The sequence below is a fragment of the Phaenicophaeus curvirostris genome, chromosome 9, assembly GCF_032191515.1.
Source record: "Phaenicophaeus curvirostris isolate KB17595 chromosome 9, BPBGC_Pcur_1.0, whole genome shotgun sequence".
Classification (NCBI taxonomy): domain Eukaryota; kingdom Metazoa; phylum Chordata; class Aves; order Cuculiformes; family Cuculidae; genus Phaenicophaeus; species Phaenicophaeus curvirostris.
The window spans coordinates 12,683,989-12,756,077 of NC_091400.1; the positions used below are offsets into that span (position 1 = coordinate 12,683,989).

The following is a 72,089-nucleotide window of genomic DNA, read 5'->3' on the forward strand; positions in this document are numbered from 1 at the left end:
CTGGGAAAACGTGTGAGTGATACGAATATATGATACATATTTGTATTTACATGAACAAAACATGGAAGACAATGGATTTGTTACACTGAACAATGAACGTAGCCTCTTGTTTAGATTTCAGTCATCCTTTCTTACCTGGAATATAATGTTCTTTGTATGGTAACTGTGACTAGGGAAGTCCATTCATCTTGAATACACAAATCAGACTTGGAAATTTATGCTATTATTTTTTTATCTATTGTTCAGAACCAAGGAAACATTAAAACCTCAGTGCAAGTGAAGACCATTTGTGGATATGCTGACAAAAAGAAACAAAATTTTAGGTTGAATTCAATTAAAAATTTTAATGACTAAATGACATTGATAGTTTGAAAAAATGAATGAATAACATACTGAAAATGGTATTATAAGCATAATTGTAGGAAACTGATGCTAATTCTGTGTTGCAGCATCTTAGAGAAGGTTAAACTTCAGCATCCCCGTAGAGTGCGCAAGACATCGTGTTTGTACTAGTGCTTTTCCACTCTACTCCTTTGCTGAGGTAAAAGAAGTTGCAATAAACTGATCAGCAAAATGCTTTACATTCTCACGAGGAAATCATAGTATAACTGTCGTGAAGTGCTGACTGGAGGTGAGAGTCTCAGCCCATCAATCAGCTTCTCTTTGGAATGGGAAAAATGTAAATATCCACACACAAAAATAGAATTTAAAAAAATAAAAACTCCTTTAAGCACTGTATTTGTGGCACTAAATTTACATATTATGTCCTCTTCCATAAAAAAGCATCATCAAAAAGAACTTGTGCCAGTTTTGTATTAAAAGGCCTATAGAAGTCTCTCAAAATTGCCTTTGTTGTTGGTAGCATAGGTCCCAGACTTCTGTCCTCAGGCCGTCTAGTGTTTGATGCAGGACTCTTTGTAATGAGAGCTTCTTGTTTCTCGCTTAGAGGTCCTGTGGAAAACCAGAATACCATCTCAGAATATTTCCTCAAAATGCCCACGCTAAGGAAGACAAATGACTGACTCAGAAGGTTTGCCAAGGGGAGAAAATAGAGTTTGTGGGAGCAGCAATGATTTTTCAGACTATTGAATAGAAGCATAGATTAGTAAAATAAATCACTGTTAGTAAATATGGAAATCATGTGTTTTCCCTTCACGTTAATAAATCATCCCTGTAACAAGCAGCACAAATCATTTCTGGAGGAAAAAGTTTTCTGAAAACAACCATGACATTGACTACAACTTCCCATTCATCTGGGAGCTGCTATTATTTTACACTCTTACTTACACTTACTTACTCTTACACTCATTTTATGAAATAACCTGATAGAAACTCCACTGGCCTTACTCACGTAAAGCCCTTGTTTTGTTTGGTTTTGAGGTTCTCAGTGGGATTGAAGTCGTACACAGGGACAGTGATGCCCCTGCTTCCAGGAATAAATCTCAGCCCATGACTACCTACTTCAGCAAGATAAAAACCCACAAGCTCTTCCAGCGTAAACCATACTTAGGAAGAAGATGCCAAGCTCTTCATCTGTTCGATCTGCTACATGCAAACTTTCTCATAATCTAGACCAGTGTTTGGACCAGCCAGACTATTTCAGAGCCACATTTGCATCCTCTCACTACTGTCAAATCAACATTGGGCAACATTTTGTCTGCCAGCATTGCTCCAAGGATTAGCAACAGATGTCTCAATCAACACATCAAAAACACAATTTCCCCCTTCTTGCCAGCTAGAAACACAACTTTTCATCTTACTCAGATGTAGGTTTTGCGATTGGTGCATGCCATCAACACCATGGTAGCACTTAAAATTGTTTAAATTGTACTGGAAAGCTCTCACATCTATGTAAACCCATCACAAACAAGCCTAGCCTGCCTTTAGATGCAGGACTGGCTTCCATAAGGTGAGATATATCCCTACATTTTGAATGGTCTTGATTTTTTTTTCTTAATAGTGCTATTAAGATCTTCTAACACCATCCTTTCTATGGGAATTTGGGAATCTTCATTTTCCTTGACTCCAGGCAACAAGATTAATGCATCCTTCGAGACAGATTCACATGCTTTTGGTTTGTTTCTTAATAAAGCAAAAATTGCCTAGAAGAAGGATTACACTGATATTTTGAACTTATCTCAAAGCAGCCAGAAGGTACCTACCCAGACCCAGAAACTGGAACACCATGTGCATGGTGTATTTCACATTTGACGCATGATCCTCCAAGCGAAGAACAAGTATCTGATCTCTGTCAAAAACTGTCAGCCAGTCCAAGAGATATACAACATAGAGCCCGACCTGTAACCTCACCTGTAAGCACAAAAAAATCCACAAACAGATTAAAATTAATTCATCTTACAACACTTCCAGCAGTAAGAAACCAGAATTCACCTCTGTCTTCTGGGCAAAAAAACTGAACACATGTTTTTGAGGAACTATAAAAGGACAATATCTGAACACTTTTTAATCTTCCTCTTGTTTTCAGGGCAGCTTAAGGAAATCTGCAAACAGCCTTTCTACTGGTTAGAGGTTGTCGCTTTGCTAAGGGCTTAACTATGCACTTGGTGCACCAGGCACAGGTCTGTGCACACGCACTGCACAGAGACAACCGTATGCAGAGGGATGCTCAGCCACCTCACCTCCATGCTCTTCCACACTTGGGATGCCCAAGCCTGCATGGAAACACTGAAGGCTTTCAGTCCCTGGCTGAACAGCAGTGGAAGGGAAGATGCTTAGTCCAGCCACCTTCTCCAGGCCCTATGGCTGCTTCTTTCACTTTGTTTATCAGCTGCACCAGATCACGCTGCCATGAGTATCACAAATATTCTGATTTGGTGTCAAGAACCAGATTTGAGTCTATTTCCTCTGACTGCACTAGTTAGATTGAGATCTAAGCTGCAGCAGCAGTGACCGCTAGACAGCGTTAATGGAGCATTGTCTGTGGACACAGTGAGAGCACCAGACTACAATAGATCAGAGATGTGAGAAGACAGCTTTTCAGCCTGTCCTGACTTCATCTCTGGTTTTCTTACCCCCTCCATTTTACATAACAAGCTGAATCATAAAAAAAAAGGTAGTCTGGTGTTCTCCAAAGTCCAACCTCCAACTGTGCTTATAAATATTTTTATAAATCCCTTCAGGCTCAGAAGAGAGAAACATAAATCCCAAGTCATAAGCATCTTTCATAAAAGAGACTTAACATCTTCAAGTCGCATTACCACAGAAACGATGAACTCAGATAACAATATTCTTTTTAACTTCTTACACTGACTCATGTGGCCTATATTGACACCTAAATGCCAGTAAAATAAGCCATATTTTGAACTACCGCTGTGTCTTTATTGTGATGACATGTGACTCTGATGAGTGTCTTTGCATGCTTTTAACAAAAAGCCTCCATATTTAGCAATTTCCTTATACATGTGCTGCACAAGAACCTGAAACGTCTTATTTGATTAAAACATCAGCCTAACACATAACAATACTGTCAGGGCAGCACGTCAGCCCTCACTTACTGCCCCTTGTCACTGCACACAGGGACAAACGTGTGGCTCAGTGCTGGGGTTTGCCTTTCCTTCTCCTGGAAGATGAAGGTGAGGGAAAGACAAGCATCGACTGCGTGGTACAGTTTGGGATGGCAGCATTTTCCCACAGGAGCTTAGAAGCTTTTTTAAAGCTTTTTTTTCCAGAATGGAATTTTAACTAACACATCCCCATAATTTTAACTAATATGTCCCCATAATTTTCAGTTTTCTTGCGATCAGCAGGAACCTTGATTTTTCTCCGTACACAGTGTGCTTTAGTGACTGTTTCATCACAGTCCTTCTAAATCAGGCTGTTTCATTCCATAAAGCTCCAGTGCTTCCCCTATGTATCAAAGGTGTCAGTAGGGTTTCCCAAGCCCTTCTCCCACCCATAATATCAGTTATCTCCACTTCCAGTTTGATCACCCTGCCTTGGAAAGCCTTTCTCCAGGCATTGTGCTCTCCACTGACGCTAAGTGAGGACAAGCTGACAAACAGCCCTCTCTTTACAGGTTAGCATCTCTCAGCAGTGACAATGTCTACTACAACTCTCTTGCTTCAGGAATATAGTAACAAATAGCAAAACAAAAGTCTTCTGGGGCAGTTGCCCAATTAGCAATCCAATGCGCTCATCAGGGAAATTAAGCCCTACTTTTTCAATATACAGCAACCCATGCACATAAAAGACTTTAGCCACTTAGCTAAAGGAGTACGGTTAGCATTTGTGTTTTATGACAAACACCTGCATGTGGGTCCCTGAAACAACGCATCATCTGCTTGTTTACAAAAGGATCTTCTTCAGCAGGCTGCCTAAAACAATAAAGATTGGTTCTGCATCCTGAGGATGAAGGTAATAGGAAAAATCTTTCCTTCTGGTTCTCTCTCTCCCTTTCCCCATGCTGGAAGAAATGCATTTGTGCAAGCAAATGCCTGTGAAGAATTGTGATGCTGCCGGGCAGCAGCTCATGTCTGTGGAGGTCCTTGAGGCTTTCATCAAAGACCAGCAGCTCCAGTCTACCTGCCAAGGTGAGTAAGAGGAATGTCCCATTTGTCCTCCTGCTGCAGGGCTCAAGCCTGTGCAATACACTCTTTTATGGTGATTTTATGGAGTGGAGGAGGCAATAACTTCACCCCAGAGACAAAGGAGGGATGTATTCCCTCTGAGTCTTTTACAGCTTGGGCAAATAAAAGAGGATTGAAGTGCAAATAAAAGAGGATTGAATGGCAAACTGGCCAGATGTGATACTTCAAGTCAATCTCTTCCATATTATTCTGCAAAGGCTTTTTTTGTCCCCTCAAGCAAAATTTGAAGCCAGCTTTACACTAAAATGTGTATTTTGGAATACTGTAATACTTCTTCATTCCCCTGCCAGCAGTTTCTGTATTTCCTTTCATCATTTTTGACTCTGCACATTTTTTTTTTTTAAAAGAAAGGTTTTATGTAGTTATTGGTAGCCTTTTCTTGAAAAAGAATACATAAATTATTCTGAATTTGAGGCAATTTCACACCACAAAGATCCTTGCTGGAGCTACTTTTTTGGAGAGATATACAGAAAGCTTACACATTTAACTGCAATCTTCACTAAACATGCTCTCCATGCACTTGCACAATAGAAAGACTTTATTGTTGCTGTTGGCATTCATCAGGGAACAGGCTCAGCTGAGCCAGTACATCAGCATTTACATGCTTACATATATATTTGTCATCCACTTTACAACTGAAAAGGGAGAAACTTTCATTTCTTGGTACTTATTTGCACAACATTTTGGTATTTTAATAACCTTGACCCCATGTAGCGTTAAACAAGCAAGGAATCAGACGTTCATGGAAATACGCACGGGCATGGCATTGTTGAGGGTGTTGTTGTAGACGCAGGCTCGCAGGGAGTAATCCAGCATGCAGTTCTCAAACAGCTGCAGGGATTCAGCCACTTTTTCATGGAAATCTTCCACAGATTTATTAGCACTTGCAAAGTACAGATAATCAGAGTACAATCTGTGGAGCGAGACATGCAAGTGAATGAGAGAGGGAATGAAAAGAGATTTATTTACATGAAAATGGCAATCAGTGACATGGATTGAGGAAAGGTTATGTATGTGTACCACTGCTCCTTCAGTCACTGACACATTTCTTATCAATTTTGATGGGGTTTGGCTCAGAGTAACATCCACTCCAGGGTGCTCCTGAACATCATTCCCACTTTTAAAGTCAGCTTTCCTTGAGAACCTGACCCTAGTAACTGTGCGAGCCAGTATCTTCTCTTGAGGGCAAATTTTTCATAGGTATGTACTTTAATTTTACATTATCTATGAGCAGTAGAACTGGTCTCAGCTGACACTGGTACCTCTCAGTATTTGGTGCTCCACTCTGCTGTGGACAGAACAGTCCTCTTCTCAAAAGCTTAAAGTCAACGTTAAAAGCAACAGAGGAAAGGTATGGGTTAAAAAGAGTGATTTTTATGGGATTACCTAGCTGGCTACCATCAAGAGTAGGAAAGAGTCCAGATTTCCTATTTTCTACAGAAAGCTCCACCTCCAATCTTACAGTGACTTTTCAACAAAAACTTCCAATTTACAATATCTCACCTCTTTATTTTCTTAAGCTGAAAGGCTGCAGTTCAGCACATGGTTCATATTTGTACCACCGTCTGTGGTGCTGCATTCTCCAAGCAGTCTCACCTCTGATTTGAGGGGAGCAGGATGTGGCTGCACAGATGCTTGCAGGCGAGCAGAGGCCCTGCATCAGCTGCTGCTGTGAGCAAGAGCCACCAGCAAGAAGAATTGCTCTCCATTACAGCAGAGGAGCATCCCCTCACTGCACAGTTTTAGCACAAGTTTCACAATTGCTAAAATATCACTCAAAAATGTGATATCTTAATTCAGACCCTTTGCGGGGTGGGAGGGGGAAACAACCCAATCCTACAGGTGATAAAATATCTACATTGGCATTAACACTCGATCCTTGATTGAACTTTTCCAAGATAGCCATGGTCCAAAGAGACAAAGGAGATGCACCTACATCAAATCACCTCATCAAAATGCAACTACCACAAATCATCCACTGAACGTGTATTTTAATATTCTTTCATATTTAGGCCTACAAACTATGACCAGAACCACAGTGTTTGGTTTTGGTTTTGTAACACATGAGGAGTCCCTTCCCTAGGCATGTTTCACAAACACTGCGCCTCCACAGCACCCACCTCTCAGCGCAACTCCAGAAATCCTAGAGATCTTTCAGTCTCTTTCAAAAAACACAGTTTTCTAAGAAATTAGCTAAACCCCCAATCTATTTAAGTGTCCTTTTCTTGCTGCAGTGACCTTGTGCATTCCACTTTATTTTTTAACATCCCTAGATTTCCACAGGTGCTTAAAAATTCATCATTTAATTTAGAAATTTTAGGCCCTAATCCAGCAAAGCACTCAAGCACAGGAACAGCCCCTCTGCACTCACTATTTATGCTAGTGTTTTGCAAGAACAGGACTTTAATTCCCATGTGAAACAAATGAAGCCTCTCTGTTCATTTGAAAAGGAAGAAAAGGGATGCATTAGTTGCAGGATGCTTTTAATTCAATCATGTACATGGGTTTTTTTTATAGAAAAGAAATGACAGCACACTGTAGAAGATGACACAGAGGCACCCAAAACTGTCTGTAGGAGTCACCAGCTAAGTCAGACAAATAATCTGATCTTTGTCCATTTCTTCCCAGTCTGGTAAATGCAGAGAAACTCCATCTCAGAGCAGATGGAGGTGGCCAGGCTTGGACCAGACTGGATAGACAGCCTCTTTCAAAGTGATGCCCACCAGTGCTTGAGGACCACAACCATGGCATCATGGGTGTCTCCTGCTCTGCAATGGGACGCCTTGGGTCTTTCATGCTGCACCTACCAGAGCCAACCCACCAGTGCAGGGCATGAGAATGGGCTGGGGAGAAGCTAAGGGGCACCGCCAGCCATCTTCAGCTGAACAAGGCACGCAGCTCCTGCTGACAGGAAAGTGTGTACATCAACAAGACTTGGGCTTGACTGGCTTGTCCCAGGGAAGGCAGGACCAGCCACTCCTGGCAGAGGAGATAAAAATGCTTCTTGCTGGGGGAAAACCAGCCAGCAAGCACCACGTGCAGCATGGGCCTGGCTGCAATTTTATTTAAAAGGTTTAATATGACTGCTTAGAATAGTAATTATTCATTAAAATAAATGCATGACTTTAAAGACTTGCTGGCATCTTAGGGAAAAATATATTCTTGAAGAAAAGTTCTCTCTCTTCAGGGTAGTCAAGATTTTTCTGTATTATATTCCATCTGTTTTTAATTCTGGCAACATCTGCCTGGAAATGAAGCCTTTGCTGATTAGGATTTCAGATGTTCCGGCTACTTGAAGCCATTACCCTCAATCGCTATTCATCATAATGAAAAAGTGGCATCACAGACACCCACCACCACAAACCTTAACCTCTTCCAAAAATCCCCCACTGGGACACAGACCAAGAAGCTGTGCAGGTTAGACCAGACTTTGTCCCAGACCCTGAGCAGCACCCATATTCCCCTGGCAACTGCAAAGCAATGTCCCACTGCCCTGCATCACCACCCAAGCTGCCCCTTCTGTTGGGGCTGCTTTTGCTTCTGTAGTTCATCTGAGCCATCAGCAACAACGGGATAGGGAATCGTAAACAGAAAGAATCCAATTTATCATAAATATAGTAAGGGAGGTGAAATTGGGTTTTTATTTTGACCTTATTAAAGCTGGCAAAAAGACACCCACATTACAGAAGGTGGTTAAAGCAAGCAGGGAATTAGTTGGTAATTCACTACTTCAGCCAGTGCTCTCACATAAAATCACCATCTGCTAAATCCCAAGGTCGTGAGATGCCATTAAAAGTTGAGAGCTGTATTTCCTGGCACAGGAGGTAGGATGCACTCTCACAGTTCTGCCTCTCACAGGTAGTCATATCCTGCCATTGGTGAAGCTCACCAAAGAGCACCCGTCCCTTCCTGATGTCAAGGCTCTCCCGGCAGCTGCCCTTCTCTCAGTGCTGGAGCTCACACCACAGCCTGGTCCTCACCACCATCTGTCTCCCCTCCTCTTCCCTGGGTGTTTCTGGGGCTTTGCCCCAAGCACTGACCCAGCCCTACATATCCTGAATATTCCTATGGAGGTGCAGAGAGAAGGAATTCACACCCTCTCGGTCTGATCCTTTTGGACTCTGTCTCCATCCCCTCCACTCTCCCCCTTACCCTCATCATCCTCCTCCTTCAGAGGACACAGCAGAAATGCCCTAAATCTGGAGGAAGACTGAAGAGGAAAATACAAGTGGAAAGAAAGGCATTCCAGGCTAAGGCAATGGAGAACCATTCAAGAACAGCCCACACCTTGCAAAAGCAGAGCCCTTTCACTGCAAACAAAGTCAGGAAGACCAAGGATAAATTCCTAAGTAGCTACTGGTGTGTAATCGACAAGTGCCTAGTGAAGCTGTCTACAACTGTTGCACCCAGAATTTTTAAGATTAAAAAAAAGTTTGGGTAACTTGCAGACTCTGGAGCTCTTTGTAGCCTTCGTTCACTTTGAACAGTATGCCCGTTGAAGAATAAACCTTATGATCTGACATGTATTAAAGCACTTCACAGGATCCCTTGTGCTGAGGCCTCTAAATGCAGTACCACACCCAGCCTCGTGAGTCCTGCTGAGAACCAGGGCACGTTAGCTCAGGTAATGGAGCTCTATTGTACTTGGCAATGAGTAAATTATGTTTTTCAGAGTGGCCGAGGTGTCCATGCATGGCACTGACTTCGGCACTTACATACACATGCCCCTCTTTAAAACACTACCGTAAGTACATATAGCAAAACACACAGACCGAAACCCCTTGGCACCACAAACCAAGGAACTCTGTCAAATGCCATGAGAATGTTCATTTGCATCCAAGAGCATGAGATCGAAGCAAATTATTATAGTAAGACATTTTTGTTGCATATTTTAGCAGTGTGATCCTTGCTCACCTTTCAACAGGGTCTCTCAGCATGATGATAAGTTTGGCGTTCGGTTGGAAGGCATGGATAAAGTCCTGGATTAAGAAGGGAGGTTCTCCTTCAGTACTGTTGTCATAGAAGAAAATCCAAGCATTGTTGTCCCACATTGTCGAGGCACTGGCCTCCCCTGAAAATTAAAAGTAACTCTGCTAGTAACTCATTTTATTCTTGAATCAGAGTGGAAACAGGCTGAATTTCAAGCGGGTGTAGAGTGATTAAAATTGACCCTACTAATTTCAACGCACCCTGGTTCTTGCAGATTGCTCTGGCTGATGCTCCCCAGAGCCAGGGCAGTCCCACTGCCTTGCACTTTTTTGAAGGCAGGGATGGCTAAGGCAGGTTTTATGGAATTCCACCTGAAGTATTCCTGCCCGCTGACCACTCTGCTCCCTGTCAGCAGTTAGCACATGCAAATGTATTTGACCTGGGCTGGAACGGACTGCTCGGGGGTTTGGTTTACCCTCCAGCAAGGAGGCAGGCACTCAGCACTGCCAAAGACCTGTTGTCCTCCCTGTAGCACCCAAAGGCCGGGTTTGATGCTCATCATCTCAGAGAACGAACTTGTGAACAAATTGTACAATTTGACACAAACTAAAGAAAAAAGTGGATGCTACCTCTCCAGCAGATCAACAGCATGTAGAACATGAATGGGAGAGAGGGGGAGCACACTAAAAATAATGCACTATCAGCTGAACTGTGTCACTGCCATCTGAAATAACTCTTTTCCTATTTTTAGCCCCTCATTTTCCAGAATTATCCATTATCAGAGCTTTTTTTTGTAGCACTACAATTATTCATGTAGACTAAGTCAAATAAGTGTTTATTAAGTATCGGACAAAAGTACTATAGAATAAATAACACATTTGATCAAGCACCAGATTGTGATATTTTTAGTTTCTCAGGAGGCTTACTTGAAAGTAACACTACAGGGAGAAACACAATCATCAGCGTCTCTGCCATAAAAAGGTACATGGTGCTTCAGCTGCTAAATAAATGATCTAAGGCTATGTTTTGAATTGTGTCATCTTCCCCATTTTTTTAAGCAATACTGGCATTTATGTGGAACACTGCTGTTTAATAAAACATGTACAGAAACTTTTTGGAAACCGCTACTCTTTGACAGTCTAATGACAGCTAATTCTTATTAATGAAGGTTTTCAAATAAAAAGGAATGAGATGAAAAAATAATAATGTTGTGGCTCATAAACTTGCACACAATTTCCCTTTTTCTCTCTCTCTTCTGGTAAAGTCCAACAAAGATTTTAAAAGATGGGTGAAACACAACATGAAAAAAGCACTGGCTCCAAACTTCAGCTTAACATAATGTGATTCATTAATAAAGTCTGGGAGCTGTTAGAAAACACATTAATCTTCCAGCATGTTAATTTTGCCTCTTTTCAGGAGGAGGAGATCAGGTCCATTGGCTAAAGCTGGGTGTCTTCAATAGCTCTGCTTTACCATCCTAAATTAATTACCCAAAGCACTGCCTAATCATCAGTGGGCTTTGACTTGTCAATTAAAACTCAATTAGCTCAGCTCCCACACTGGGAGAAGCAGAAACACCAAAGTCCAAATTCAGGACAAGAGCCGAAACAGCCATACCAAACCACCACGCAGCTCTTTCTGCATTACCAGGAGATGGCATAAGGAGAACTGACAGAACTGGGCACCACCAGCATGACCTTGCAAAGTCACTGCTATGTCTCTGTGACAGGAACAGCTTAAACTGCTCCCTCAAAAATGTTTGCCTAAATTGGGCCAAAGACTGAAGTCTCTGGCCTCATGAAGCAATCTATTCCTCTCTAGAACAGCTTTATGATGTGCCTTTACACTCCTCCGCTCTGCAGACCACTGATCATGTTTGATGCTGTTGGATTTATTCCACTTAGCTCACAGAAAGTGACCAACACTGAGCACAAGAACGTCTGCTGACACACGTGCTTTCTGAACTAAACAACATCAGAGCATTTACACACAAACGGGCAGATTCTCTTAACATCACAGACCAGAACACTCCTCAGAAACCATTTCAGCTCGATAGCTGCCATGACCAAAAGCCTGCAGGTAGCACAAGCAAGGGAAGATGACGGGCACAGGACCAGATCATGCTGAAGCATCAACAGGGACCCAAGGTACTGCTCTGAGGCAGTCAGTTCAGGAAAGCCTGGGTCCAAGAAGGCAAATCTTCGCAAAACAAGATGATTGTCAAGAATTAAGGTGGGGAGAAAAATAATTTAAAAAATCATCTGGTCTCTGCTGAATCTTGTAATTTTAATTTCCTGAAGCAGCCAAAAATAGTCCTGACAATTTCACAGTGTTCCCTTCTGTTTTGTAATACAGGGTTAATATCTGCAAAAAGGATGAGCCAACAAAACATGAGATAAATTAATCGCTGCTGTGGTAATTATGTCAAATCACTGCAGTGCAACAAAACACATACTAATTTTTCTTATGGACTTGAAGAACATATGAGTAACTAAACTGCCTAAAGAATAGATGTATACCCTTTTACTCAGTCATTAATGGATTAAAATCAGACTGTGTTTTCATAAGACATTCCTCTGAATTTATCATATTAATGATCACAAATAAACAAGGTCTGCTCAGGATGCCTCAGGCCACATCAGCATTGTCCTCTTCAGTTCCTGTCGAAGTAGATGTCAGCTTTTGTTGGAAAATGCAATTATGACCCACTAGGAATAATATCTAAAGAAGCTTAACTTTTCAAAATAATGTAACATGATGAACTACTGAGATGTTTATAGTTTGAATTCAATTTTTCTTCCTAGTCATCTGAAATAAGAAAATTAAGGATACTAAGCTAACCTGATATTCATACAGATTCATGTCAGACTAGCTAGCTTTGTTTTGTTTTTTACCAAGGTCATAAAAGACTGACTTAATGAGCATAATCATTCAGGGCTTTTCCTGTAAACTTAATAAGAAAAGCAAACAGAACCTTAATGAAACAAGAAATGAGACTACAGGAAAAAGAAACACAAAGCGAACTCTCAAAAAAGCTGTAACAGGAGGTAAGTAATCAAAGATGTACATTGCCAATTACATTAGTGAATTTAATTAGTATAAGCACTTCATCCATGAAAGGACAGGAGATATTCTTGTAAGCAGGAGGAAAATCTGCAGACGTCCTTGATGACAACATTTCTAAAGATCTCATCTTGAAAACTTTGTTCATTTGAATATTTAATAAAGCGAATGATAGACTTAAATGGAGACTGCAGAAGTACTGAACAACTGTGACTACAGCCGAGCACCTGGTTTCAGCACTGTTCCACCTAGCCAACAATAGCTCACTTTTTTTTTGTTAGAATAAGACTGAAAAAAAGTAGATTCTGAGGGTATTCCCTCTGAGGTCATACAGAAAAACCTGTCTCTGTTTTCTGCAGAACAACTGCAGGCCAACTTGAAAAGTTCCTTCTCAGCAAGGAGCTCTTGCACAACTAGCATTGTCATAGAACGTGTCTGGTTTCCCTGGGAAATTTTGAGGTGACAGAGTAAGAAGGGCAAAACTCTTTTGCCCAAAGTTTTCTGGTTTTGGCAGACAGCAAAAGCAGAACTTGGAAACTGGGCACTGAAAACCAGTGGCACCGTGGCCCACAGTGGAGGAGCGCGGCAGATCAATCACTGTGTCACAGAAAACAAACAAGGATCCCTCCCTCAAGCCCGGTCCTAACCACAGGCTTCCATAAGGTACAATGCAACCACTTTGCTGAATTACCTGAGTAGCATTAAAAATTATTTAATATTAACTGAAACTACAAGATCATCTTCAAACAGTATCCTGTGCACTTCTAGGCTTCACATCTGAAAAGAAATACCACACAAGACAGCTTCAGCTTGACTTTGTATAGCTCTTCTCCTGAAACCTGCATTATCTTTGCTCCATGTTATCACTTCTAGATAGAAACTCTGTCTGAAAAACATGCAGTTAACTTTCAGAAAATGAAGTCACTTAGATGAGACTGAGCTGAAGTCGGAAAACTGATTCTACTTTAGTTCAAACCACAACATTAAGAAAGCAGATCAGGAGATTAATCATATTTATTTCAGTCCACTGTAGGCTGCATAGAGATGGTGACCCAAAAACTGGTGGTCCTTCCTCCTACAGATATCTTATATTGGAACCTGAGAGGAGCCTCTTGGAGCTGTTGCCATCACAGAGATTGTCTCAAATTGGCCCACAGGATTTGTACAGCCCCCATCGCGTATTGTAACAGCATAATTGGTGTGTCACCCCAGGCACGTTGCTGCAGCATTTGAACCTGAAGCTAAGACACTGTGGTTACAGGCAAACCCCTTGTAATGACAACAAAATGAAAGCAACGTCTGAAGGAGTCACCGAGGTCATCCTCACTCTTTTTTTTTTTTAAAGATCTAATTATTGATGTTCATCAGACATTTATTGCTTGCTCAGGCATTTTCTAGATAATCATTATTTTCTAATGAAGCAAGTAACCACCCTCCAGGAAAAGCCAAGAACTTCTGCATTACCCAAACATGGCAGAGAAAACCAACACCAGGGACCCTGCTTTGTGAACCAGTGACAGCAGGAAAATGTCCCTCTCATGCCTCGGCTCTGAGCGTTGCCCACCTCGAGCCACAGAGATACATTTCAGAGACGTATTTGCCTACCAATTATGATGTTGTTCATGTTGCCACGCTCTTTCGTCACTTCGCTCTGCAGCACACCCTGAATCTGATGGGCTGCTAAGTCAAACAGGTCAAGGTAATCTTCCACCGGGTAGCGATCGTGAAATCCGTCCCTCAGACGAATGATTCCTAAAAACAGTGAAAAGAGAGAAGTCTACAAAAAAAATAAAATCATGGCAGGGCAAGATCAGCTGCTGGTGTAAATCAAGACGGCTTCATCGACACGGCTGGCACTGAGCCAGCTAATGTCAGCACAAAATTAGACTGATCAAGTGTAACACTCAGATAAAAGTGCCAATAATGAAGTAACTGAGATTCGAGATACTATACGATTAAGCCATAAATTCACACCGATAGGAAATATCTTAAGTGTTCGGTTTTACGGTTCCTGCGTGAATAGCTTGCATTTATTTTCTTCTAAATTTAGCCTTTGGAATGAATATAAAAGAACAGAGTCTACTTTCATTTGCACCAATATAAGTTGAAGTTATAGTGGACTCTGACTTGATTTACAGCACTGAAATTGAGAACAGGCTCTGATGCCAAATATGCAAATCCACACACACTTAAAATCAAAAAACTGGGAAATCATTCATGTTTTCATCCTTCACAAGTATGAAAGCTTCACGATAGTGTCTTACATTTCTCCTCTCCTTCCCTACACTTCAGGGTGTGTTCAGAATCACCTTCTCCCTGCATTTCTCAGCATCTTGAGCCACAGCTGTGACTTTTATACTCCTTTTCCCACTCTTCTTTCCAATTCTAGTCTCACTTTTCCACCTTCTGTACATGCTGCCCACGCCTGTCTCTGCATGAATATGTTCACTGTAAAATAACTAGAATCTTCCTCTTGGAAATTGTAGTATCACTGAAAACCCTGTGATCTTTGATACCAAGGTCAAACAAAGTTAGAGCAACCAGCACTCAACAGCTAGACCCAACAACCTGGGCGGAACCCATGCATCCACATTCAGACGATCACACTAAGCACACAGCAGAGCCAGGAATTGAAATTTGTTCTTTGGCATCTCCCCTAGCCTCCAGCCACAAGATTAACCAACCTTGGCACCCAGGGAAGAGAGAACAAGGAGGACATAAACACTTCAGATAGATAAAGTGATGTGTTCAGCCCCACTGCCTTCAGACACCCTTTGAAGGTGCAGTCACAAGGAGCGGATATGTCTTGCTCCAGCAGGCCATAACCTCAGCTTTATCAGCCTGCCTTTGGAGACAGAGGGTCACTGCATGAAATACTGATGTCACCCAGTGGAAGAGCATCAAACATATGTGCCAGTTCCTTGGTGTGAGAGAGCATTATCACACAGAGCATGTCTACTGCCCAGTGCTGCAACAATACCACAGCTCCTGTAACAGAGCACACTTCTATTGATTAAACTGTAAGGACTGAAGCCACCCATATTTCAAATACTGACCCATTATTTATTCATGTAAGAAAGGCTTTATAGAATTTTGCAAACACAAAACTATCGCTGCTGTTCTTTAACTCTCCTATCACAACCTAACAGTTCCTCTTCCTGCTTTTACAAATTCACAGGGTTGAGGTTTTTTTCCCTAGTTTTTCCCAAACCACTGCAATGGCCTCAAGTTGTGCCAGGGATGTTTGGACTGGATGTCAGGAAAAATTTCTTTACTGACAGAGTGGTTAAGCCCTGGCAGAGGCTGCCCAGGGCAGTGGTGGAGTCCCCATCCCTGTAGGGGTTCAAAAAATGTGTGGCCAGGGCACTTTGGGACATGCTTTAGTAGGCACAGTGGGGTTGGGTCGGTGGTTGGTTTTGGTGAGCTTAGAGGTCTTTTCCAACCTTAGGATTCTTTAAATAAACCAAATGAAATGTTCATCATCTTGAAAAGTTTAACCCAAAACATCATTAAACAAAAGCAGATTGGAACCTACAGAGCATCCATCACTTGGATTTTTCCAGTCTATTAACTCCAGTGGTTTCGAGGAAAGCCAATATGGAGCAAATCCATAAACTTCACCCCTAACATAGACACGAAATGTCACAGTTTAATAGAGGCAGCTCTCCTGAATGCCAGAGGACATCTACTCACCAAACCGTTTCCTTGTCCACCAGTGTGGTTCTTTGATCGCTGAGAACCGAACATCGGGGTGTAGCCTGAGCCGGTCGTACAGGTCTGTCGTCCCACACTTGGGCTGACCAATGATGTAGAAATGTGGGAGACAGCGCAAGCGGTAGTGTTTGTCCTTATAATGGTACAAGTGGTTCCAAAATACCTTCCTGAGGTAATCAAATATGGTTCGAAAGCGCTTTGAATACAGTGCATAGGAGTTTGTTGCATAAGGATCTGTGGTTGCGTTTCCTCTGTATTCTTCATACCAACAAGGATTCTTACTATTTGGAAGGAATTTATTAGGAATTACTGAAAACATCTGCAACATAAAGAACAACAATTTCAGTCAAGGCAACAAAAACTGGACAGTTACAATTTTCTAACTTAGCACAACAAGAGAATGCAACAGAACCACTACGTGGACATCTTATAATATATTATGTATTATAATATTACTATAATAAGGGAGAACCCTTATTTTTTTAACTACAAAGTAGTTAAACCTATTTGTTCTGATGACACTGGAATCAAATCCTGCACAAACAGCTGGACTGGGAGAGGAGTACATTTAGAAACTCTTTAACGTTAAGGCTAGGAAGGACCTCAGTAAGCCCCAATTCCTCTGCAACCCCAAGTAATAATTTTTGAGGTCAAACACATAATACTCAAAACAAAGTAACTTCCAGTTTTTAACTCTGAAATATAAGGTTTGCAATGGCTGGGTTTTTAGGGAGACATATTGGTAATCAGTTATTAGAAAGGCTCCTTTCTTCTTTAGCATTTCAGATGATGGACAAATCTAATTCAGAATGATTTTGCCTGAAAAAAGGTAAAAATCCAATGAGACTGCACAGCTATTAGAAGAATGCCTGACTTCTTGTTCCAGGTGCCAAGACCATTTATATAACTCATTTATTTTGTACATGACTCCAAAGGACATGATCTACAATACCAGTTTTTCAATTGCTGTAAAGGACAGAGCTCTAGATGGCGTAAATCACTACAGGAACATCTGGGCAGTTGCAGGAGTTTTTTCTCTCAGTAAAAGCTTGACCCAAAAGTATTGAAATAAGCAAGCATACAGCAGTTGCAGACACACTTTAATTCATACTCACATGTGGCTCTTGTTTCCTCAGCTCTTCTAAATCAGGGCGCTGCCTCGTTATAAACTCTATCTTTGAAGTAATAGTGTCAATAATTAATTTAATGCTTGGATAATCCTTTACATATGAAATATTCATTTTAGAAGGCTGGTAATGGTCTTTCATGTCACTAAGGCTTTCATTGTCCATTAAGTTTGGATTGCTAGTAAAGGCTCCATAATGGAAGGGAGATGGTATTAACAACAGGCCGTGCTTGGCTCCAGTCAGTATGTAGGAAGCCGTCACTAGAGTCATTATAATCAACCCAAATATTAAGCTGCATAGTTTCCCCTTCCTCAAGCAGAAAAACCCATTCCAGCTTTCACTGTGATCAGTCCTCACTTCCAGAACTGCAAGCAGCTTCATCTGCTTGCTGTCAGTGTACAAAGGGATTCTACTTTCTCCTCTGCAAACAGGACACTTCTGGTTGTTGTGATTAGGTCCGCGGCATCTGAAACAATGTCTGTGGAAGTCATTTGGTAATAAATGTATGCAACAATTAATGCAATACCTCATATTACTACTGTTAAACTCCTGTGTTAATGAGCCAAGCACAGCCATAAAAACGCTGCTGAAGCAAGTGAGTCATCTTCTGGAAGGCTGAAATTATTTAATTCCTTGAGTGGATCTACTCAGCAATGCAAAAGGGTAGGTTCCAACCAGAAAAGTTATCACCACTCAAAAAGTGACACATCATATAAAAGTAAAAAAAAAATACAACACCCTCAACCAACACACAAAAATAGATGCACTTTGGACGTGATTTCAAGAGTTTGGCTCAGTGAGAGGAATGTGGCGAAGTAAGCATCAGCTACACAGCTGGCTCAAGTTTTTCCCATTGAACAAAACGGGAAGGAAGAAAAATTGTTACATAGCGTGAAAATATGCAAAAAATAAAAATAACTCATTGTCCTCTGATTTACACTGGCATAGGCAAATACAGGTAGGGATTCCCAGATGTTCTTAAAACAAGTGCGTTCCAAACCAAACTGCTGCTGGTGGAAGCTTCATCTTCCCAGAGATAGTTTCCAAAACTGGCATCGTAAACCTAAAGAAATAAACACACATATATATAGATACATACAGCACAGCGGACATAATCTCTACATTCACCTTCATTCAAAGCCATTGAAAAGTCTATTTTTACATCCATTTGTATGTTAATAAAATGGACTGGAACTGATTGAACCCTTCCCAAATGCAGACACTTCTCATGAAACACTAGCATCAATATTACAAACTCAAGGAAAAGTTGTGTTAACTACATCTTTGACAGATGAGGAAAATGCATTATCCTGAAGCTGAGATGAGAGGAAAAGAAGAATTAAAAATGAAATACGCTTATGCTACAGTAAAGCTGACATTTTAATCACACCAATCACAAGGGAAAATTTAAACTTCCACCAGCAACCATAACTCTACCAACTTACACATAGGCACTACAACAGGCTGCTTAATTAGCTGATGGGTTTGACGACCCACCACAGGGCCATATGACAGGATAACAGTAACAGGATAGAGACACTGATTTTATTTTCTTTAACAACTGCTACTTGCAGACATGCCATTTTACACAATTTTCCAGTCACACTCATGTAATAAAGAAACACAACTGTATTAAACACAGAGAAGTCAGGATATCGTTCCATACTGCCGTTCCTTTCTCTCTACCAGGAAGTTTTCCAAAGCTCATTCCCCAGCCTGCTCCGCACAATGAAGGATGCTCACCAGGCAGCAGAACCTTTCCCCAGCACGAGCCGCTCTTGTTTTTGGGATTCACCCATGAAATCAAGCAATCTACAATCTATCTTCCCTTAGTTTCTTCCACTCAAGTGTTTCCAGTAGCGATAACCACAGAAATACTTCACATTTTTTGTATTAGAGCAGTAGGATGTAAATTGTAGACAGAAGAAGGGTTCTGAGATTTGAGTTGGCAAGAAACCATTTATGTCTTTTGATATTTTAGTTGCAAAACTGCAGTTGGTTCACTGGCAGAATATTACTCCCTTTACACAACAAGCACTGTCTTTGTATATTGTTGAATAATGTAGGATGTAATTTCCTCTTGTTGAAATGAATACTGAATTATTTATGACCGTGTCTATACAGTATTTGTCTGCTTTACGTAAATGTGTACCAGTTCTAACCACACAGCAGAAATCAGCATCAGTGTTTTCAAGCTCCTTGGTGAAAAGCAAGCCTCCTTGTAAAAATGAGCATCTTTGGGAATCTCCTGAGTAGGAAACATGGGTAAAACTGATGACACAGTGGAAAGAGGAAGAATTAATAGCTATCTCCAATTTCAAGATATTCCTGCGGCAGCCAAGGAGACCTGCTCCACCGTTTCCAGCTGAAGTAGGCTTAAGCTAAAAAATACATTTATATGCAACAGAGGACTTCATATCAAACAGGTGAGATCTTTTCTTTGCTAGTTTCCCTGTGCAAAGCCAGTCTGTAAGAGGAGGAACCACTGGATGCACAAGTTGCAGGATACTGGAGAGAAGGTAACACTTGCAGGTACCGCAAAGCAAACAGCACAAGGCAGAGCTGCCGGCAAGAGCTTTGCAATAAATCATTGAAAATGTAGTATCCACTATGTTCCACTCATCACCATACAGGAAGCTAAATAGGGTGAACAGGTAAATCCCACCAAAATTAAAGCATGCAACATTTTTCATCATTCATATGTTTTTGCTCACTATATAGACAATTTCTGAAATTCTGTTTTATTTCTTTTAAACAAACATTTCATAAAATACCTCACCTTTCTCATAAAGTATTGTAAGGGAAGCCTGCCATCAAAATGGCTGTAAAAAGAAATTACTTTCACATGCTCTGTCCCAGAACTAAAATACTCCTGCTCTTTGAATACAACAGATGGAATTGATTTTACATGCACACGTATCTTATGGACATCTAAGCATATGACCTATTTTTCAGGTCACCAGTCTCAATTTTTAATGTGCTTTCCTTTTTTTCAAAATCCTTTAAAATAAAACAAACTTTTGCTAGCGCTCTTAACACTAAATTTTGTACTAGACTTATAATTTTTGATCATATTCATCCTTTCCTACCGCCACATGAAAGCGTGGCGTGCTATTAACCTATTATAAATACACTTCAAGTGCACCAGTAACACATGTCTCAGCTTGATGTACAACTATTTCTCTGTTTGATGTCAGTGGAGCTACAGCACTTGGTTTCCTCTCTTCACGCAACATAATTAAGATGTGAAGCTCATTGAGGCCAAAAGTATGAATGCATTTGAAAGACAGTAGACAATTAATGGAGAGTAAATCTACCAATCGTTGCCATCCTCAATTCCCAGAAGCCAGAAAGGGATGGGGCTGGGAGAAATCTGTTAATACCTGTTCTTACACTGAGTATTTATTACTGGCCATAGTGAGAGGCAGGAAGCAGGGACAGAGGAATCTGCACAGTTAGAAAATAACCCACCAGCTCTCAGGCTGGACAGGACAAAGCCCAGCCAAAGCTTGCCCCTCAGCTATCGCACCCACAGGCTCTCTCTTAATTATTTCTGCCCATTCTCCTGTTACCATCCAGGTCAGGCACCACAGTGAGGATTTGTTTGTTGATGTGTTTATTAGAGATGAGAAAAATGGGACATCTTTCCACAAGGAATCTTATTACTGGTTAGCAAAAGTAAAAACCTAGAACTACCAATATGTGGAGACACAAAAGCACCCCGTGTTCTTTTACTGTTGCTCCCTTGGTATGGGACCTTCAGCTGCTGTGATGTCTATAACTCCTCTCTGTGATGAGAAGCAGCTGCACCACAAGATACTTCTGCTGAAGCATCACCCAAAGTAGACACATGGAACACATCCTCTGTAGCAGACAGCACCCTGGCACCCTTCTCTTTCAAATGAAAGTTACAGTTGCTATAAAAACAAGGATAAGCATGGTTAGCAAAATGAAGGATTAGGTACAAGATAATACTACCAGATCTCATCTGGTCAGTAATTTCTGAAGGAGCACACGGCTCCTAATTTATACTATCTAATGCCATTCTGTGAGGAAGAGCTATGTTTGTTTCATCTGTAGTCTCCTAATTGTTTTCACTAATCTGCATAAATATTCCCACTGCCTAAGTGCCTTCCTGCCAAAGCAGGGAGATTTGTTTAATTCAAGCACTCCGTTTGCACTGCTAATGGTTTTTGAAACCTCAGAGCAAAACTGATGCCACACCCTCCACAAACACTCCAGAACCGAACTTCCCTTTGGTAATATTTCACTCTCGAGAGCTCCTGCAAGGACAGGGATGGGACATCAGTCACAAAACCATGCAGGTCTCCAAGGGAAATGCTGCCCATCACCACATCGTGATAAAGTTCCCCTGAGTCACATGAAAAGGAATGGAAACATGAAAGGGCAGAGCGAGGCTGGTAGAGCAAAACCTTCATTAAAAAGTAAAACCTGCAAAACTTTACCATTACAGATACTCGTTAACTATTGAGCTTCCTGGAGGAGACAAGCATTGAACTGCAGGCTGCACAGCAGTTTGGCTCTCAGATACCTGCTCTTCACAACAAACTAAAATATTTGTACAAGTGTAATGAAGTATTTGTACAGTGAGAGGAAGTTCACCCTCATAGTGGGCAGATTGTACTGTTTCAATAGATAAACAGTACAAGTAATAAAAACCTGACCTAAAAAATAATACAGAAGAAGACTGGGCCAGGAAAGCAGAGAAATAAGGGTAAGTTTTCTCTGTCCTGCTTACTGTACACATTTGGCTCCTCAAGTCAACATTTTTGGAAGTAAACTTTTCCTGAACTTACACCTATTTAGCTCAGACAAATCACAAGCTGCCAGAAAGAAGATATGTCAATAAAATGAGACTCCTGAATCACTGACCTCTGCAACCTCCTTCAAGAAACAGAAAAGAAAATTAAAAACAGAAAGTTGTTGCAGTGATTTGGAAAAGCTACAGGATTCATTACAAAGCTCAGTGACCCGCAGACTGAAGTTACGTAAAACTTCTCTATTTGCTTAAAACAAAGAAACAATTAAAAGAATAAATAAATGCAACTCCCAAGGAATTCTACAAACCCACCACAAACATTTTAAGGCAATCACTTCAAAAACAGTCACGTCTCCAAAGCTAGAACATACAGTCTTAACCCAGGATGATGCATTCAACCTGTGGAACAACTGCTGAACACTTGTTTGAGCATCAAATGTTCTTTAAAGAACCTGGGTCTGAAGCTTTTTAAAGCCAAAGAAAAACACCTGAATCACCACCAAATCAGCAATCTCACCTAAATAGCAACTGTGATTTATCCACAACCCAGCTGGTTTCTCTCTCAAGATCTAATCCAAACAGCTCTGCTCCTTCTTCATCAATATGCTTTCAAAGAAAATGAAAGAATGGAACAAATTGTAGCCTTCATTTGTGGCAAACATCAGCAAACTGCCCCAAAATCCATCGAGGAGTTACTTTTATTACTTGTGTGGTGATGCTGAGAAAATAGTTACTAAGCTCAAATCACTGCTCCATCAGGGCACAAACACCACCTGAACAAGCAGTTTATTGGAAGCAAGGAATAAACGTGGAGTAGCAGGAAAGGGAGCAGGAGATTGTCCTGGATCAGCCACAGCATGGCCATGCCTTCCCCTGGAAACCTGTGACCATATCTGAAGTCTCGTGTGGGTTCCTAGAAATCACCAAGGTCCGGCTTCTCACGCTCCTCGCATCCCACATACACATTTTCTGATGTGCTATCATTTGATTTGCATTGAAAGTGTGAAAACAATAATTAAGCTTGACATTAACCATTCTTGTACCACTTTTCAGGGGAAAAAACATCACTAAAAATTTTAACCACTTCTTTTTGTATTTCACCTGATTTAAATCAATCCCAAATCAGAGCGCTCATTTATTTTTGTATTATTCTGCAGAATAAAATGTCAGGAAACTAAACCAGAACCAAATCCACTCAAACCCTGGCCTATTAATAAACTCCAGACTACATCACAGTCTCCCTACTAGGGCTAAACTGGCATGAGGGCTTACAAGATAATGGACTGGTGACTCCACATTGAAGGCAGAGATGAGATCTTGCCAACAATTTCTCCACAGTGACACATGCCTCAGACACATAGAAGGACATTCTCCAAAAGTTATTCGCATACAAGACTTATACTGAAGGCTTTAGGAGAGCTGAAGTGAAGGGTAGGACTTTGGGGCATCAGCACTGTAATTAATTCTCCAGAAAAGCAGGTCCAAAAACCCTGGAGAAAAAAAGCACCATCACCAGTCCAACCTACAGCGCCACAAGTCCCATGCATCACGAATTCCCTCATCTGCATCAAGGCAGACCTTTCAGCAATGGAATTAAGCACAAACAGCGAGCAAAATTCTGTTCTCAAGTATTTATAAGGATGCTTGGAGTAGAATTTTGCCTGTGGTGCACAAAGGCTTTGCAATTCCTGATCAAAATTGGCTGCTTATGACGTGCCACATCTCCAGCAATTCATCTTCTCACTTCACTTAGTTCCTATTCCTCTCACAGTGTCTTGCTACAGAAACACTGACAGATTTACACTGAATGCAAAAAACCTGTACACTGTAGAAAAACTTTGCCTCTATACAAATTACTCCATTGCATGTTTTCCTTACAGAAAAGCCTTTTTAAAAAAGTCAGTTTCAGAATCATTATGCACAGTCAAAGTTCATTATCTTTTTTCTTTTCCAATTCTCATAGTAACTGTGACCTCCCAATAGATTCTACATGGTCCTCAAGGTCATCCCACAAACACTAAGTGAAACAGACACATCTATTCCCTATAGCTCACACGTTCCTTTCTGAAAATCTGGAACCAGATTACCAAGTTCTGATATTTAGAATACAACCATAAATCACATCTCACTGAAGTTAACTTTTACCCCTTGCTAAGAAAAAGCACATTTTCTTAAACCTCTGGAAAGACACCCAATGTCAAAAATAAGACAGACACAGATGGTTAAACCATTTATTCAGCAATTTAATATTGGTGAGTATTCTTCAGGCTGAATTTGCCATGTTTATTCCCTTTTGTCATATAGAAAAAGGAATATCACCAAAGAGCTCACAGTGAAGGCAAAGGGATCACCTGAAACACGATGTGCGGTGCACAGAGGGGATGTGATGGAGACAGTCTTGCCACAGATGTTTTTATCACATTTTCAATAAACTCAAACTGCCATTCACTCCCAACACAGGATATCACAGTACTTTACAATAATACAAATTCTTACCTGCATGCTCCTTCAAGGAATAACCCACACCATCATCCCACAAACCAGCGAAATCCCTGCTATAAGTACTAAGGAAGCATGGAAACACCAAGGAGGAAGGCAGAGTCTATTATGAAGCTCTTCCACTTCAGGTATTTCTATAAAACAAACTCAAGGACTTTGGGGGTTGACATGTGGGGAAAAAAAATCATACCTAAACACTGCCCTGCAGTGAGGCTGTAATCAAAAATAAATAAGTGCTTATCTTCAGAAAACTCCAGAGACAAAGCAGCACTGACAGAGTTCACTTATCAAACACCAGCTATTTTTCGTTACGTGTTTCTTTCTGACAGCTGCCCATCCTGATGGATTTTCAAGCCTCCAAGTCTGTTTCACTGCTGGACTCTCTGGGCAGATATTGCTGTAATTTACCCAAATAGCTCCCCTGGAGTGACTTGCTCCGTTGAGACATAGGCTTTCCCTTCATGCAAAGCTCAGTTTGGTGAGGACAGCAAACTCATTTTCATGACCTTATCTGAACACAGGGAAATTGCTCCAGCCAGCCAATCTCTCTGAGTCAGCTACAACGTGAGGGTCAAATGACTGCCAGATTTTGGCACTGGCCACCCACACCTCTCAGGTTAGGTGAGATGAATGTCAAAGCTGCATTGTGCTACAGAAAAATAAGCCTTCCCATTCAGAGTGCAAGTTCGAGGAGAGGATGGAGAGCTAGTGTAGCACCGCTGAATTTGCAGGAAGAGATCTTTCTATGCTGAAGAGTTATTTTAAGCACAAGCCTTTGTCTCTTGCATTGATTACTGCCCCAGAACCAGCACAAGGAAGAAAAATGTTCCGAGAGTATTTATTTCCAACTTCCTGCCAAACATTCTCAGCCTCAGCATGCTGCAAAACAGTGGGCATTCACAGATTTGTTACTCTGATTACCATCTTGTTCTTCTTACACATTTGATTTCACTTGATTTTAGCAGCTGCTACCTCCAGTTGATTTAAAGTGAGAAACATCTTCTTTCCACCATCTGAAATCTAATGCTTTCTGCCACTTTGCAAATGGTACATAGTATGAATTGCTAGATCTTGTGGGTTGTGGGAGATCAGCTGCCAATTTAAAGCTGCTTTTGAGGAATGAATAACACTCTATGGAATAAATAGAATATGCATAACGTAATGCTTTTAGTGACTGTTTATCTCATGGTGTGGTAAAACGTTTTTGCATGCAATAATGCAACCAAATGGCATCTATGAGAATTCATTTGATATACCTTCACACTTCATAAATAAGCAGTCTTTCTGAAAGTGACCGGTCTATGTGATACCTAGCATTGCTTCAAGCACAACGTTGTTGCTACAATTCTAGAGCAACGTATATGCTAACAGCTGCTCGTTTGATTTTTAGTGACTGAGAAGGGATTTTCCTCCACCTCCAAACTGAATTTTCTCCATAAACTTTACAATCTTAACACAGTCATCTGAAATTTCTTGTTATGACTCATATATGGTACCTTCTCCATGAGACACACATTAAAATGGATGGAAAAACACATCCAATCTGTACATAAGTACTGTGTAAGTACTTTTTCATGAATAAGGCATTTCATCTTTTATCTAGTACTGAGTGGGTGAAAGCAAACATACACAGCTGCGTCTTGAAAAGACAAACTCAGTATTAGAGGCTGTCATTAAAGTTTCTTGTACATTCAAACAAAAGTTAGTCAACAAAAAAGAGGTATTGATGCCAAATCACAACTGTGGCTTTGTCTCAACTCTTTAAGAAAAGAAAAAGTGTTCCAAGCTTAGCAGTAACTTCTCTAAATGTTCAAGAATTTTAATTCTTTAAGCAACAGCAGGGCACATAAATCCTAGCCCATTAAAGTACCGAGAAGCCACACACCTTTTTCAAAGTGAAGATTCAGAGTTCAAGTATTTCAAAGAAATTGCTAGTGATCTCTTTTTAAGAGTAACACAGTATCACCAGATAACACTCCTGCAGGTCACTTCTGGCTACTGTTAATTAAGCAAAACCTTGCTGATGGAAGGTATTATGTTGCTTTCAGCACCTTAGGAAAGAGTTTTTTCCACATAAGTCAAGCAACATTTACTGCCAAAGTCTCTTACCACTATTCATAAGTGTTCCATCAAAGGCTCAGACTCCATCACTCATCAGTATCACATACTCTAACTACTCACGAGTGTGATACCTTTTTACTAACCAGTTTCTGAGATACAATCATTCTGAAGATGTTTCTGTGCAGCTATACTGTTTTCTTTTGCTAACAACACATATCTCCATAGGAAGTGCACATGCTTGATGTGGAACCTAATGCTATTTGATAATGGATTAAACAGTCATTATTGTCCTCTCGTATGTTTACATGATCACAGCTAAAGGACAACATCTCCATCACAAACTTCAAAGAAATTCAAATATCTTCATTTACTGATTTCTACTATTACACAAAAAAGAACCTATTGCATTCTTTCATCAGCCTCTCAAAAAAATCAGTGCTGGAATCAATTTTCATAACATGGCAAACTCCCCCAGGAATCTGCGCAAAGACCCCCACAGACAACAGTAATACTAAAAAAAGAAAACAAGGCCACGCTGGATTTGGGACCTAGTCAGTAAATACTGCAGCACCCAGAACAAAAATAAGAGAAACCTGTTCTTCAGCCCCTGAGCTGCTGACCCCATTGCTTCAACTGTGTATCCCTGCAGGCTTTGCCAGTGTTTGGCTTCAGTATACTTGTTTTCTACTTAGAAAGAACACAACCCCAAATACCTTGCAGTGCTTTGTGTTGCACTTAGCTGGGCTGCAGATTGTAAACAAGGTAAAAATCTGAGAACTTGCTTTACTCAATTTCCGTGGAAAGAAACCAGGAAAATCAAAACAAACCAAAACAAACCAACTCTGCCTAGCCATGAATGTACCAAGAAAACTTTGGCAAGCACTCCCTCACACCTTGCCTCTTCTGCAACATTTGCTGCAAATAAAGGCAACATTTCGAAAAGCAAACTATATGTTCGTTATTGGTAGCACAGAGACAATTCAAGATGAGCTCTCCAAGAGACTTCTTTTCCATCAGAGATGTTAATTACTTAACTTCTGTTGTAGGGAGACTGTCTCAAGCTAACCTCACCTTCTTTGCTTAAATTGCAGAGGGGTCAAAACTCACCTTTTAAGGCATTGCACAGTGAAATTGAAAAAAAAAAAAATCCCACGTCTCACGGAGCTCCTAGGTGGCATCAGTGCCCAATTCCCATAGTGGTCTCTACCAACCCCACCTGAACACCACCTGGGAGCTACACAGGGATGCCTGCGGCCCAGGTGCTTCTCTCTGGCTCTGTTGGCCAGGCCACCTCACAGGGGACACAGCTTTAAGGATTTAGGGTGAGCAACTGTTCTCAAATGCTCTGCTCCAGCCAGAGAGCTCAGTCCACTGAAAAATCCCAGCCTCCCCGGGGGTAGATGGACGCAACACAAAAGCAAACAGCAGGGGGTAAAGTGAGGCTTTATTTTTAAACAGCGGTGGTTATTGATATATTGAGTTCTAAGCAGATGGAAGAGGATGCAGAGTGGCTTTAGAACTTTGTAGCTCAGATCAGATCGACACCAGTTCTGGAGCTCAGGTTCCATGTCTTGAAATAAACCATTTACTGAAGCAATTCACAGATGAAATCTAAAGTGACACCAATTCCATCAACTGCAGTTGGCAGCCAGCTTCGCAAGAACAGATGCATGACTGTTAATGACAACCCAAAAAGCTTAGTTACTAGTGCAGAAAAATTCAAATAGGGCATTATCATTATGAAACTGCAGAGAACTGGAAGCATCTCCAGAATTTGCCCTATAAAATACTTCGCAAAGACCTATAAATTCAAATGTTAGCGGAATATATCTAACCAAAAGCCATCTCCATCCCAAGTATAGAAGGGCATTTCCATCTCTTAAATTCCTCTGTTGCCACTAGTATTTACTCTACCCTGAGTCAAAGTCGTGAATCTTTGATTTCACAAGATTAATATAATATCTCGGCTTAGGCTCTTAATGCATTCAAAGCCCTCTAACACACAGGAGACTACGATGGCATCAAGTGTATGCAGATGCGTTTGGAGGGGATTTATGTTCTGTGAAAGAAACTATAAGTTCCTTAATATATGTCTGCAGCAGGGACTACACCAAAATAATAGCTTACTAGAGTGTCTTAGGATTGGAAAAGATGGGTTCTGAGCCTATTTATGCTTCTAAGCACTACTATGCTATAAAAAAAATAACACCAAAGAAAGCCCCTAATCCACTGTCACTAAGTGACAACACGAGCATTCCAGGAAAGCAACACTCATTTCTCAAAAGTGACACCCAACAACTACAAAATACTGATAAATAAAATATGTCTATTACATGCAGATAACAGCATAGATGGATTTGTCAGTGTAAGAGTGCGGTGCAACCGATGCATCAAACTGCAGCTCCAGAGACGATGGTTCTTTAGTGCCTTAAGTTCAGAGAAATTAGAAAAATGGGTCCATATTGACCTATTCTACCAATAAAGTTATTGGTATTGAGTTACGTTTACTTTTGCAATGGTGACCAGAAGGAGCAGTGCGGATTCAGAAACAGGGCACTGCAGATGTTGGCCCATGCTCAGTTTCCTGTAAGGCTTCCCACCCTCAAGAAAGCTTCTAACAAAACACAGCATTTGCCACAGAGAGCCATATCAATCATTGTCTTCTACAGAGATCACTCACGCCCATATCTAAAGACAGCAACATGCAATCAAGTGCCACAAAATGCCACATCTTCCACCCAAGCTTGAGGAATGTGACTCAGCAGCCAGCAGGAGCTGTTTCGGACACTGCACCCCTCCACCCTGCATTATATCCTCTGCAGCAGAGGTCCCAGAAGAGCAAAGCTGCCCGCACCTCACAAGCTCTGGCTTGCTCCTGGCTTCAGCAGAAGAAGCTCCAACACCAGTTCAGCAGCCTTGTTACCCCGATACGAGGGCCTCCAATAGTGAATGATAATAAAACCTTACAATTATTTAATTTTTCTCCATTTACATGTGAAAACTTAATTTTGAAGTTATTTTCAGTTTTCCTCCTCAGGGTTTCACCCACAAAATTGATCTGGAACACACAACGCGTTCTCCAAACATAAACATTTAAATACAACATACACATTTTTTGATTAGGTTTTTTAGATAGACACTTCTGTTCAACCTGAAAAACTAATTAAATGGGTGAAGGCAGTAGTTCCATTGCCAGAATTCAGGACGAACTCAGCAGACTCAGGGGGATGCTGGAGTGCACTCTGATGTATCTCAGGGTTTGGTTAATGTCCATGTGTTTAACAGCATTGGGGCACAGACAGTACTTACTTTCTTGAAGTGACTCCCAGCTCCAGATGTCAGACTGCATTCCAAATTGAGGATGACAAAACAGCAGAGTACAGACACGCTACCTATACTACCCTACGACATAAAATGGCAGAAGTCCAAGAAAAATCTGCATCTCCTAATTCACTATCCAGAATCCCATTACACAGGGACTGAGGGACTTCAATCAAAGTCAGGTATGCATCACGCAACACAGAGTCACCGACAATCCAATTTCTAAATACACCATCTAAGGCAGAATGCATCTAATCTGAATTTCCCCCAGTAACCACATTAAACAGAGGCAGTTTCAGTCCTTCCATAAGCTCAAAAGCCAGATAAGGTATTTTTTCCCAGCTAGGCTACCTCTGTGCTCCCCATCCCAGAGTTGTGCCAGGACCTGCTGCAGTGAGTGTTTTTTGGGGCCAGAGTAGGCAGGTGGCATTTTCTGCAGCTCAGAAGCGAAACCATCGGTCTCATAAACAACTCTCAGTTAAGACACTGGAGCTCACATTAATATAATTAGTTTCATACTAGCTGCTAAAACACTAATTCACTCCATTTCTATTAGTTAAGGAGAGCTCTGCTCACCCCTGTTCTTGCTCAGGCATAGAAAAAAGGGGGAATTAGGGGAGGATTCTGTATTATACCCTGTGCCTGCAGTCAGTGAATGCCAGACCAGAGCACTTTTGCCATCACAGACAAAATATGAAGGTAGGTAATCTTTCAAAACAGCTGCTCCAGCGGACCAAAAAGGAAAAGAATTGGGAGAGCAACCCCTACATCATTCAGTCACCAATGGATTGACATCCTCCAACCTTCAGGAGATCCACAGCATGACTGTGACTCCATCCCATGCTGAAATCCAAGACAGCAGACACATTCAAAACATAAATATACCCTACAGTACTAGCACCGGGAAAAAAAACAAACAAAACACCAAAACCAAAAAAACCCACCAATCATTACCTTTCAGGAAATCACTCAGTTTTCAGTCTTTCTGCTTCAAGTCCAGAATGTTAAATCTCCCCTTTCTAACAGTGCTGCCTTTGGGTACAGACTGAAACATAAATGAGCATGAGGCTTATGTAACCGTGGAGCAGGAAGAGGGGCTGCATCTCTCAGTTTAGCATCTCTGGTAAAGGGAAGAAAAATCCACTGTTGAACACCACGACCTGGACAACGAGCCCTTTCCTCGCTCTCACTGGGAGCAATAGGTTGTCTCACCCTGCTCACCGGTACTGGTCATGTTCGTTGGGGTTGAGAAAAACAGCTCAGCCTTGGATATCAAGGGCTCCTTTTCCACTATAGACATAATCCCACCTGTTTATTTATCTTTCCTCTTCTTTTGAAACTTTTAATGCCAGGGGATGAGTTGCATCATTCTCCAAGTTGATACTGTTTTCTAACTTTAGAAGCGGCCCTTCCCCTGTCTACCCATACTGCCATCTTGGTTTCAGTCCTGCATGACTTTAAGACTCATCTCACTGCTTTTAACTTGGTTGAAGATGAATATGTATTTCAGCCCCTGATTAAAGTGTCTCTAATGATAGTGCAGCTCATTATAATAAAACTGTCCTTCTCATAAAATGGACTTTCACCCTTCTGAAAACTTAGCAAGCCTATTAATTATTCTATTAAAGACCAAACTTCGAATTGTCACGTCTGACATTTAAGGCTCATACAAAATGCAACTCTATCTCATTTGTGAGAAACAAGCCTATACAATCTACTGTAAGATGAAAATATTTATCAAGGAAGATGGATGCCAATAATGAAAACAGAAACAAAGCCACTTAAAGCAAGTTGCTGCTTTTTTTCTTTTTACACACCAAGCGCGAATGTCTCCCCAGTGCACAAAATAAGTGACATCTGGTGGCTGTATGCTGTAATATAACAAAGTAACTCATTTCAGAGCTGCTAACCAATTTGATTTTCAAGTTTACTGCTTTTCAGTAAAGCTTCTTAAATGTTTTATTTATTTTGACACAGATGCTTCTGAAACTCCCAGGCATTACAATCCCTGTGCACAGTGACAACTGCTGTCCGCTAACTAAAGCAGGATTGCCGTATTCACACCAGGAAAAACATGATTCCAAAAAGGAATTAGCAAGGCATAACAAAACAGCGCTAAGATTTAGCTGGGCTGAGTAATTAATATCTCTGAATTGGTTTTCATCAGATTTTAATTATACAAAAAATAAATAGCTGCTATTTCCATTCTGAGCTTAGCAGCATCCTTTCACAAAAGTGAAACAGCCTTTCCACTTTTCATAACTTACTGATCCTCAGTGATGGTCACATCTAATCCACCTCAGCCTGCGCTCCAGACAAGAAGCAATTACAGCTCCCTTCTAACTCCTACAGCCCAGAGCGCAAGTTCTCTTATAGAAAGCTGTAAGCCTCTCTCGGATAATTAATAAACACACTGTCACTGAGCTACAGTTAAAATTACAAAACCACCAGCACTGCAATTACAAGGCTTGTAACACCAACTTCTTCAGTAGTAAGTATTTAGGGAGAAAAAAAAATCTGGAAGCACTATCTAACAGAAATCAGATTCAATATAAACAGACTCTAAATATTTATCAGCAGAGGAAGTTCAAAAATAGCCCTGCAAAAATAAAGCGGATGGCAGGCTAAATCCAGAGCCACTGAGTGTTCTTCGAAGGATGTGCTAAGAGGAACTTCATTTTCAGTTTGACATCGCTAAATCAAATTAATTCCTTCCTCCTATTCAATTGCCACATAAAAATCCTTGATGCCAAAAGGACAAAGCTAAAAAAGTCCCTAAAACCATGCCTGAATGCTGCATTTCAGCCTGCCCAGACTCCTACCCACACAATGCAGTAATACAATACTTAAAGAGATGGATTTGGGGGCTTTCCATCCCTTTCAAGGCCTAAGCATCCTAGAGATGGGTGTCCACCTCCAAGGCCAGCTTCCCTCCCACCTGCAGTGGGCACACGGCTGCAGTACCTCAATAAAACATCTGGGGTAACACAACCATTATTTCAAAGGGAACATCCTTTCCTTCTCACGCACCTCATCCCACCACCATTCTGCTCACTTGAAGACTCTCTGGCTGAACTGAGGAGCAAACGCACAGTAAAACTGAATTACTTCAGCTCCAGTACCTCATCAAGGAGAAAACTTTTTTAGATTCCCCTTCAATCTATTTTTGTTAACCTGGATATGGTGAAGTCAGCAGGAAGACATTTCATTGACTTTAATGAAGCCAGGGTTCATCCCAAGAATTGCTGTTGGGAATGAACACAGCATTTATATTGTCTAATTTGGAACCCTCCATTTTTTTTTGTTATATGCGACTATTTGCTGCTTTAGAATTATTTGTTAGCTTTAAAAATACCCAAAGAAGGTTGTTATAACACTGCAGTGTTAGTATTTTTACTGATTAGGGTTGAGATATTCTTGCTTTAGTAACAAGCAAGTATTTTTACACACAAATATACGTTGCCACAAAGTGTCGGTTTATTTTCTAATACTTAAAAGCCTCAGAACTCAGGAACAGCAACAGCCCAACAAATCCCACTGTTGATATTTACATGCTTACCTGTATTTTCACAGTACATGTTTTGTGCCTTTTTAAAATTTACTACCCAATGTGCTAGTACAGCAAGATAAAAAAAACTGGAAAACTGGACAGATTACAGATTACTGCAGCCACTTAATGGAGGCCTTTAAACAACAAAAAAAAAAGCTATCAAAACTCAGCAGAAGCTTTTTACACATTTCCCTGCATCACACCAGAACAAGTTATCACAACACTGCAACCCTGACACCAAACAACAATAACTCAGTCTTTAAAGCAGTACGAAGAAATAAGCAGCAGATGATTTTAAACCACCCAAGAAGGCTGTTTTACCCAAAGAGTTATTGAAATCTGTTTTTTTTTAAACAGCAGTGAAGACTGAAGCTAGAAGCTGCTCACTGTGCTGGAGCATTAAAGGTTTACCAGTCTTTACACACTTTGTAAAGCACAGAACCATGAACTTCTCCAAAACAAATGGGAAGCATTTTTGGTGCCCCTAATTAAGAGGACCCAGGTCCTAGTCCTCCTTCCACCAGTGGAAAGCAAGAGCCGAACTGTGCTTGATCTACCCTAATGCAAGAGCAACCCACATGGGATTTCCATGGATACCAATATATATTTCATTTTACTATGCTGTGTATTTCTAATTTCGCTGATCTCCTTAGCAATGTTCTAAAATCCAGTTAAACACCAGCAATAGAAATAGCCAGACGTTAGAGAAATGCCGTTTCCCTCTTTCCTGTAATGAGAGGGATGAGCTTAGGTTCCACTCTTCCCTTCTCATCTCATTTCTTTTTGAAACTATTTTAAAGCTGGTATAAATAGCTTTGTAAAGTAATTCTAATACTAAATGTCAAGAGTGATAATGGTTTCATTCTGATTTATCCCTGTCTGTTCCTTGGGCAAGTTAATCCTCAACCTGAGATACAGTTTCCATAGCTCTATAATTTATGACATTTTTCATCTAAATTATTTACTTTATGAACAGCTTCGATGAGTTGCTCAGGGCACAAAGCTGTACTACACAATGCTGAAGTGCTCAAGAATATGGTTTTGTCTTTTGAAATGAAGAGACTCCCTCTGTATCTTGTGTTGTCATTTCTATTGGCAGCCTTTAACACACAGCACTTACAATAGAGGCAGTTACAGCCCAGATATCACAGTGTTCTTCCAGGCCAGATCTCCAGGGAGCCACAAAACTAGCAGACTCCCTGATCCTGAAGCACAACCTCAAAGTGTGAACCCATATTTCTTTGGGGAGCTGAACTGGCAGCAGCTCTGCATGGGCTCAAAACCTGACGTACATACCCAACATGCTCTCCTTCCACTTTGATCCCCCCCGGAAACGGCCCCAGGAAATTTCCTCAGGCTTCAGCAATCAAGCCAGAGGGATGAACCATAAAGTAGCAACCCTACAAATGCATTAACAAGTGACTGAAGACAGACCACCAGCGTAACATGTACAACAGATCTATAAAAAGCTGAGCTTTCAGGGCATTCCTTGAGAATCACAGAAATTTCAGATTCACTATCCATTTAACTTATTTAACATTAACAATATCTATTAAATATTATCTATTTAATATCTGTATTGCTCCATCAAAAGACAAATTTCTCAACTAACAAGTAGCCAAAATCAAAGGCTAATATTATACAAGGTGTTTGATGGGCTTGAACAAAAAAAAAAAAAAGTGTTGGTTCTAAGCTCTCTTGAAGAATTTTCAGGCCATGAAGCTCCTCTGTGAAGAGCTGGCCCTGCAGGCAAATTCATCTCATTACGTGATATACACCACTAATCATCTATCGAACTCTTCTTCTCCATTTCCTCCCATTTCTAGCTTTACACAATCAAACCTCCTGGCTGTACCAGTCCTTCTGGAGTCCTTCTCCTTCTCTGGGTTAATAAATTCTGGCACTCACAGGCTACGCTATCCTAGCTCAGGAACAGCAAGGTTAACATTGGCCTCTCACATTTTTTTAAAATCATGTGCAAGACTACCCAGAATCCTGATTTCTACTAGTTTTTGTCCTGAAATCTCTCCTATTTGTTGGTATCTCACTATCAATTTGGTGCCAGGTCCAAGGACTTTAATTAAGCGTTTTTTTCCCCTAGACTGAACTTTTAACTGGGCAAGAAGAGCATATGAGGACATTATCACCTTCATCCAACACTGTGAATTCACATCTAATGTGCTGCCTACTTTTATAGCACTTTCAACACTACCAGGCTTCTTCCATCCCCTAACTACACGTGTTGCAGATAAATCCTTATTATTTTTCCTATGTATCTTACAGAAGTTCTCATTTTTTCAAAGCAGTCTTATCTTGTTTTCACTGTACATCTTTGAACCTTACATTTTATCTTCACTTTTTTGGTTTGATCTCGCAGTTCTTCCCAGCTAAAACTCACCTGTAACACAATGTCTGCTGTCATTTGAAAGAAACATCCTTCTCTATTATTCCATACAATCCTGAGGGGTTATCAAGTCTAACTTAAATATGGCAGATTTAAGCCATGAATCAACACAGGCAAAAAATAGTAATATGAAAGTCTTTTTCAATCTCACCAGTTTTTCTAATTTCATGGTAAGATAGCTGGGTACATTCATCCACACTGAACATGAAGGGTTTTTTTTACAGGAAAAATATCTCCTTGTGAAACATATTTTTTCCTACTTGAAGGCGTGAAGCAAATGAAAAAATGTCAGGTTTAGTATTTTGCTATTTAGGTACAGATCTGCACCTTGTGTAGGAATGACCCGCAGTAGATACAGAGCTTGCATAAAAAACCCACACTTATTTCTAAAATGATATGCACAAGAAGTTTTATAATAACAAGTATGTATTTAGTAGCATTCGATATATAAAACACTAAAAGCCTGTGTCACTCCCCTAAACCCCCCATCACCGTATTTCTTCACGTGCTTGTGTTCATTCCAAAGGAAAACCATTACACAGAAGGCAGGCACCTTGGCAGCCAAGGGCTTCCACCATCCCAAATGCTGCAGGTGCTTTCGTTGCTTTCTGCAAATTAAGTGAGGGAGGTTTGCTGCACCAGGAGCTCCAAAATTCTGGAGCTGGGTTAGCTTATGTGTACTGCCTCATTTCTGCCAAGTTCACAAGGAAACCAGCAGCCTTGACACTGCAGAGATCTGGAAAACGTGTGTTTCAGCCAGTTCAAGCTATTGCGGCAATTTTAAGAAGCTAGATCTGGAAATAAGAGGCAGGACAAGGGGTTAGGGCTGGCAAGTCTATGACCTCTGTTGTGCTGCCACAGGAGGTCATAGGGATGGCATTGGGACAAAGCCTGCCACTGACCACTCGCTCCTGCTCACACTCACTGTTACATCTGGTCTCTCACCACCACCACAGCTGCTCTGTCATGGCCATCAGCTCCTGGTACCCAACTGGGCATCGTTCTTCTTTCTGTTGCTTCTCACAAGGCATCACGCACATCACCTGGTTAACTCTTCTTATGAGGGACCCCACACTGCTTAAAGCTGGTGCTCAGAGCCCACATCCACCAGCCACTGGAAAGCAGGCGTAACACAAATTAACAAATAGTCCAAGGCAAAGTTACATTAGCTGCTTGCCGCTAACATGCTGTTTAAAGGTGTGTCAGACACAGCTGTGTAACCAAAGGATTACGGTGCTCCTATTGCAGCGTGCCTGCTGCCCTCCAGCCCCTCAGGAGCTTTCCTGTCTCCCTCGCATGTAAAAACCAAATCGAGCAACCAGGCCAGAATTGTAATCATATCTTCCAGCCCAGGAAACACAAATGAAAAGGTTGAGCGGACAAACAGACAGTGTGCCTGTACAAGACACTTTCTGTTAGATACATGGGCAGCCCGACATATTTTTAAGGGTATGGGTCAACAATGCTATACATAATTAGTTAATTTTTCTGAAATTGCAGTATAAGCACAGAGATCAGTGTAATTCAGGCTGCTTTGAGATAAAGACTTGTTGAAGCTTACAGATCCCTTCTCCTTGCCTGAATAGCTGTATTTAGACTCCAAATCTGGCACTGCGGTTCATCAGTAAGAAAAACAGTGCACTTCACTAAAACACATAAATAAATAGAAAATACTAATTTGTGAGGGAAAGCAGTGAAAAAAATGCTTGCTTTTTGGAAATTCGCCTTCTTTTTCCGCAGCACTTAGGATTCTTCCAGCTGAGTAATGTAACTCCAGCCAAGGAGTATGGGGGGAATTAAGAGTTATTCCTCACTGTGCAAGATACAGAGGAACATAGGGAGATGAAGGAAGGAATTGAAGCCTGAAGACAGCTATCAAGGAGCCCAGCTCAAACCAGGGTACAGTTCCTGCAAACTCTGTAAGATGCTGGGAACAGGGTGATTCACATCAACCAAGAATCAAGGTAGCACTGTATGATTCAACAATGTACTTCCTTGGGGGTTCTGTTTGTGGGATATACAGCCTTTAAGGATACAGTAACTGTAAAGGTAACTAAGGCTTAGAAAGGAGAGGGAGCATACTGGCATCTCTTCACCTGAACAATGTATCCGCATCAAAAGAAAAACAGTTTGCATGTTCTAACTTCCTAAATCAATACATCATTTAGATAAGATCAGGCCAGTGCTGCTAGTTTATCTCTAGAGAAGGTACATCAGAACATTAGAAACAGAATATAATGGTAACACAACCCTGAGTTACAATTTCTTAAAATTTTACTGCCATGAACATACAAGGAAGCACTCATCATAGGAAAAAAGGTTAATAATAAGGATTCCCTTCCCAGTCAGCAAAGGAATTTGATAAGAACGCCTTTGGAAGTGGAGGGCTTGCGGTATCACAGATAGCAGTGCCTCACAAACATTTAAAGACTTCGCCATCATCCCCCTAACAACCCGATCTTACGTATAAACGAGGGACAGGTGGACAAGGCGCTGAGAGGCATGGTTTAGTATTTGATAGGAATGGTTGGACTCGATGATCTGCTAGGGTCTTTTCCAACCTGGTGATTCTATGATTCTATGAAATACTTTGAGAGATTTTAGTACTGGGATACAGCCCGTCTTTAAAAACATGTGTGTAATGTGGAAATCACCTGGGCTACAAACATAATCCTTTCCCACTGAAAATCCTGGTTCGCACAGAGCTCCTGCCCCAGAGTGCTTAAAATAATGTTAAAATGTAAGCAGTATCTTATTTGCATCTCTATGATTATGCCTACATAATCCCATCGCTACTAATGCTAGTGGAGTATAGAACTTCATCCTTCCACAACAACCACACAAAATAATTCAAACACAAGAGCCTGCTTCAGCCTTCTCATTTACAGCTTCCAGATATCTACTTTTAGTTAAGCAAAACAGACAAAATCCATTGCCATCTTCCACTGCATTAGTGGAATTAAGTGTTTTGTCATGTAAATCTCCACTCTTTCATCATGTTCCTCTTTCGAACCATCAAATAAAACATCCTGAATTCGAGATTAGTCCTCCTATTACAAAATCTGAACCATCAAGCTATTGTTATTGATTTCAGAACTGCACAGTGACTGCGCTTACAGACACAGGATCTAAGTGTCAGTGAGAAAAAAAAAAAAGGTAGTTTAATTCCTAAATCTTCATACGAGCGGTTTCCTCTTTTCTGCATTCAAATTGATCTTCTTTCTTTTGGCGTGTGAAGAGCCAGACGAATGCCCTGACTCAATGCCCAACAGTGAATCGGCACCAGCAGCAGCAGAGAAGCTCCCAGGGCAGAAGACACGTGACAACACTTAAATCCCTGACGAAAAAAGCTTCAACACATCTATTCCACTAGTTCTTAACTTACAAGTGAGCGTGTACGCATATATTAATGTGTCTGTCTCTGTATATGAAACAGATATATTAATGCATATAAATAGCATCGATATAAATACATACGTACAGTTCACGTGTCATGACCCCTTATTGATGGAAATTGCCCTTTTTGCCGGAGATCAAGCAATGCCCCATCAGTACCACAGAAAGCAGCGCTGTTCAATCAGGCATCTGTACACACACCTTAGAAATATTTAGTCTTCATCAATAGCTCCGTCAAACTTTGAGTCTTCCTCTGTAATCTGCTCAGATGACCCCTCTGCTATTTTTAGTCACAAAATACAAAAGGCACATGTGTGTTCTACAGGAGGGGTCAATGATTTTGCACCTGGCTAACAATTCAAGAAGCGAAACCGCTCTTACGTCACACGCAGGGAAATCAATACAAAGACACCTTTAGCCCACGGAGCCACGGGATAAAACCAATCACGAACACGTTTCCACACCTGAAAGTTTGGTAGGCGCTGAGATGCCCCATCCTAGCGGTCCCACCACCCATCCCACCAACCGAGCTGCGTCTAAGAAAGTCGACTGGCCGCAGGAGCCGGTCTGGAGCGTGACAGAAAGCAAAACAAACCCAGAGAACAACCCACGCACGACACCGCCGAAGTTCCGCCGGTGAATACCTGCCCTGAGCATGGGAACCCTCGACCCCGGCCGCTTTCCCAGCAGACCCAGGCTGGTTTTAAGAGAGAACGGCTCTCGCCTTTCAGAAGCGCCCCTCGCCGCCTCCGAGCTCGCCCCGAGCCGGGATGCGCGGCACCCGCCGCAGAGCAGCCGCTCCCAGGGTCCCTCCCGGACCCCCGGCGGGGCGGCCACAGCCACCCGAGCGCTCGGTGCCGCCCGCCCCCCCCGCTCCGCGGGAGATGCTGCGCCGGGACCCCCGCGCCCCGGCTAAGCACAACTTCCCAAGAAGCCTCTGGGGGCCCGCGGCGCCCCCATCTCCATCCCCCTCCCCATCCCTATCCCGATCTCCATCCCCATCCCCGTCCCCGTCCGCACCCACCTCCGCGCCGCGACCGCCACTCCGCACCCGCCGCCTCCGCCGGCTTCTGCCCTGCGGGGGGGAGGAGGAGGAGGAGAAGGAGGAGGAAGCAGGGGGAGGGAGGAAGGGAGCAGCCCCGCGCCGCTCCACGGCCGCGCTGCGCAGCTCGGGAGGCGGCGTGTGCTGCGGGGATGGGCGGGGGGCAGGAGGGGGTGGGCGGTGATGCTGGGGAGGAGGGGGGAGTCTCCAGGAGAAGGGGGCCTGGGGGGTTCTGTGGGGAGAGGGGGGTCCCCAGGAGAGGTCCCAGGAGGAGGGGTCCCCGGCGGTGATGCTGGGGAGAGGGGGGGTCCCCAGGAGCTATAGGGGGCAGGACACAGGAGGAGGGAGGGGTGCGGGGGGGCTGGGCTGCGGGTAGAGGGGGTCACAGAAGGGAGAGGGGTCCCCAGGAGGAAGCTTTGCTGGCGGGGTGGGGGTCCCAGGAGTGGGGAGTCCTCAGCGGGGCTCCCAGGGCAGGGGGACCCCAGGCGGGTGGGGGGGTCCCCAGCGCTGCTCGCAGGGAGGAGGGTCCCTGAGGGAGAGGGGGTCCCCAGCAGCGCCGGGGCTGGGGAAGGGGCGTGGAGCCCCCAGGAATGCTCAGTGGGGCGGCCGGGATGCAGGGGTGCCCCTGGGCATCCCGCGAGCATCGTCAGCCCCTGCACTGACTGCCGGCTGGGCTTGCTCCAAAGCTTTTGGATGGAGATGGGCCTTTCCTAAGCCATCCTGCATGGAAATCGAGCTGTCCTAAGCATTCAGGGGAACCAGCATCCCAAATCGCGTTGGGGCAGCCAGAGGTGAGCCCGAGGAGACACTGCTCATATGCTGCCGGGTCTCCATCACTGGAGGTCAGACTTCGGTGCCGCGAACCTCACAGGCTGCAGGTGGCACATGCTGCTGTGGTCCAGGTTTTAAATGGCAAATGTTGGCTATGCAGCCAAAATCTCCTGCTTGGCAATTGCAAGTTTCCTTCTCAACCAAGAGGATCCTACTACGTATTCCTAAGTATATGTATATGTAAATCATAGAATCACCAGGTTGGAAAAGACCCACCGGATCATTGAGTCCAACCAATCCTATCTGCTCCTGAAGTCACCCAGGTGATGTGTGCACACACCTTTTGTGATGCAGCCACACAGTTCCACACGAAGGTTTAACACAGCTTGCGAAGATGATGGCACCAGAGTTTGTTGTGACTGGCCACGGTTAGTGCGAGCAGACTGAGAGACAAAAGCCCTTCACATTCCCCTCCTAACGCTAAATGAACCCACTGCTGGGCCTAAATCCGCATCTTTAACAGTCAGCAACTTCACTTCCTAAGAAGCTGAGGTGATGAAACTTGAGATAAATATGAAGAATGGTGAATACTATATTTTAGTATTTCCTTTCATGATTGAGTCCATCTTTGGTTCCAGTTTTCAGAGGCATCTAACACCAGGGAACGTGGGAATCTGTTTTGAAGTGAAACCATATGCAACATAATGGTAAAATACAAAACAGAAACTTCCAAGTTACACAGCTATGATCAGGAGCCAACAGTTTAAGGATTTCAAGTGGGTGTTTGTACACCTGTAAGACCATAAATAAATAACTAAGAGACTGGCTTTTTAAAGTCACTCATGCACAACTTCCCTGTAGCACAGCAGATGTAACTCTGTTCAGGTCACAGCTGACTTTTACCTAATTCTATGCTAAAAAAACCCCTCATAGAATAAAATGCCTGACTGGGTGAAACCTGTGGGTTTTTTAGAATATTCACCCAGATTCAGTGCTCCTGGGCTGGGTTAAATATGCCACCATCTGAGCCCTATTTAAGCCTCCTGGGATGCTCTGAATAGCAATTATGCTTAGCCAGATCTCTGTATAATTATACTCTCTTGCTTTCTATGTAATGAAAAAAAAAAATAAAGAAGCTGTAATGAAAACAAGATCTTCATCCCATGGGGAAGTCTCTGTTCACATGATTCCTCACCAGGCATCAGCTGGAGTAAATCTAAAAACTTGGATAAGAATTAAGGTCCAGTCTAAGATGTTCAAAGAGGGAAGAAATGAAAATATTTCAGTATAGAAATTGTTGTAAAACTTTCACTAGCTGTACTGGTTTTCACGGAACGAAAGCTCCTGACCTCCACCTCTGTAAATACGATTTCTGCTGGTTGCCATGATTACACTGCAGAGTATGAAGTGTCATCTCACTTCTAAAACAAGTTTGTACACATTTCTTAGCTCTGAGCAGGTTTATCTGTTCAAAAAAAAAAAATATGGGAGGGCCCTTTAGTGGTGTTGAGAAGCAGTCACCCCACTAGTAGTGTAAGTGTGCGTGTTTTAAAGGTGACGTTTTTACATGGGAATCCTTCCTTATTGCTTCTGATCATAGTTTGGAGCAGAAATCTGGCAAAGGTCTGGTGGCTGCATATTACAGCAGCAGAACTGGGCATTTAAAGCCCTATTTGACTCTGGGATAAACAAATCAGAACAGCACGGCAATGGGATGCTGCTCCGGGGAGATGGACTGCTCTTCCTTTGGGCACCTCTAACAGCATCAGCACCTCTGGGGGTCTCACAAAGAGGGGTGAGGAGTGCAGAGGTTTCTGCTTGGCGTTTCCCCTCTTCCCAACCGGGGAACTGGAGGTTCATTACCTGTGAGCACACAGGAGATTTTTGCTTCCCACACTTGGTGCTTTTGAGGAGTCCTTCTCCCCTGAGCTCGCTCCACCAGGCACTGCTCACCAGAGCTTCTCTCGAGGGGTGTTGCTGCAGGGGTGCCACATGAGCTGATGTTTGCCATCAAAGGGTAACCTCACCAGAAACAGATGTGGGTTGTGACAGGAAAAGACAAAAACATTCCCCAGAACGTCTCTACCTCGCTTCTGCACGAGCTGAGAGGAGCCAAGGGATGTGCCAAGTTCCCCAAGGGAGCTGCCCAAGCGAGCAGCTTCAGGATTCCCCCTCTGCCCAGAAAAGCAAAGGGGGAGCTGGAGCTCGAAGCAAATAATTACTGGGTGGGGACCTCTAAATTCAGCCGGGGAGTTTCCGTGCAGTGAGTCTGAAATACCACAAGGTGCTCTCTCTGTTGTACTTAGCATTTTTAGGACTTCACCCTGCTCAGCAGAGCCCCAGCAAACTCCAGTTTCCCTCAGACTCCCCGTCCCGCCGCTCGCACTGGCTCTGACACATGCCAGGGCTGCCCCCTGGCACCATCTCAGCCCTTACAGTTCCGAGGCTGTGTTCTGAGCTGAGAATTGGTGCTATGGGAAAACTGCAGAAGGATTATTTGTCTTTGTGGTCTGTTCTCCCATTAACGTAGAGGTATAATTCTCACTGGAATTAGCAGAATGTGTGTGTTTTAAAGAAATGCATTATTGCTTTTATTTTTCCCCATGGTATCCTGGCAACAGGCACATTCCTAAAATACAGATCACTAATTTCGTATCTTATACATCCTCCGGCTCTCGGTAAAGGGTCTATCAACCTTCATATGCTCTGAATGCTTTTTTGCTGTTTTCCTGACTTGGATAGGGAATTATTCTTCTCAGTTTGCGCATCCCTGGACTGCACCAGGGAGTTCTTGCTCAGTCTTTAATTGCAGACAATGCCTTTTTTCCTCCAATAGGGAAAAAATAATGCTGAAATGTGATTGTTAAATGTGTTCAAATTTGATTTCCCTCAAATGGTCTGTTAGCTTTTAATGATCTATATCAAGAGCCAGTTTCCTTTTGCCTAACGCCATCCTTTTATCCCAAGTTGTATGTCCTTCAGCACCCTAAAGAATTCCTTTCTGGTATTTATGCCCTCCAAGTACTCGTTGAAGGATATCACTTCCCTCTTAGTCATCATTTAGGCAAGTGATACATACTAAGTTCCTTTAATCTTCACTCATAACTCAGTCCCTTCAGACCCTTAATCATTTTTATTGCTCTTCTATGAATTTCTTCCAATTTGTCTGTATCTCTCTAGCAATGAGGTACCCAGAATTTAATGCCTTATTTTAGGTGTGATCTCCCTGCAGCAATACAAAAGATGTTACCTCCTGCGACTTTTATCTAACACTGATTTAACAATATGCTGCAATCGTGAAGGAGCTGGGAATCAATTAAAATAGATTTTGAATGGTTCAGTGCTCAGAATTACCATAATGCTTTTGTGGCACCACACACAAGGAGAAGGCTTGAAGCCAGTTGAAGCCTGCTGCTTTTGGTAATACAGTTGCGTGACTTCTAGGGCAGGCAAAGCTTTTAAACCTGCTGCATGCACAGCTCTGCGATTCTCTAAAGGAATACGAAAAATTCTTTACAGAAAGGGTCATTGGGAACTGGAACAGGCTGCCCAGGGAGGTGGTTGAGTCACCTTCCCTGGAGGTGTTTAAGGCACCGGTGGACGAGGTGCTGAGGGATATGGTTTAGTGTTTGGTAGGAACGGTTGGACTCGGTGATCCGGTGGGTCTCTTCCAACCTGGTTATTCTGTGATTCTGTGAACCAGGAGTTACGATGCAGAAGACAAATGGAGACAAGTTCAAATTGACACCAGAAATAGCTCATGGCCTGAGGGGCTCACACTGCTCTTCCTATAACTGTCAGAGATGTGGCACCAGCCAAAGGCTCATTGCAGCAACAGTAAAACTGGGTGGGCCAGCAGCCAAGGAGCTTGACATCAGGGTGGTTCAGGCTCTTATTTAAAGTGTTTGCTTTTAAACAAAAAAAAATATCTCATTAGCGATCTGTAACACACCATGAGCTTTGCCTAAAGAAGAGCTTGAGATAGCTAAGCCGCAGAGTAAATGGGGCAAGGTGCTCTAAGAACTCCGATCTCTGCTAAAATGACCAGGTGGCTTCTCTGTCACCATTGCAAATGGTTCTTGATTAAAGGCAGCGGCAGCTCTGCTCCTGACATTTCCTCTCCCATATGAATGATCACGTTGGTTCCTATGGCTGTTGTCAATAAGAAGGGGAGAGTGTTGCCACTGGTGGGAATTGTACGTCAGTGAGCCGTTCCATGTGCACTCTAATGTCCTTCTCCAGCTCCTGAATTCAAAATAAAGCATTTAAAATTTGACCAGGGATGCCTTCTAATGAATGCTTGGATTATATGTGTGTCTTATTTCCTTAAGTAATTTTTACTGTTCTATCTACCTCAAGAAAAATCAGATTAACCGTATTTTCCAAGCTCTTTACCCTGCATACCCTAGTCTTTCCTCTTTCCCATCTGCTGCTCCTCATTCACACCTAAACCTGCACTTCCTTGCAAACCCCAGGCTTCAGAGTTGAAAAAATCAGATTGTGGCACAAAGCAAACAGACACACAATAGGTGTGCATGGATGTGCAGGTACATATGAATCATCCCTTAAGAATTGTTTACATTCTAGATAAGCATGTCATATTGTTGGACAAAAAGGAATGACCATTTCTTTTAGCCATACTGTATAAATATTTCAAGTACCAAGGCTGATTTTTAATGTTCAATTTGTGGGGTGAGTGCTTGCCATATGGAATTGCCATGTGTTGCGCTAGAAATCCATGCAGAAGAGCAACCCCTGTCATGCTGCTTTCCCTTGGAAACAGGGCCTGGACCCTGTACAGAAAGGTGAATTTCCAAGCAGGCTTGTGCTAGAAGTGCCTTCATTTTAGATATACAAATAAAGTCATTTAACTTGCTAGGTGTTATATAAAAAATAGCAACATGGATCAATTGTCTCTACCTTCAAAGCTATGAAAACCATTACTACAAAGATAAATCACACATCTTGCTGACAATGATAAATGTTTTCTGCGAGTGCTGTTCTTTCTGCTAATTTCAGAAAAATGAGTATTCCTTTTTTCTACTTTTTTTTGCTAACTCAGGCTTTGTTACAAAGTCATTTCAATTTGCAGCCACTCTTCCAGTCCACCTGCAATGATAAATCTGATAAACACTTTCTTATACTCTAATTTTTAATGACTACCATAGTTGCAACAGAATCTTGGCTTAAGGAAGAATACCAGAGACAGCAGAAGACAGAGAGATGAAATTCAGGCTCCATCATCCAAGCTGAAGAAAGAGCATGGGAGGGATTAATTTCATAAATATATTATCTATTCCAAATGCATATTTTTTCTGATAAGTTTCTACTCACATGGGTAAAACTCTGCCACATTGAACCTGTAAGGAACCTCTCAGTTTCTCCTCATGCTCATTGCTTCCCAGTTCCTAAAAACCAGAACACAACAGCAGAGCTTCTGCTCACTGGCAATATCTTGCTGAATCAGGCTATTTGGTGCAAAGCCAATTCCTGTGACTCCTGTGGTCTTGCATGAAAAATGACTTTTGTTGAATAAGTGTTGGCCATTTAATATGTGGTGCTTATGACTCACCATATACTCCAAGAGCACTCTGAGATATTTTGATGCTGTCTCTGTGTTTTTACAACCTAAACATATCCCGTGGGGATTTATTCAGCTTTACATTCTGTTTCTCATACACATTTCCAGGGTTATTCTGGGGGGAGCAGAGGGAGCCTAACCATCGCAGGCAGCTCACTCAATTTAGCACAGTCCGGTCCTTTCCAGTTCACCCACCTGCAAAATGGGAATGATAATAAGCACTTAAGGGAGAGTATTCATGTGTCTAGTTTGAAACCTCTAATGTTAGGCTCTCCAGAGGCTCAGCAGAGAGAAATAGCTTCTAATTCAGATGCTGTGAATGGGCTTCTAATGGAGCCTGCTCCTCTCTGGTGGCAGTAAGGGAGACCAAGTTCTCAGCTCAAGCACCCCTACATCACTTTGGTTACTTGCTGATAGCCAGGCACTCTGAGCGTACTCTTTTGTACCCTATCCTGCAACTGTTTCCATGTTCAGCTTTCCACTGTGGAGCAATATCTGATGGACTGAGTGGTTTTCCACATATGCCAAATGGAGTGGTCTGGACAATGAAGACCATGAATACCCCAGTGATCAGTGAGGGTGAACGAAGCAGTATCTCAACAGCACTTCACGTGTATTAAGCTCATTGCAAGTGCTATTAATTATCAGTATGGTCAGATATTATTACTCATCAGGAGCTACAGCAAGCTCCCGAGACTCAAGATCTTCATGTTTCAATCTCAGGACTGCCACTCTGTGATACTAAGCAAGTCTCTTTGCTTCTCTTGTTTTCATTTTTCACATCATTAAGAGATCTGCCTTGTTCTTAGGTGTGATGTGAGCCTTAATTAGGCCTGAAAGGGGCTTTGAGAACTTCCAGAGCAAAGTGAAATATTAATGTCAAGCATTACTACACAGCAGATGAGACAGTGCAACCATCTCTCTCCTATTAAAAGAGCTTGGACCAGTGCCACAGAGCACTTCAACGGCTGGTGAGTTCTACCCAGAAACACTAAGGACACAGAAGCACATTGAGCCAGTTCTCCCCAAAGCGAGAGCCAGAAGGCACCACCAGGGATCTCACATTTAGAAAACCCTCTCGCTACTGCTTTTCTCTTCTACTTGCACAGGCAGACTGCCCATTAGTATGCACAAATGCAAACTGCATTTTTGTGTCCAGGAGTGGATATTTAGATGCCTAAATATCCACTCCTGGACACAAAAATGCAGTTTGCAAGTGTGTTGCACACAGAAGGACTGGCACAGAAATCACTCTTCATTTCAGAAAATCTTCTCTTCAGTGTTTAGTCTTTGTGTTGATTATATGAATTAGTTCCCTATTACAAATGAGCCTCATGCCCCGGAAACTAATGTGCTTTGCTCAAGAACCAAGACTTTCTGCATTTCATCATTATTCTGTTCATTAACGATCCAGCTTTCCTGGCAATGCTGAGGAACCTTTATTTCCCTGTAGTAATTCTGGATGGTAGAATTGCCATGTTAGTTGTGGGCAATTGATGCTGCATTAACTCACCAAGGCTAGAGTGCCATTTTTAATCACACTTTTCAGGACCTGGCCACCTTCCTTCACACCTCCGGTTGCCATGATACCCTTTGGCCATTATTAATTTATTCAATTCACTTTTATGCTTAAGACAGCAGCCACCAGCTTCTGACTTCTGGAAAGCATAATAGCGAGATGAAATGAAAACCTGACAGTGACATAGACTGCTGAGAGGTCTTCATCTGCATTTTAAGGACTGCTGTAAATCATAGTAGCAGGGAGAGAGAGATCAGCAATGCCAGTGTGGAGAGATGAGTGAGCCTGCTGGAATCTACATATTCCTGTAAAACGCATCTCCATTTCGTTTATACCCAGTGCTAGTGACACTGTAATAACGTTGCAGGAGAAAAGGCTATATTGATAGCGAGGTCAAGCACTTGCACAGTTCCTTAGAGTCTCCAGGGGTCACTGACTGAGTTAGCAGAAGTTCCCACAGTGATACAGTCACATTTGCTTACTTACATCTCCCAGGCAGAAACAGAGAAATACATTATTCTAGGATATCACGTACAATAAAATCTTCTTCATTTTGAATGTCTCATAACAGCTGTAACCAGGCATTTGTAAAATCCAGCTGCCTTCCCCAAACTGGAAAGCCACCCCCAAATATCTAAGATGAGCTACTTATCCACACATACACATTTGTTATTAATGCAATGTCAGGCTTGAGAGCTGCCACCTGCTCATCCAGGGCACCTTAAAGTTAAATTCACTGTCAGAACCAAGGCTTGGCTGCCCTGCAGTTGCCATCCGTATTTTTTTACGTTATTGTTTATTCTGTTAAATTTATGCTTCTGTGTATAAAAACGTCCACAAGCTATAAAAGCAAATGAACAACATGACAGGGTTCAGCGCAGTAAAGACAACAATTTTAAAATTATCAGATTTCATTGACTCAAAAACGTCAAGGCTTAACCTTGCGTAAACCCTTGGCTTTTAAATTTAAAACCTCTATGCTTAGTATTTGAAATCTTACAATATCCTTATTTCCTCTGACAGCACTTCCAGCAAATGATCACACCTCTCGTGCTAGACTAATAAAGTGCCAGGTGTTTGAAGGCTCTTTGTTCAGAATAGATTCTTCTCACTGTTGTAGGATATTCAGCTCCTGGTATCAGTTTCCCATATCAGAGTTCTCAGTGAAGCTGGTCTGGCATGGCCTGGCTGCAGCTAAGGCTGCTACAAGCTCCGGTGGTGTCCAAACCACAGGGAACACCGAAGGAAAAGGAAAGCTGTTCAGCTGAGAAAGCTCAGAACTGCCTAGAAAGGCTGAGGTAGCACCATTGCTTTCCTTTCTTCTGGATTATAGAAGAAATGTCAGTCTGACCCATATGCTAGGATCTGTGCAGAACCCCAAAAGGCCCATATAGATGCTGGCAGACAAGTGCCCATATGGTGTCTTCACTCACTGCCGTGCTGGCAGGCAGCAAGGATCCCTCAGGGAAGAACTGGGGCTGAGAAGATATTTTTAATAAAACAGACTGCAGGGATCTATTATAGGAAATAATTGTTGAGCCTTTCTTGCAAATATGGACATTTCTAGCATCTCATATTTTCATTCCCAATGCTAGCAAAGAGGAACAAAAAAACCAAAAATACCAGGAAAAAAGCTTACTTGTACTATAAAACACTGAGAAAATTTCCCAGTTACCAGTTTTCTACCATACCAAGGCTACTGTTAACTGTATTAATATTACATTCTACTTTACACTACTGCAAAGTCATTAATATGATAAGAGTGTTATTTTCTTTATAACAATACATATTTATTAAAGGCATGTACGGTGAAAATCTGCGACATGAGGAAGCATTGCAAAGCAGAATGCAATTAATTGTCTAGGGAGAATAGTAAATGTTTCTGGCTCTTTTTATTCCTCCCAACAGCTTCATAGTATAAAAAAGCAAGATAACAACACAGGCTTGAAGACACTTATCAGAGTTTTCAAGTACTCCAAGCGTTTATCCTCAATGAGAGCTGGAGGGATCCATTTCTAGAATATTATTATTTTCTGCCCTTTTAGCAAGAAACTGCCTTGCTGGTTTTGTTTAATTAAACTGCTGCTGTCAATTACTACCTGCAAAAAGCGTGAGAGTATGGAACAGTGAACTTCAGCAGGCAGTCAGCAGGCACCAGGGCATTGTGAACTCCATTTACGTTCCTTGCACATTTATTGACAGTGGGAGGGCTGCTGCATGATAAAATTCCTCATTTCTGCTCATTTCTCACTTCCTTCAAGGAAACAGGAATGATTCGCAATTGATGCAGCACCATTGGTAAAAATATCAGGATTTCCATCCCAAGCTGCCACATTTGCTCTAGTCCCAAGAGCTTTGTGTTTGTGGTCCTTTCCTGTTGTCCTGGTGCAGGCTTCCTCCCTCTCCTGGCACAGCCCTCTAGCTCCAATTCTGCAAGCAAGGTTTTATTCCTGCTGCATTATTTTTTTTCAGAAGTGGTCAGCTTTATGCTTAGCTGTTTACCCAGGCTCTGGGGCCAGCAGCCACGTGAAGGTAGAGCCGTCCCGAAGCACAGGAAAACAAAGAGCTGTCCTTTCCACCCGTACGCCGTGTTCCCTGCAGCTCGGCTGGAGACTTCCTCAGGCAGCAAGAAGTCCCGCTGCCGGGCTGCAGCTGAGTTTGGCAAGTGCTGCTGCCTGAAAAATGACAATCTGTTTTTTCCTTTAAACTGGCCACCAGCTGAGCGACAGCTCCTGGTACTCAGAAGCTGAAAAGGTGACCTCTGATAAACTTCCTGGGCCAGCAGCAACCTCTTGTACTCGCTGCTGCTGTTGCCTGTAGCTGAGGGCTGCAGTTTGGTTATGAGCTGTTCAGAAGTCCTCTCCCTTATTCAGTCTCCCCTTTTTGTCCCAGCGCTGGCCCCGAAACAAGCGTGAGCAGAAGTGTGAGTGACATATATGGGCTTAATTGAATTGGATGCAATCTCTGAACAAAGTAACTGCATCCATGGGACGATACAACCAAAGCAGCTCTACCACCAAGGCTTTTTTTTCTTTTGGGGAATCTAATTTTTCTTTAGGGAACTCTTTTCAGAGAAGTTGAAGGCTTTTGTGTGATTTCCAATGGTGATCCATAAAAGGCTTGTGCTCCATGAGCTTGGCCATTGAGGATAATCAACTCCGGGGTAAGATTTTCCATAATGTATGCTAGCTGAACAGTCAGGTTAATGTGTACCTGGGCCCTGAGCTCTATCTTCAAAGTGTACAGTGATAGGAAATACCATTGCACTAGAGCATAATATTCATTAGGTTCTGTTATCCTTCTGTCTCCTTGGCCCAGCCCAGGTCACTGAATTTATTTGTGGCTAGACTGCATCCATATCCAAGTATTTACCTGAATATCTGCTCACCCACATACATGTAAATCTTTTTTTTTTTTTAATAATTTTTGTAATGCTCTCATCACAGGAGGAGATCTGATCTCCCAAACCACCAAACAGGCATCTGGTACTGCTCTGTGCTCAACAACACTCCTGCTCTGGAATGAAGCAGGCATGCACAGCCTGGTTGTGACAGAGTTGGGAGGAGAAGGGACATTTAGGGAACACTTCTCAGGCTGCACGCTGGATGTGACGTGACACTGGTGCAGTCAGACACGGGGACAGGGCCAGCCCATGGGGAGGGACTCCACCTTTTCACATCTTCACTTCTACCTGCTCAGGCACCACCACTCATACCATTTTCATATGCACCCCAAAAAAATTGCACCACTAAATATTTCCTAAAATATACTGGCTTTACTTTTATGGTTCTGAGGAGCTTTTTCCTATTGCAGGTACCATGCTTGGTTTCTATCAGAGATGTTACTTCAAGTAAGAAGAACACAAATGTGATAGAACAAAGTTGAAAGAACCACAGCTGAAATGATACACTTACAACCCAGATGCCTTCTTTTTTAAATTATCATTTGAATTCTCTCTTCTCTCCATATTAGAGATATAGCTTTGATCTGTCCCTGCAGAACCAACAATCTTTTGTTACAGTTATTTTCAGTCTGAGCCCTTTTTGCGATAACAACCAAAATAGTATGGGAAGAAGGTTTGGGTTACAGATGTGTGTGGCTACACTATTGATCTCTCAGCCCAGAACAAAACAGGTGAAATGAGTGTGATTCTTCGATTTGACCAGAAGGAGGGTGTCAGGATGGAGCCAAACACAGGTCAATGCAGTGTGTGGTTCTGCAGGGACTCCAAACACCTCAGAAAATCAAGTTACAGTGTTTGTAGGGCATAAATACAGCTTCTTAAACTTCCTGGGGACCTGTTTTTCTCCAGAGAACGCTTTCAAACTTTCTAGTTTACCTTACTCTGATTATCTACTCAATGCAGAGAGACAGCAGTGCATTCTGGCTTACAAGGAATGATTCCTTTCTTGAACACCTCCACTCCTACCTCTCATTCACCTGAATCCAGCTCTGATCCTGCTTTTTTTGACCAAGGATTTTCCCCAGGAATGGTGGAGAAGGACTCTCAGGAGGTTCTTCTCTGCACTTCAGTTTCTCTGTAGTGAAGGAAATGCATCTATTTCTGGCACTAGACCCTCATATCTCAGAGCCAACTGCTCAGACCTCTTCTCATCTCCGCTAAGACTTGGCTCACAGCAGCAATCATGAGGCATATCAGTGTGAAGGGAAACGATGATTCCGTCTGACACTGTGCTGGGAATTTTGTCTTGGTTTTTCTACTGTAAAGCATTCTTCCTTCCCCAGTGTGCCCTTAAGAACCTAATTAGTGGCCTAATTACCACCCCCATCCTATGCTCCAGCTGACCTTTGCTGGCTCCTGTTCTCAGTCTGCCTTCCCTTAGCAATACAATTGTGTGCCATAGGTGTGGAAGGTCTGTGCTGCTTCCTCCAAGCATCAGAACATCGCTGCACTCTACTCAATGCTTATTTTTACTCCATACTCCAACAAAATTGAACTGTGAAAGGACTGTAAATTTCCAGCCTCAAGGGGCTCTTCATTAAGCAAGAAATAACTCTCTGCACCTACTTGATATTACCCTCCTGATCGCTGTTTATCACATAACATGCCTTCCTCCCCGCTCAGCCCACTGTGTCAGTTCCACTCAGCTGGCAGAGCTGCTGCTTGCCAGAGGACTGCACGTTATATTCTGTGTTCTCATCTTCTGACTTTAATATAAAAGCAATGGCACCATTTTTGTCCTTGCTGAATTTGGTTCAAATACTCACACTATCTCACCTTTATTATCAGCTGTCAGCAAGCAGTATTTCACCAGAACAGATCCCGATACTATCCTACAGGAACAGCTTTTTATGGCTTCAGCACCGCTGCTGTTGCTAATGACATTTCCACACAAAGAGGTGCTGTTCAAAATAACGAGCTGCATTTAATGCATCGCTGCTCTGTTCCTGCCGCTGTCCCATCAGGATGCCTGGCAGCCAGGGTGCCTTTACAGCCCAGCTGTCTCACCTCTTGGGAATCATTTGGGCTCCAGCTCCTTTGTGAACCCTACCTGCCCTTGGGCCCAGTGATATTGCAGCTCTCCGATAGGTGCGTTATTAATTTTCAAGACACAGTGCATTTAAAAGCCAACCACCACCCTGGGAAGTATGTCATAAAACAAATATTCCTTTCTTGCTGAAATGCATTATTAAAGCTTCTACCCTATAAATCCCACATAGATAACGCTCTCCATGGCACCTTGTAAAATAAGCAATTTTCTGCTACCAAGGAAACAAATTCTTTTTCCCAGTCATATCTAAACTCCACCAACACGGTGACAGACACAACATTGCACTGAGTTTGTTTTTGACAGCATCACACACTTCTAACTCTGTCAGCAAGAATAAATGTATGAAGCTTTCCACTTTAAAAAGCCTGGAGCAAAATGGACTTTCTGTGACCTGCTTTGCCCTCACCTGTACCAGACTTTACACCCTCACATTTCACACCATTTCCACCACTGATTCATTGCAAGGGGGAGGCAGAATTTAAGAGCCAAGATCAAATCCAGACCAAGTTGCCTTTCTAAAAGAATGAGCAAGGCTGGGATTAGACAGACATTGTAAGTTCCCAAAAATACCCTTTTTTACTCCCAGAACATACCAACATGAAGCTCGCCGAGTATGATACCCCACAGACACCACTGAGGCAAACCCAAGGAGCTTCTGCCTGCTGTATCCAACAGCCTTGTCCTTGCACAGGGTATAATGACACGAGGGCTTTAGATACCAGCACATTTAACAGCACATGTGGAAACTGCTCTGAAAATGCTGTTAATGCACAAGAACAGATATCTGCAGGACACAGTCATGACCACACATACTGTGGCCATCACAGCCCTTGCTATGCCAGAAGTGGAGCAGGACTGGGAGAGGTGCAGTTTTGCAGCAGCAGAGTGTTTGGGGTGACATCAATTCTGATTAAATTTCCTATTTTCCTAATGAAACTGTCAATGTTTCCTTTCAATAAGATTCTAGCTTCGTTGCTTTGGGGGGTTTTGTGGAGTTTTGTTTGGGTTTGGTCTGTGTGTGTTTGGCATTATTAACTGAAGCACTAAAAGACTTGAGGATTATGGTAACAGCAAAAGTTAATGAAGACATTCCATCATCTGCCTACTGAATGAAACTTATTTTCTAAAGATCACTAATCAGCTACTGAGACACCTGAAAATAGTTCCCTATTTTCACCCATTATGAGCCTATGCAGGAATGCACATTTATTCCTTGGCACAAGATGTCTATGGGATCATTCATTTCAGAAAGCTATGTAATGTCCCTCTCATTCATTTCTAGAGCAATCAGGAGAATTAGCTCAGTATTTCACTGTTATTTTTCTGTTCTTTGGTGCATAGAGTGTGTCACATCCTGTGCACTGAGCAGCTGCCAGCAAAGCGTTCAACACCAAGAGACCTCACCAGGGCCCATATGTGACCACACATTGTAAATACAGACATTTCCTTTTGCTTTTAAAGACAAAATTCAATTCAAGAAATCTGTCTACATGATCATGCATTCAAGGATCAACCTGAAGAAAAAATAAATTTGGTTCATATTATGGGTGAAAAATGGCTTGTTCTCCAGCACAGCAAAGACAGATCACTCAGATCCCTCATGTTAAAGTCCCTGCTTCTTACTACCAATACAGAATTCCCAATAAGTAGAAAACATACTTCCCTTTTCCTCTTCATTCTCACAATTTGTAAGGATTTGCCTATGCATTTAGAAGCATTTCTGTTTCAATATTTAAAAAGCAACGCTGGATAGATATTGCAACAGGCTCCTGTAGTGGTGAAAGGGGTGTACTGGAACCACTATGTAATTATACTGGGGTACTGGGGCAAGTTAAGAGTCACTTCCAAGTCCCCCTCCTGCTCATGGGAGAGATGGATAGATATTTGAGTGAGATCTTCAGGGAGCTGGTCTGCCTATTGAGAAGGGTGATGCCGAGAAGATTGTCATAAATCTATTAAAGGAGAATCTTCTGTCATGGGTTTAAAAAAACATGAGAAGGACTGCGCTAACCTGGGGATTGCAAGGGTATTGTTCAAGTAATTAGAGAAAGTCAGTGGCATATGCCAAGTCCCAGGACAGATCATTTTGCTTTTCCTCTGATAAAACATGTAACAAGCCACTTTCCTTGTGTTTGAGGAGGAAAGCCAAGACCCCTAGTCATGAGAAAGGACCCACAGTGTCACTCAGTCCTGCCATGAAAATCAATTAGAATTCCTTCATAGGGAACACAACTTTGGGTTGTGTTTTTTTTCCAGCTGCCATTATAAGTAATAGCAAGGAAAAATGAAGTTTTTAATTTGTGCAAATGCTTCGACAAAGCTGTGCTTCATCCTTATATAAATATTGCCCCTGTAACACTGCCAAGGAATGGCCTTGAAGACCTGCAGCCAAAACAACCAGACCTGCTCCTATCTGAGTTCATGAGACCGACGTATAACTCAACTTGTGACTGGGATTCCAGCTCTTCCAAACTGCTTATGAGCCCCTCCTGACAGGAAATCCAGACTGTTCTGTGACTTCTGTGCAGCATTTCAGGGGTGGCCAGGGCAAGTTTTGCAAGGAAAAATACTTTTATTAGACAAACTGACAAAGCTGGAGGGAAAGGGCAAGCTTTCAAATAAGCAATTCCTTTCTGAACAGTTGGACTTGCGTGCCTGGGTGCTTATCTGTTCTTTTGCAGTAATCTAATAAAAGATAAACTCTCTCTCCCTCAAAGCCATTACCCCATTAAACCCTAAACTATCATGACTGAAATACCGTGGCTAACTACAAAGATGATGATGGAGATAAGAAGAAGGGAATCTGTTTAACTAAAGAAGGATTAACTATACAGAATGAACAGCAATTTAATAGTTCTGCTGCAAAATCTAGCTGTATCCCCTAATTCAGCTGCAGACTGCATTCAGTGGGGACAGGAGAGAAAATCCAGGCAAAATTCAGTCGGAAGTGGTATCTGTAGTCTGCAGCTCCACTGAATTTTCCATTAAATCTCTAGCTCCCATGCCTCATTTGATAACAGCCCCTAACTGTAAGGCGCAAGGCTTCTCCCAGTGCCTCTGGAAACTAGAGAGGTCAATTATCATACACAAAAAACAATGTGAGAATAAACAAATTATGTGGCTTTGAAAAACACAGGCTGGAGCTTGAAAACCTTCAGGGTTTTTATGATTCTGCCATTCCATAACCCATGAGCCTGCAGATTTTGAGATAAAATTATAGATAGAGTTGAATTTTAAAATCTAATAGGATGGGCTCCTTGATTTTGATGAGGTCTCCAGACTGGACTCTTCATTCTAAGATAGTGCTTGCTTGCGTTCCAATCTAACATTCAGAAAGCCACATGTAGGTTGAACTGCTGAAGAACTACCTACCATTTTCCTATGCAGGAGCATCACCTCCTCTTATGCATAGGTGCAGGCTAAGAAGAAACATCCAATAAAGCATAAAAATCATCTAAGTATCCTGAGGCGGCACTGCAAGCATGGCTTGGACCATTTTCCAGCTCATCACTCCTTTAAAAGCAGACAGCTTTGTACAGCAGATCCACACAAGTGGTTCATTGCTCTTACAGACAACTGTAGATAATTTCATACAAATAAAATCTTGAACACAGACAGTTTCTCAACATGCCTTTTGGAGCAAGGGAGGCAAATGTGGGGGAGCACTGTCTGCCAAGGAATTTTTAGTTGCTCTGTCATAACCAATGATTTTAGTGTATCTGTTAAAAAAGCCAATAGACATTTTACTGAGCAGAACTGGCATTACAGCATCTTCCTGCAGAGAAGAGACGGTGGGCACATAATGATGTGGGACTTTTCCAAATCTCTGTTGTTGTCCAAGTACAGGAAAATATCTAGTTATTTTTCAGTGCAACTCAAGAGGTAGAACTCCAAGTTACTTACAAATTCTGGCAGTCAGAACTACGAAAGGCAGAGAAAAGAGAAAGGAGGATTTCTCTATAATGCACAGGAAATCTGAACTTAAAAGAAAAAGTCTTATTTAAAAAGACAAGGTATGGTAGGTAGATGCCTGATTATTTCTTTGGGTTTTTGTACGTAACCCTTCTTCACTTATGAGTGCTGTGATATCTAAAGGATTACTTCTCAAATGCCAGTTGTCATTTTCTGCAGAAGTAGGAGAGCAAACACAGGTCACCATCCCACAGTCACTTCCATGACTCACACATGTAATTTCCTCATGGCAACTGTAATTCAGGGAAATGAGAGAACTAAAATTGCCAGGTTAAATAAAGTTAACTTTTCTCAGGTTAGAGCAAAGTGTGCAAAACGTCTTCCTAGGCATTAAAAAGTTCATATCTGTGTAGAGTAGCCTATGACAAATACGGCATACATACAAATGTAACAAAACAGTGTGAGATGCAAGTTTTCTGTATAGCTTAACATTTCTGTGTCCTGTTAGTGGCTTTGTTATTTAGGCTTGCCCCTCACCATCTGCTGTAGATGCCTCATCAATCACTGGCCAGTAAAGATTAACTCTCATCACAGAAAGAGGTGACAGTAAATACAAAGTGTCACATTAAGAAGTGTATTCTGGCACTGGAGACAATCCAGTCTCAGGAAAGATGTGGCTGCTCTGGTCATGCATTATTTTATGGGTTCTTTTCAGAACTTCATTTCGATTGCAAATGGTTTGTGTTTTGTACTTCCAAGATCAAGCCATGCTGCCAGCAGCAAGCTTTCTCTTGAGTCTTTGCTGCCAGGGAGACAATACAAACCAGAAGAGCATTTAAAAAGAGAAAAATAAAGAAAGTGCAACCCAAACCATGCTTAGACATTGACTTCTTATTTCTGAGTGGATGAGGAACAGAGACACAGACCATGCTTACAGTTTGCCACTAGAGAAGTGTGTGCATTTGCCCTGTCCTTTATGAACATTCCTTCTTCTGCAAAACCCCAAGCACTGAGACAGTAGCTCTGTTCACCCAAATGGTTCCCTCTATGCCCTATGTCCTTGTCATTGAAAGCATTTGCTAGGAAAACCTAGTATAATTATAATGAGAAAGCTATGCTGACAAGCTTTAAGCATGACAAGGCTTCAGGTCTAAGTTATCAGTAGACATTACTATGGCCAACCAATTGAAATAGTTAAATTATTTTGATTTTTAAGGTCAGGAAACAGTGAAACAGTGGAACTCGTGCAGGAAAGCATATTTTACATAATGCTGCTCTCAACCAAAAAACACTGAGAATAGCCTGAAGGAGATCAGTGCCTTTCATCCAGTTCCAGGAGAGTCTGGAAACACTCGCATCTAAATTTGTTAACTATCCTTTAACCTTTTCTCCCTTTTCTTTCCATCTACTGTGGTCTCTCCTACAGTGCTTCCTTCCTCTTTGTCGGTTTACTTTCTTTTAATAAAAGAAGGGGAGATCACCATGATGACTCCCCTCAGCCTTAGTTGCTGGGAGGTGGGTTTTCTGCAGGCAGGAGCGCATGGCTATGTGCTGCCATTATCGCTTACCTTGTTGACCTGGCAACCTGCTAGGCGATTCCTCAATAGGTATGAAATCCTCTCATGTCACACTAATTTCCTGTACCTGCTGCCCCATGAGCAGGATCCTGGCTTTGCCTCCTCCTCTTTAGTGCAGCCTGGCTGACTGGTCCTCAGGCTTTTATTGCCTCCAAAAAAATAAACACCCAAACCCACAAAACCATGGCTGTTATTCAGCTGTGCCTCTCTGCACATCCAGCCATCTGGCCAACACCCTCTTTAACCCGTCTGCTCCAGTTTGCCAGTCTTTCTGAAATCCACTGCAAAGTTTTTCCTCTCTTGCTTTGCAGCATCACAATAACAGGAAGATGCACAATTTTGCAGCATAAAAGATTCTTTCCCTGCAGGGCTGCTCTATTAGCAGGGAACCCAACAGTAGGGTCAGAAAGGGAACACAGGTGTGGGACACTTTCTCTGCAAAATAAGGAGGCACCTGCCACATCTTTGGATCACACAGCTCACCCAAGTGAGGGAAAGTTATCACTTCAGAGTGCTTTCCAAGCAAAAAAAAAATATTTTAACGTGAGCAATATGTTCTTGACACTTTTATGGTATTTGCAGTCTCCAAATATTTGATTTCAATACAAAAGTATTAAATCAGCTTGAGGATCTCATTATGTGCTAAGTCCCTTGGTTAGCTTTTGGAAAACTGGGAGAAATTAAATGTAAAATTTTGTCCTTTCCTTTCTTGTGCGCCTGGTGGATGACAGAAATGCTGGGCTGGTCCAGTGGCTCTCACCCATTGCCATGCCCTGGCACCACTCAAGTCAGTCACTGGTCTGAACCCAGGAAACAAGCTGCCAAACTACACAGATAATTGAATGCATTTGTTTTCTTTATCAGGTAAGTCTGCTTTGCCAGACTAACACAGGTTAAAAAAAAAACATTAAAAAGGGTTATGATATTTAAGTGCTGAGTGGTAACTGGATGTCCAAGAGGTTCATCACTAAGAAAGTGAGACAATCTCTCACATAGCCCCTGCCCTTAGTCAACCAGCTTTTAAAGCATGCTGAAGTGGTTACTCTTTTTAATGTATTTTAATTCTGCTCCTAATGTTTTTGCACTCATGCGTAACCAGGGACATTGCCCTGAAGAACATTTCACTGGGAAAGGATGCAAGAAGCCAAGCAGACGGACAGGAAGGGGAGCACATGTTTCTTTGTAGAATCAAGTAAGTGGTAATAATGCCACAAACCACGTAATCACCACTGCTCCCTCTTTGCACTCAGTCTCTGTGGGCTGGATTCATTCAGCAGGTAGGAAAGCAAGTGAAGAGAAGGAAGGAGGATAGGGCAATATCTGCTCTGACAACCGCCCATCTTCCCAGCTACACACATATCACCTAACCTACATCCAGAAAGACGGCAAAGGTAAGGGAGCAGCAGGTTCCAAGAGCTGTGGGGCTGGACTTGGAGTGAGGTGGGAAAATTCATCCCTGTTTTTTTGCCTTTTCCCATGGAACCAAGCTGGGATGAGCAGTTGTTGGGCCGCTGGGGTGAGTGCTCGGCTGCACATGAGAAGGGCCGAGGGCCAAACGTGCCTCCATCCTGCCAAAGCGATGTTCCCAGGAGGAGATCTGCTCTTGTGCAGAAAGCCAGCGGCTTGCTATTGCGCTGGAGCAAGGAAGTGCTTTTAAAGAGGGTCATTGTCACTGTGACCGATTTCAGTTCGCAGAAGGAAAGCAGCTTGTGCCTTCCCCACACAGACTTTCAAGGTCACTCCTGGGTCAGCACAGGCTTGTCTGCAGTGGAGGAAAGTGCTCCAAGTGAAGACTTAGCTAAAATTAAAGACCTGCAGTTTCCTACACGTATTCTTAAAACATCTGTAAGCATAATTACAGTGCACCATTGAGACAGCTTAATATGAGGCAGACCTTTTCACCAGGTGATTGCTGTTAACAATACAGCATATAGTGTGTGGACAAGGTCAGAAGTGCACCCAATTATCTCCCTGCTGGCAGCCACTGTACGTAAACTTACATTCTCATAGCACTATGCCAGGCTGTTTGCTTCATGATGATTCCCCTTCCTCTTAATGCTTAATTCTCCATGAACTGCTTTAAAAATTAAAGATACAGCCCAAAGCTTAGGCTCTGAATATCCAATTTACCACAAAGAATGCTGTAGAGCTCAGTGCCATTGCCTTATGTACCCCTCTTCGGTGCTTTGATACATCCTGATAGCACTCTTGTTAGCTGAGGAGCATATTTACTATCTGTTTAGCAGGAATTATTCTATTCTTACCAAAACACATACTGTTTGCACAGGCTGTGGTATCTGTAGTGTGGCAAAGGGCATTCAGAAGAAGAGTGAATGCAATTTCTGGCCACGCTACAGCTCCCGTTTCTGCAGTGTCCAGCTTTCTCCAAGACTCTCAGTAAGGCAGAGTCGTGGGGAACTATTTAATGTCTGAGACACAGTTCTTACTTGGGGGGGGTTTCAGCCTAGAAAAAGAGATTAAGGAATTAAATTAAGGATGTCTAAAAAAATCTGAGCTGTTTTCAGGGGACTTTCTTTTCAACTGGTTTTCTGTTCTCTTCCCTGCTTGCCTGAAGTGTTGCCCCATCTGAGCTGGGATGTTTGCAAGCTTCATAGCACTGATCTGAGGTGCCTTTACAATGCAGGACCCAAAGCTGGGGACCCACCTGGGGATCATTTGGGGGAGGAAGGAATCAGTTTCTCAAGATAGCAGTCCAACTTACACACCAAATAAAAAGACTGGAAAGATCTATTGTATAAACTGGGTAAGCCCACCAGGGTGGAAGGCTCTGGAGTTTAACCCTTTGCTGGAGAAGGCAATACTAGGCTTGAAAGTAAAAAGCAGAACTGTGAAGGTTTCTGCCATCACAGTCTGTGACATTTTTTTTAGCATGGGAAGCAGACAGAGAAAAGCAGCTGCCTAAACAGGGAACTGGCTGGGGAAGAAAATATTTTATGAACACAGTGCTGTCTTGCAGGAAGAGGTCAGATCTGGGTTGAAGAAGGTGATACAGAGAGAGACTTAAAAGTCTGAGATTCTAGATGTTAACATGATTGAGAGTAGAGAAAGATAAATCAAGAAAGCAGTACTTGCAAACAGCAAAACTGAAATACCCAGAGAGGTCAGAGGGAGAGGACACAGATGGGCAGAGGGGCAAGGCTGCCCATGTTTTCTGAGGTTCCCTCTCTCCTGTTTGCCTGCTCAGAACAAAATGTTGGTACTCCTGCTTTCCAAACAGATAAGCCCAGCACTGCCCCAGCAGCTCCCTCCACCTAGGCAGCACAGGAGCTTTGGTTTGAATTTTTTGTCTCTCATGATAATGCTATTCAGTGACGGGTGACCACATAAGCTTCCTGTCCTCACTTGCATGTGCCTTCCTGTGTCAGTCAGATTCTCATCATCACAGACACCAATTGCACAATCCAACCCCCATTTTCCAGCCCACAGAAAGGCAGGCTTACTCTTGTCGCAAACGTGACCTGCAGGAACTTACAGATCATGCAACTCATGCTACCCCACTGACTCACACACCTCCTCCCTGTCTCCAACAAGCAGTCCAAGCCACCAACTAAGTTTGGAGCAAGGGTCACACTAGCATCTTCTCCATCAAGGAGAGACACCCCTGAGGTGGGATGTGGAACCCTCCCAAAGGCCTCCCTACATCTCTGTAAATGCATCTGCACAGAGTGGAGGAAGGCATGTGGGACCACAAGACTTTCACAGAATCACAGAATCATTAGGTTGGAAAAGACCCACAGGATCATTGAGTCCAACCTTTCCTATCAAATGCACTACTGCTTTTCAAGTTTGCAATATGCAACATGCCCTGACAGGCCATATATCGTCCTCTGAGAATCCTTATGGTCACATCCAGGTCACCTGCTATAGCACAACTACCTCATGGAATTGAAGGCTAGGAGACAGAAAAATGGGCTGGATGGTCCTGGTGCCACCTGTCTTTCTAACCTCTCTTGATGCTTAAAAGTAAGGAGCTGCCATAGCATTTGCATCTCTGTCCCTGGCAGAGGTGATGATCTTTCTGATGTTGCGTGATGGACGTTCACGCAGGACTTTGGGTTTAGTCTATTTTTCAAAGTCAACACAGAGAAAAGAATGGCAGAAACAACCACAGCAAAGTTCCTCTCCACGGACTCTATGGAGAGCTTAGAGAGTGAGCTTAAATACAGATAAATACATTTTAGATGTCTGAAGTAAAATAAGGCCTGTGTTGCTCTCACAGTATGTGCTTTCAGTGTGACCCACTGTGTTTGCATTGTCCCCAGTCACCAAAGCCTCAGAGTATATATTACAGATGAATTTCTTACCTGGAGTTTTGAATAGCAGAATTGCATCCAAGTAGTCATACTGATAATAATTCTTACATAGAGTATATAAAAACCTATTATTTCAGTGAAAGATTCGGACTATCAGAAATTATACTCATCTGTTTCTGATGGTAAGCCATATTTCAATGTGTTCCTCTGAATAACTGAATATAAATAGACTATATTTTTGTACTAATCACATTGGGAGGTACTTTTATCCAATTACTTTTTGCCGGGAAGACCAGTGAAGGCTAGAAAGCACATACCTTTGTCTAAATAACTGTCATTGCATATTATGTGGATTCTGTTGGGAAGTGGATGGTTACGGAGACAAGACTTCACAAGTATTTTAAAAAAATATAATAAATACTGTATCAATAAGACGTGCCTAACATCTTGCTGTATTCCTGCAGTATCAGAATTCTGCTGTAGTTCAAACTAAAGGAAAACAGAACTTTGCAAAATAAACTAACATGTCCTCTTCCTCTCCTACTATAATTAGAGGCAGGAGCTATTTTAAAAGTGGCTTTTCTTTCTACTAATTCATTAAACATTCAATTCTCTTGAAATAATTTTCTATGTCAATTAGCCCATAGTAAAACAGGACATTCTACAGCTGTGAATCCAGTCCCTGCTCCCAGGAAAGAAGTTTGACAGTTTCAGAGGTTTGATCATCAAGTGATCTGGATCTGCTTCTGTACCTACTTCTGTCATGCTACCTGACCTTAGATGAGTCAGCCTGAAACTCAGATATCCTGTTTGAGAGATGAAGATAATTCCCTCCTACCTCACAGGGAGGTTACAAGCTTTAACCAAGCAGGGTGAATAATAAGTTTGAAGAACAACAGAGAAATACCAATAAAACAAGTCCTGGTTTTCAGACTCTGGCAAAATTCAGTATTGCCCTCAATGTTGAGGAAATCCAGAAAGGAAAATTCTGCTTGCAAGTTAGAGAAATGCATACACACCGGTAGACAAGGCAGTTTCAGCATTATACAAAACTGATAGTTTTCAGGGGTCTGAAGAGACCACACTATGCAGATATTTTTTGTTCCATACATCATATTTTTAAAGGCTTATTCACTAGGACTGAAAACTAACTTGGCTCTACTTGCATGGTTTCATTCAGCTATGTGTGAAGTAGGAACAAGCACCCTTCAAACTTTCTCTGCTACCTTTGGTCCGGGAGCCCCAGCTACCTCGAGGGTGTGCCACCCACATTCTGCTATAGCAGGAGCAAGCTCAGTTCTCCTAGGGGTCTGGGGTTCTCATCATTAGGCAAGATAAATTAGCAAACTGCTTTCCAGCTATTTAAGGCTAAGGCTGTTCCCCCTTCTCCCATCCTCTCTGACATCACCTAATCAACCACTGACCCTTTGGGTCGAGCAACACCATGGGCTACACAGCAGCCAGCCAAGCTACAGCAGCATCAGGACTACTATAAAACTTAAAAGAATAAATACTTGGCACTCACCAAGCAGAGGAAAACAGTCAGCATTAGAGCAAAAGTGAACCTCAGTGAATGCAGGCATGCCGCAAAAAGCAAAGGCACACAGAGGGAACAGAGAGATGCAGTACATTGATATCTCTACAGCCAGCCAGGCAATGAGGCAGGGAGCAAAGGTTTAATACTTCTGACTCATCTGAGCACCTGGGGGCAATTAGCTAATTAAGAGCCTCCAAAGCAAAGGTGAGACACTTGTCTGATGGCTGCTACAGAGAAGGGCCATCAGCTGTGGTAAGATTTAGCAACACACTGAAAAGACAACCCTGGGTGCAGTAAGCAGTCACGAGAGACTGGTAAGAGCCACAGGCAAAGGAGAACAGAGGAACTGAAGGATGAGAGGAAGAGGGTTTCAGGCTTAGTGCTACAAACATCTGTTAAAAGTCTGCACTATATTTATACCCAGGAGCAACTATATTTAGGTTTGGGTCAGTTTTGTTTAGGGGTGAGTTGAACTTCAGGTGGATTTTGTTAATACACGTGTAGCAATCTTGTTAGTTACACATGTTTTATGAAAGGGAAGCTAGAAGACAAGAACAACTTGGGAACAATTGCTTGAGGACTCTGATCTATCCAGTTTAATTGTGACTGCAAGAGATTTTTGTTATTGCACAAGTTTATTGCAAAAATCCTTCTCCATCCCTTTGACCATATGTGGAAACTGCTCAGCAGGCTATTTTTATCAGAAGAAAAAAAACGTTCAATGTGAATTGTGTCGGAATTACAAATGTTATTATGAATGAAATCATGTCACAGTATGTGATGTCGCCGTGAACCATAGGATTATGTTACTGCAGTTAGTGATTCCAGCTGGGAAGTGATTGATATAGGTCACAGATGTGGAGATTAGCTCCATCAGTGCCTGGCTGGCCAGAGGGTGAGCTCTGACACCGACTGCCACTGGGTATGATGCGACTAGCTCTCCCAGTAGTCAGTCAGATAATACAATCAAGTTTTCTGAACATGGTAACCTTTTCCTTTCTTCAGAGGCGCAGTCATTCCTTTCCCTGGTATGTCCAGGGAGGTTTTATTCATAACCACCCATTTCACATTAAGTACTGGAAATTATTGGATTGGAGCCCTGCAGTATGAAAGGTCAACCACAGAGTGGACTCCAAGCAGCTCTGGTTTTGTTGCGTGTCTACACAAGGATGGATAATCAGATAATTGCTCTGTGTGCTGTTTTCTATTTATTTCTATCCTGGCATTTCAAAGATACCGGTGTAGTTTACAGCAACTTTCTAGTGCTGTTGAGCAAGCACTAAAATAAGCCCTTTCTCTGAAGTGCACCTAATATTTCCACGCAGTTTTCCTTTGGGTCTGAAATGTTCTGTGGCTGCAGAGGATTTCCTGGAAAGCTAAAGGGGAAAGTAAATTTAATTTGTCTGTTTCTTAGTTACCTGACCTTTCATATTCTGTGGCATTGGGATTTTCCAATAGTCTAGAATCTTAATTAGTTTCTCATAATTACCTTCTTGCTGTCACAGCCTTCCTACAATCTCTTGGTTGCTTCCTGAGAACTGAAGCTGAGGCCCACAAAAAACTCAAACAGCATAAGCCCTTCAGGTGAGGCAACTCATTGTTCTAGTTCAGTATTGGAATAAAATGAAATATTCTAAAAATTCTGCTGAAAACCTGCATGTTTCATGATTTATCCATGTGTTTTTCTTTCAAATTCTTTTGTGGGCAGGGATGGCCTGTGCACTTCTGTTTCCAAACTGATTGTTATAATAGAAATGGATCAAAAAGGGCAGTGTTTTCTTATTTTTATCTTTGCGTGCAGTAATAGTTTATCATATGCTCCAATAGCCTTTCTGTGGTAGATGGGACTGAAACTCTACAGAGGGTAAAACTCATTAATTTTCTACTAAACCATGCCTTTTATCTTGCTGGGTTTTGCAAGATATTTGCTCCTTTCTAAGATAGCTTCCTCCTATGAATCAGAGTCTTTTACCCCAGAAATTAAACTCCAGTTCCAGACAGTTTTATTTCATATGCTAAATTGTCACAATCAAAGGCAGAATCTCTGCTGAACAGGTTTGGAAACATCTGGCTCTTTTCTTTTGATTTTTGCGGCTAATTATCCCAGTGCAGATTGTGATTGCTAAGTCTGAAATTAAGCTGCCCAACCTCGGCAGTCTTGGAGAGCCTGGGGTTTCGGTTTCTCTCCCCCTTTGTAACTATTTTCCCCATAGCCTTAAATCATGCTGAAATGGAAACAGTAAAAATATGCACCCGGACAGCAGTCCACATGTGCTGGCACTTTGGAACATCACCACAGGAATTTCATGCTGTGTATTACAAGAACTGGCCGCTTTGTGCAGAACCCAAGGATCGCAGAGGGCTCAGGCATTATGAAAAGCAACAGAAAAGTCTCGGTGGGGAGACTGCTGACACACCAGTCCATATGGGCTAGGGAACTCCTGGTGTTACAGCAAACAGCGACCAAGTGTTCAGTAAAGGTTTGCAGACCTGGGAAAGCCACTGTCTGATCCCACGTCTCCAAGTCCAAGTCAGTAGAGTGGTGGCCACAGATCTCACAAGACAGATCTCAGTCTCTCTGGGGTTCACTCTGTGAGGGCAAGAGACTATGACAAGAAGTTTTTTAAGAGCCTGTGACACTGAGGTTACAAGTACTATGGGTGGAAAGTGAAGTACAAAAGGAGGTAGAAATTAGTTCTGTTATTAAACCCTGGGAGGATGACATGGTCTCCAGTTTCATCTGCTGATGAAACCACTGCTCCTGCTGTCTTCCTTAGGGGAGTGTTGCTTCACTTTGGCTGTCTGCTTTGAGGACAGATGCTCTGCTTGGCAGCTGTGTCCCCAGAAAATTCAAAGAGAATGGATTGAAAATGTGTCAGCTTCAGTGAGACCAAGCTTAATTTTTTTCCCCTCCTTTTTAACCCTAAAAGGAGTAGGGGCGCTGAAGGGTGAACCCCAGGAATGGAGACCATTCCTTTATCTGAGATTCCCCTTCTGCTGCAGCTTCAGACCCACACCCCGACCTCTTCTCCTTCCCCTGCCTTTCTCTCTGCCAGGTGGTGTCTAACACATACACCCACGCCGAGGAAGGGAGAAAGGAAAACAACAACAATGAATCACAGGGAACCAACCGGTCTTTCCATACAGCTTGGGAAAGCCTAGAGAGAGACTGCTGTTATTCTTGCTTTCAGACAGGAGTGCATATCTGAAGGTGAGGACCAGGTGAGAGTGAAGGCTCAGAACACGGGAAGGAAATCCTGCAGGAAGAAATAATTTGAGCCCTGTGGACAATCCAAATACTGTGGTATGTGGAGGGTCAGTTAGGGCAGGGGTTTCCCAACCTCAGCAAGATTTTCCAGAGATGGGTGCATTTCTTCGGGGAGGCACATGCCTGTAGCGCTCATTATTGCAGTTAACAGACGTCTGACGTTTTTCTGCACTGTTTGATTTACATATCCCAAATTATATCCTGGGAATCAGAAAAGGCTTTCTACCATGGAAATCAAAACCCACAAATTATAATAAAGAACTAAGCTGAAAAACCAGCTTTCTTTGTAAATGGCAGATGGTGCTAGCTTGTAAAGGGCAAGGTGAATCATCCATTAGCGCTATGTCTTATGCTGCTTGCTTTGTTTTAATTATGTAAATGCACTCAGACATCACAACATAGATGCAGGCTCGCATTATATCTTCCCTGTTCTACAAATATTCACCATTGCTCTTTAAGACATTAAAAAGCCTGAGTCAGGAGCACTTTATAGGAATGCAGACATAAGCATATAGAAAGGACATGGCCCTGCTGGGACCTGGTGTACCAAGGCATTGTACTGTGTTCTGTTTGTAAATGGAATTTGCAGATGTGCTCAACCATTGACAGATAACAGTGGAACATACACGTATAAAAGACTTTTAATCCCAAGTGCAGTGTAAGGAAGTCACTAGCACCACTGTGTGATATCATCCTTACCTTCGGAGTGGCCCTGGAGGGGCTGTAGTGTTTTTACTACACTGAGAGAATCTTTGGGGCCCCTCTGGAGCCACTAACACTAGGTCGTGTTGCTTTGCCACAGCTCCACATGTCAAGATGTGCAGCTCCCAGGTGCTGCACACACAATCTGCAAGCAGGAGACAAAACTCTTTTATCCCCTTCTCTCTCAACATGCTACCCCAATTTCCACGTGCATCCCCTTGCTTTTACAGTTCATCAGCTCATTTGTTGACACTTCCCTTGGGCTTACGTCAAAGCCATACAATCACATATACAACATCTATAGCTCTCCTGCCAGCCCTGCCTGAGAACAACTGCCTGGAGAGCAAACCACAGCCCTGGCTGGGACCTTGGAAACAGGAGATTCCATCTTTCTTCTGTGTGGCTTAACGTTGCTATGTTTGGCATTTTTATTTAAGCTGTGCAATTACAAGAGGCCCCGTGACAGTTTGGGCAGAGAAGTTAGGATTTTCCTTTCAATGAACTTTTGGGTAATTTTTAATGAGAAGTCAGTCACATTTTCATAGAATCATAGAATCACCAGGTTGGAAAAGACCCACCAGATCATCGAGTCCAACCATTCCTATCAAACACTAAACCATGTCCCTCAGCACCTCGTCCCTTAAACACCTCCAGGGAAGGTGGCTCAACCCCCTCCCTGGGCAGCCATTTCCAGTGCCCGATGACCCTTTCTGTGAAAATTTTTTTCCTAATATTCAGCCTAAACCTCCCCTGGTGGAGCTTGAGGCCATGCCCTCTCGTCCTGTCCCCTGTCACTTGAGAGAAGAGGCCAGCACCCTCCGCTCCACAACTTCCTTTTATGTAGTTGTAGAGAGCAATGAGGTCTCCCCTCAGCCTCCTCTTCTCCAGGCTAAATAACCCCAGCTCTCCTAGCCGCTCCTCATAAGGCTTGTTTTAAATCAGAGGCTGTCTTCATCATGTCTCAAGTACAAAACAATTGTGTCCACATATCATTTTGTGACCTGACTTTGCAGATCAAATCTTACTTTCTGTGCTGTAGCTGCCTGTGGCCTGAGTGGCAGATGTTTACTGGTGCCAGTGGAAGTCCACTCCAAAGTCTGGTGGAAAGAGTTAAGGGAGAAGGCTTGGTATGAAGACTGTAACTGCTTTTCCTTGATCTTTGAATACTCTCCATCCTGACAGAACACTCCAGAGGTGATTGTACCTGCCCAGCTCTGTGTTGCTATCAGCTTTTAGACACCTGTAGTCACTGGCTGGAAGCACACCTGACATATCCTATGACAGTAACTTGTTAAAGCTTCTGCCCTTCTGGAGAGGCTCAGTCTTGTGATATCGGCTCCCAGGAGCTGAAGTGCACCAGTGAGAATCAACAGCCAATGAAGGTAACCCTAATGGTGTTACTAAAACAGCAAGCCACAGTGCAAATGCCCTTCTCCACTTACCATAAGCAGGACATCTTTATGGAAATTAACTTACTTTTTCCTTAATGAAGAATTCATCAATTATTCTCCCTCTTGAAGGATGATTTACAGAATGGTTGCACAGAGGAATTAAGACTAAATAGCATTAAAGTGACGTGCTAAACAGAGGGGAAGCCACATTTTGTTGCTGGTGGGCTACAATGATTTTGAAGTGCTTGATCCCTCATAGGCCCATGCTTTGCTGAGGATCATTCCTTGGCACAAGACACAGTAAACAACACAGTTTTTGGATCATTAGTCAGTGATGACTCGTGCAACAGTCTGCACTGTTCAACAGTGTTGTCTCCACCCCCACACCTTTGAGGCTCTGATCCACCTCTCCACTCATAAAATTTAGTTACAGGGCAATGGAATGGAGGTAAGCAAACCAAATCTATAGAGAATGAAGATGAAGAAAAAGATGAGGAGGAGAGGAATTAATCCCCCAGCTGCAGGAATGCATGAGCACCAACATCTGTGGTGCTCAAGCAGAGGAGGGAAGAACAGACATAGCCAGTGGCCCATCTCTGGCCCAGTCTCATCTTTACCCCAACAGCTGCTGCTTCACAGGCAAGAAGGAAGATTCCAGGGCAGTTCATCCATCAGGGCTCTGTGCTGGCTTCACATTTGCTTTCCCATGGTACCTTCTCCATGCCAAGCACCACAGCCATCAGCACTCTGCTGTGCATGTTTATACAGCCAAGCTGAGAGAAGGCTTAAGAATAACTGACAGAAGAGCTATGGTATTTCAAAGCACTTCAGTGTCGATCCCAAATGATGTTTAATGAGGTTCCTGCTGTGAAACGATTTCCAGAGATGGGTTTCTGAAGTTACAGGACAGCTCAGTGTTTGGGTATAGTCCTCTAACAGAAGGCCTTGAATCAATAAAAGAAGCCTGCTCACTGTATGAAAATACAAATATCAATTTAACCCATGAGTAAGCCCTGGAAATACTATGTGAATTAATTGTTTAAGATCCTCTTATTGCCTGCTCCTCTTATTGCCTGCTCCTGTCATAATTTTAGCTGCTTGCAACACTTATTTCATAAAGTCATCATCATTATTGTCACTATGTTTCTGCTTAGCAAATAAAGCAACACCCCTCTGTGATTGTGCCTCATCACTGCCCCTGATTTTCCCAGGGGAAAATCATTTTCATTTTCAACTTCATTTTCAACTAGTCCCAGCTAGTTGAGGAGGGTAAAGTGGGCACTGTAGTCAAAACTACAGGAAGAGTGTAAAGTGAAATCACCTTGCAGTCAAAGCCAGTGGCTTAGCCAACTTGACTGCTTGGTTATCACAGTGAAAGTCCAGGGGTCAAACACCAAGAAGGATATGATAAATTTCTGTAAAATTCATCTGGGGATAAACAAAAGAATTACCTGAGTGGAAGGACAGTACAGGACAAAAGAGAGAGATAGACAAATAGACAGACAGACAGATCGGTAGATCCGTGCTTAATTTTAGAAACCCTCCATCAAA

At 42.5% G+C, this 72,089-nt stretch overlaps 1 protein-coding gene across 2 annotated transcripts; it reads right to left on the minus strand.

Moving 5' to 3' along the window:
• Positions 1-258: 258 nt before the first annotated feature.
• On the minus strand, positions 259-46,713 carry CHST15 (carbohydrate sulfotransferase 15). Of its 2 annotated transcripts, none has more exons than XM_069863202.1 (8): positions 46,599-46,713; positions 17,429-18,503; positions 16,293-16,632; positions 14,205-14,351; positions 9,522-9,678; positions 5,364-5,520; positions 2,163-2,310; positions 259-951 (listed from the first exon to the last, which is right to left on the minus strand). In XM_069863202.1, exons 2-8 carry the CDS (start codon positions 18,014-18,016, stop codon positions 761-763), a joined length of 1,728 nt encoding a protein of 575 aa, XP_069719303.1. In that variant the 5' UTR covers positions 18,017-18,503; positions 46,599-46,713; the 3' UTR covers positions 259-760. The 2 variants fall into 2 exon arrangements, with proteins under 2 accessions (XP_069719303.1, XP_069719304.1); XM_069863203.1 differs by lacking the exon at positions 46,599-46,713 and adding an exon at positions 40,476-40,495.
• Positions 46,714-72,089: the final 25,376 nt, after the last annotated feature.

Coding starts and splice junctions, on each gene's coding strand:
- CHST15 (XM_069863202.1), bottom strand. CDS start 18,016: ATGGCTGTGCTTGGCTCATTAACACAGGAGTTTAACAGTAGTAATATG. Junction 14,352..16,292: donor GTGGACAAGGAAACGGTTTG/GTGAGTAGATGT, acceptor CACTGTTTTTAG/GAATCATTCGTCTGAGGGAC. Junction 952..2,162: donor GTTCCAGTTTCTGGGTCTGG/GTAGGTACCTTC, acceptor GGTTTTCCACAG/GACCTCTAAGCGAGAAACAA.